The sequence below is a fragment of the Rousettus aegyptiacus genome, unplaced genomic scaffold, assembly GCF_014176215.1.
Source record: "Rousettus aegyptiacus isolate mRouAeg1 unplaced genomic scaffold, mRouAeg1.p scaffold_m13_p_2, whole genome shotgun sequence".
Taxonomy (NCBI): Eukaryota; Metazoa; Chordata; class Mammalia; order Chiroptera; family Pteropodidae; genus Rousettus; species Rousettus aegyptiacus.
The window spans coordinates 81,370,958-81,443,046 of NW_023416295.1; the positions used below are offsets into that span (position 1 = coordinate 81,370,958).

The window sequence follows — 72,089 nt, forward strand, 5'->3', positions numbered from 1 at the left end:
TCTTTAAAGCAATTCCATTGGTAGGTATCATTATCCTGAATTTACAGGTGAGTCAACAAAGGCTCAGGTAAAAGGACAGGCAAGGAAGAGGGAAAAAAAGCAGGTGGGACACTTGAAAACTTTCTACCTCCTAAAGTCAAAAGAGCTTTTAAATTGCATTTGAAAGACGGGAAAACCTTTTGAATTCGGATTCAATAAACCCAGAATTAGTAACATGGAGACATCGAATCATAGACCTTTACAGCTAAAAAAGACCTGAGCATAAAATTAGGCAAATCTTATGTAGAGCAAAAGTTTTATTTAATTGTATAATGCCATGATTTATAGGCCAATCACAACTTGCCATTTAAAAATATCTTAGTGGAGAAATGAGATGTAGATGAGATTTTTCTTATTCAGAGAGGTCTCGGGATGAGGCACACACATATTAGAATAAAAAAGCACATTCACAAAGTGTGATTAAAGTCTTCCCTCCTTCCCTCTTTTTTTTCTTTCTTTCTTTTAATCACATGCCACTGCTACATTCCATCGTCTTGGACAAGTGAGACTAGATTATATTTTAAATCTTTTGTTTTCTGGTCATCGTAAGATCTACAATGCTTCTGGCTCCCTAGGCCATTCAAAAGGAATAACTTCGGATAGAAAAGATGACATTATTGGTGAAATTGAAGGCTCACCTGAATTTACTTTAACAGGGGCTCCCAACTCCCCAGGGGGAAATGTCTGCAAAGATATCACTGGGAGCTCAGAGGAAAATATTATGTTCTAACCTTTTAAAAATTAATCCAACTATTAACAGGGATCCCAACTGTATTTCATTCAAGCCATAATCTGAAAGGTACGCTGATTAAACCAAGACAAATGTAGTGTCATAAGCAAATGTCATGCCATAGATTTACCTACCAACAAGACATTGGCATGGTTCAGGTCAGAGGTTAATTAAAGACATCGAAAGGTCATTCTGTGATTAGCTGAAAGCAGAGTTTTAATAGGGCATCAGTCCGACCCACACTGACAGAAGATTTATGCCAGCTGCGATGACACCGCCACGAATCCTGCTGATAACAAGAGCCTCAATATTGGACTGAACAGAATGATGAATGGAGCACACATCTCCTCACACTTCTCATTACAAGCTCTTTCACTCCTGGTGGCACTTAGCAGCATTTATTTACTGGGGTTTGAAGGTGTGGGACAGCAGAACAGTATATCTAATACTTTTAAATGTAGACTTGTGATATAAAAATGAAACAAGAGATAAGATTAGGTCTTTGAATAATTGCACAGCTTTTCTTCCAAGATTATATTCACTAGTACTAACATTATTTTTCCCTCTAATGTTCCTCTAGTGTGTGAGTAGTTCAACAAAATTAATTGTCTGAGGCAGAAGGTCAGAGGAAAAAAATTACTGATAAGCATTAAACATGCTATAAAATAGCACCTCACCACATTTTGCCTTCCATAGCCCTCAGTGTGTGAACAAAAGATAATATAAAGAAAAGGATATATACACATTTCCCCCTATGCCATATTTAGGGTTGCTTAAGTACTGTTCTTATGTGGATTTGATTAGGTAAAGGAACTAGAAAGCAAGCCAAATACATGAAATATAAATAAAAATCAAACAAACAACTTATAATATTGCTCAGCTGACAGCAAAATGTAAAGGAAACTAAAGCCCTGATGAATAATGTTTACTTTTCCACAAAACTCCTTTTAAACATGTTATAGATTTATCAAAACTACTAGAGTGTAAATTCTATGAATAAGTTCTATCATCTCTCAACCAGTAGACACCATGAAAATTATACCTACAAAAAATTGTTATATTATAAAAAGGCTACTTTAAATAGATTCAAACATATCTGCTGCTGTGATTTTACAATAGAAAAATCAGACTCTTTCTGCTTGGGCCACCAACCAGGGCCAGGCCAGGGGAAGATCACATCACATCTAACCCCCAGTTAGCCCTCACATTTATTCAGAAACAAAGACAAGTCAACTTGAATGGAAGTGGCGGAGTTGGAGACCTGCTGTGGGAGAGCTCTGAGAATATTTACTTTCTTTTTTTCAGACACTTGTATTTGCGGGTAGAGAACAAATTGTAGGTGATTTACATAAACTAATAATTCAGCCCAGCACATGCAACCACATGGAGCCATGAGAAGTTCAGACATGTGTGTGTCAATGATGCACACAACATAAGGAACCACGTCTTGGTACTGAGCAAACTAAATAAGCATTTTGAGTGGCCGATTTAACCCCATCTGGGTGTATAAAAGATGCTAATAAGAGCATTTCTTTGTTGGCTTTTGAAAGGAGTCTTCTTTCATCACTTTTAGCTTACGATTTTTATTTGCCCTCACAAATGTTAGCCAGTGAAGTCTTCCGAAACAGATTATATGAATGGCTGTGCAAAGAGCTTCGTCTCCTCCAGTCTGCTATGTCAGAGGCTCATTCACATAGACTCCATCAGAATTAAAACAGGCCACTGCAGAGCAGTCCTGTCTGGGACCATAGGTCTCAGCCAGGCTACTTATTCCACCAATCGGCCGTAAGGAAGATCAGCGTAATGGCCATCAGAGAATGCATTGATTGATTTTTGTCAGTCCACATTCTGTTTGCTAGTATTTACAGAGCCCTTCAGAGGGTGTGTGTGTGTGTGTGTGTGTTTTGTAACTGTTTTGGGGTAGTTGGAATCAATATATGGTAGATGAGGAAACTTTCTGTAATTTGTATATGGAAAGGATAATATTTTCCAAGCAACCTGAAAGAAATACATGGCTGTTCCTTTGAGGTTTATTTTACTTTCAGAAAAATTCAAAGCTAACCAATTTAAACAGCTCATACCCACTTCCTATGGCAAACCACTAGACTGAAATGATATAAAAATAACATCATTTACTTTCTCCTTTTTGGTACAAGAAACATTTTATAAATAATTTGGGGGAATTGGCTCTTCTAAAAAAAATTGATAAAAAAAATCAATGATTAGCTAATGTTTGTTGATGACCTGTACTGACATAGGTTTTACAAAGGGTTCAAAAAAGTACAAATCATAGACCTTGCCCTCAGTCAGTGGTTTTAAAACTCATTGAGAAGGCACGAAACATCCAAATGTGAGTCACAACACGAAGTAAGGCTGCATATGATAAATACGAAAGAAATGGTATAGACCGAGTCTGGCAAATTTTTATGTAAAGGACAGTAGTAATTATATTAGGTTTGCATGTTATATGGTCACTGGCTCAACTATTCAATTTTGCCCTTATAGAGAAAAAGCAGCTATAGACAATACATAAATGAATGAGTTTGACGTTGTTCCAATAAAATTATACTTACAAAAATAGATGGCAGGCTGGATTTGGATGGAAGACCATATTTTTCTGACATCTGGTGTAGACACGAAATAGTGTGAGTGTACAGAGAAATAAAGGAGTGCTACAGTGGGTAGAAAGGGAAGGCATGCAGTAGCAGGAAAAGACTATGTAGTAATGAGGTAGGTGGAGAGCTGATATTGTTGGTGGGAACACAGTGTAAACAAAAGCTGTGTATAATATGAAGGCTCTGTGTGGGGGTAGGTGGGTGGGAGTAAAAATAGAAAAACAGGGCTTCTTCATGAAAGCACCCCAAGAGAGAAGGGAATTCTTCTTCTGATAAGCAACTTCTGAGAGATTAAATGCACATATTAGGTCTTGAAATGCATATTCCTAAAACCATGGTGGCCAGTTTAGGTCCTTTTGCCCTTCCATCAGGCTATTTCTCTGACCTATCTCTTTCTGCAGGACTGGCATGTCAGCTCACAGGAAGAATCTTTGTGAATGTTCCTTTGTGATGTTTCCCTTATGTTGTCAAGAGCCACACACCAATCCAAATGACCAAGGTAGTTCTGAATGTCTGTGCCTCTGATGGCAATAGTTCCTAGTTTAAACTAAACCCTAAGTCAAAAGGGTGGTATATCTTAAAGTGTAGTAATTAGAACACGAGTCTGGCCAGATAATGCCAGAAAAAGAGAGTTCTGTGGTGTAAACTATGCTTCCTCTTAGAGATTGACCAGGTACATTGGACAATTAAAGGACATGAGAAGACCTGTTGCAAAGAAATTTGTTTAACTTATGTAACCACAAATTTCTCAAACATTTAACCACAGAACTTTTGTTTCCATGGAGCATCTATGGACATTTCATAGAACCCATTTTGGAAAACAACAATTAAGGGAAACAGGTACGGAAATAAATTTTTCTAACAGTTACTACTTGTGGCTTCAAGTTAATATAAAAAACAAGAGGAAGGGGTGATAAGAGACAGAAATTTTAAAATTCAAATGACTTTCAAGGGATATAAGTATAGGGTGAAATCCCAGACTCTTATTTACTGTAACTATTTAAGGCCCGCCCGTTCCAACCTACCCACAATGTTCCAATTGCAGGTGAACAGGAGTACTAAAAATGCTGATGGATAGCGACAAATGGGGAGCAAGATATTTAAACTTTCTTCTTTTTCCTTGTTGTTGTTGATGGTAAACTTCTGGCTTTGTTCCCTTCTTCCATGTCCTTCTGGAGCCTTTGTTTAACTGAAAGCATGAAAATGATTGTCATTCAGAGCTATTCTTGGCAGGCAGAACTGAGCTTAGAGGAAAAACAAACAAATGATTAGCAAATACGTAAACATCCCCATCCAGGCCTAACTCTCCTCCTCTGTAGAGCAGAGGAAGAGCTGTGCAGAGGAGCGAAGCAACCAAGAATTCCATTGCAGTATCTGGAGAATTCACTGGGACATTCTGAGAAATTTTCTACAAACAAGTCACACTTTACAATCTAATTAGACATCATTTTATGTCAAAGAGGCTCTAGTTAGCATTCATAGCATTTTCTGTTTTTTCTTCTATTGCTTCCGGGGCATCCTAATTTTTATGTAGTTTTGCCAGTTCATTCACTTCATAACTATTTATTAAGGTCTACTCTTTAATGAGTATTAGCAAACCAATGAAGAATAAGACATAATCCCTGCCTTTGAGAGGCTGACAGTCAAGATGGGAAGAGAGACATAGAAGCTAATAAATAAAGTCGAATGTTACAGACGTTATGCTAAATATCTGCATAGGGATAGAGGAATCCAAGGGAAGCAGTTGTTAGTTCTACTTGAAAAATCCAGGAGAAGTTTCATGCAGGGGATGGCCTTAGAACCAAATCTTGAAAAATGAGTGAGTGGGTGTGTACCATACAGGTATTCACATCCTCCAGAAATACTTCACTGGTTAGTTCCATGTTCATTTGATGATCAACAAATCCTTGAGCCCATCACATCCCTATGGACACTTGTATTTGAGAATATTGTATCATCAGGGATCTTCGAGGTGCAGTGTGTGAACCCAGGTTGGGCGATGTTCAAGATGATCCACTAGAGTATGGGAAAAAATGCCAGAACTTTAAAAATTTGATCTCATTTAAAAAAATTTTCTGTTTTTGAGTTTTATAATATACATATGAATATAATTGTACATATTTATAATTTATAAATAAATATAATATGTTGGGGTACATGGTACAAACTTTTTACTTTTTACAAGATCAACAAGCTTTTGTAGACTGCCTGTATTCATTATTCATATATGAAGTAACTGCGAATATCAAAGGATGGTCTTATTTATTCAATAAACTATTCTTCTTTATTTTCTTAGACATTAATTTTTTAGTAATAACACACTATTTTATGCCTCTACTTTATTCCAGGTTCTGTACTAGACACTTTGCATAAAGAAACTCAGTTAATTGTTATCATAATCCTAATGAGATTGAGGTAACTATCCCAGTATGTAATTGAAAAACTAAGGGGCATAGAAATTTAGTAATTTTTCCCACATTAAAAGGTGAAATCAGATGTAGTTGGACTTAAATGTCAATGTGTTGAACAATTAATCATTGTCTTTTCAAAATCAATGAAAATAAATTACTAATGAGCTTTCTTTGTTTTCTTAAAGATGTTAGAAATTAAGTGTTCATAGGCTTTGGCACTATAATTTTTTTCTATGAAAATATGTATGCCTGTGAACAAAAGTGAATTCTGATGCTTGTTAGATTTATTCCTAAGCCTTTTATAATTGCATTGATTTTTGAAAATGTATCTATCTCTTCTTTGATCTAGAATTATTCACCTCTGACAACTTATAGATAGAAAACATTTACTTAGTACTTATTATATGTCAGACGCTGCAAAAAAAAAAAAATGTTTCCACATAATAAAAAGTCTCTTGTTAAGTTGCTGTTCAGGGTAATAGATAGTAAGTGATGGAGCCAGGCAGTCTGACTTTGGCTTTGGAACCCATGCTGTTAACAATTAAGCTATATTCCTTCTCCATAAAAGGGCATAAAGTCGCCTGGACAAAAATGTTCATTGTAGTAGTGTCTGCAATAGTGAAAAACTGGAAATAACCTAAACGTCCATTAACAATGTCCATCATTGTATTACCTTCCCTATGGTACAACCACATGGAGTGGAATACAGTAAATGCTATGCAACCAATAAAAATGTCAATTGTATTGGTTTCCTTAGGCTGCTGTAATAAATAATCACACATTTTGTGGCTTATATCAATAGGGTTTATTCTCTCACTGTTCTGTAGGCTGGAGGTCCAAAATTGAGAAGCAGGGCCAAACTATCCCTTAAGGCTTTAGGGGGGAATCCTTCTTGCATTCTCTAGCTTCTAGTATCTCCAGGCATTCCTTGGCTTATGGCAGCATCACTTCAATCTCTGACTCATCTTTACATTGCTCTGTTTGTCTCTCTCTCTCTGTCCAAATCTTCCTCTCCTTTCTGTTATAGGACCACCAGTCATTGGATTTATGGCCCACCCTAAGTCCAGTATGATTTCATCTCTAGACCTTTGAATTTCAAAGATGCTATTTCCCAATCTGGTCACAGTCTCAGGTTCTGAGTGGACATGAATTTTGGAGGGACATAACTCAACTCACTATTCTAACTTAAATCTATATTTACTGAGATCCAAAATGAGATATTATTAAGTAAAAAAATTTATTAAAAAGCGTTATACCTAGTATGATTTCATTTTTTAAAAAGCATATGTTAACTTATGTGTATACTTGCATAGTAAAGTGTTTAAAAGAATATACATCAAAATGTTAATATTGATTTTTTTCTGTGTAATAGGATTATAGGTGATTTTTGCTTTTCTCTTTATTGTTTTCTATACAGTCTGAACTTTTTGCTGTGAAGAAAAAGTCAGAAAAATAATTTAAATAATTTTTTTCTTTTTTTTTAAAAAACAAATCTATATTAGACTCAAAATTTCCCAACACTTCAATGACAAAATATGAAACCCTTAGACCTTTGATGCTTACAGAAAATCACTTGGGGAAAATTGTTAGAAAGAATTTTGCTTTTTGTTTGCACAGAAAAACAGTTTACCAGCTCTTTCTATGTTCCTAACCTCAAGTCCTTTGTCACTGTCCCTCCCCCACCCTCACCCCATTAACTACAAAAAGCCTCTAAACCCAATTTTTTACCTCTTGGTTGTGGTCATACATTTTTTTCATCCATACAATCTTCAGATATCCGGCAAAAGGTTTTAAAACTATTTTAAAGTGTGAATCAATATCTCTTTAATTTTCCCATGTGCAAAACTTCATCTCCTCACCAATATTGTGACTCAAAAAAAAGACTGTGTCACTGTTTCTTGTCTTTTTATATTGTGGTACCATATCTTGCAATGGTAATAAAACATGTGGTTATCTAAGGGACTAATTTCTCTCTATAAAGATACCTTTTTAAAATAAATGTTTACTTCTCATAATTGCCTAATATTTTATGAAACGTTAAAAGGCTTTTCCATATATATATATATATATATATATAAATTTTTTTTTTTTTTTTGCTATTTTTCTTGACGTACTACTAGTTGTTGCTACATTACCATTAGCTACTTGGATGGGATGACTTCTCTACTTGCTATCTCTGCAGTCAGAGTTCCAATCCCTTGGTATGTTCACACTATTTTTGTCATCACCTTTGCAATTTAGTTACATGTTTTACAACATGAAAAATACATTGGGAGGCTCTTAACATTGAGAATAATGTTGATAATATTAGCAGATCCATGTAGTCAAATTTCCTATGAGCTCCCTACAAGACTGAGAACTCTCTGTGGGCATGAACTAGATTTTCTTCCTTCTTGTACACTCCTGCCTGGTACCCTCTCTGGCCCATAGCACTTACTAAATGAGCTGGCTTATATGGCTTCCAAGACTCTATACCTCTCTTCATCCTCATTAGGCTGAAGCTCAGAATATTATTTTTCCATCAGGGATGAGGAGTTACAGTGCTTGCAGAGCTTAAGGAGAAAAGGGGCTGGCAGATTTTTCTTACCCTGTGTCTAAGTATGCAAATTGGTCCTGGGATACATGGCATACAAGTGTCTTGGCCATTAGCTCTGGGCACACTTGCTTTTAGACTATGATTTAGGGATGCAAGAATATAAGCAATGTGAGAAAGAGTTTCTTCGGTAATTATGAAAAGGATTAAAGATCAAGGCAATATTTCCAGCTCCCTACCTATCCCACCCCAGTCATCAGCCAGCCAAAGCATGTAGAACAACCTCTCTGCCTCCATTCTATGCCCCCCCTCCCCCACCATGCACATTTTCTAGATAAGCTCTATGTGTGGCTCCTGGGACCAGCAAACCCACAACACACACTCCCAGACAATGCCCATGAACCTCAGCCTACTCTGGCAGCAGTGCTGTGATTGACTATATTTATATATTATTTGGTGAGTGTGTGGTTAGAGGGAGGGTTGGGGACAGCCAGGGCCAAATGGACTCAGCATGTCTGAAAAATGGGCACAAACATTAGATCCCATTTTTTCCCTATAGAGACTGTGAGGCGCCCAGAGAATCTTTGGTTTACACAATGAGGCAGCTGTGGCCTCAGTGCAAGGGGTAATTCCTTCAGCAGAGGTAAAAAGGCAGAATCATTAAGTGTCAAAGAAATGTTCTTTGCCCTCCCTGTCCACATGAAATATTGAGAGTGTCAAAGCCAGTTGAATGTTCATTTTGTGGATACTGGATGAGTAAACTTGGTACTGTTTCAGCAACTATCCCTCGGAGAAACGTTGGTTAAAAAGGAGCACAGGTCATTGTATGGCTTCATCTAGAAGAGTCTTCAGGATAATATCAGGAGCAGAATACACCTTCCTGCTAGAATCAAAAAGAAAAGAAAGCAGCTGGGTCAACTGGGATGCTGAAGAACTGAACAAAATTCTGCATAATTATTGGAGCAGGAAAGAAATGCCTGTGTTGTTTGCATCATTTCTTGCTTCAAAAGAAAAGAAGTTAAAACATGTAAAATTTCTGTTTCAAGACTCTCAGTTGATACTGATAGATTTTCATTAAAAGAAAAAAGATGTTTTCCAAAATTTAAAATAAAATCTTACTGTAAAAATAGCAAAATTGTAAGAAGAGGAGAAAAGTAGCCTCAGATTTGTGAGAAATATCAATCTTCGAAGTCCATTATCCAAAGACCTTGTACATCAATACTTGATTTGAATTATGGAGCTGGGCTGTACCTTCATTTACATGTTATTTCCCCAAGTAGCCAGATAATATCAATATCTTGCATTTATATGACAATCATCTTCCCAGATGGCTTTATTAAATTGTATGTTTTATGAGACCCACTTTCTAAAATGTGGTCATCTCTGAATGAGAATGATGCTCCTGGGTAACTCCGGGCAAGGGAAAAACTGTGTTTTGCATTTATACTTTCTATCAGCGATCATAAAAATCTTCAGTTAGCAAGCAATTTCTGAGCATCTGCGTGGGCAGAACCTGAGATGAAGCTCTATATGGTAACATACGGAAGATTAAAAGGTGTGGTCCCAACCCTTCAATACCTCAGTCTCTATTTAGAAATTTTTTTTTGTTTGTTTTACGAATGTGAAAAGTTGTGGCCAGAGAAGTTTAGAGAATTGGTGAGTCATATGGGATATTTGTTCTAGAAATGGGAGTCCTCGTTTCCAGATTTAGATACGAGTGGTTTTGGTAATTATATCTAAACATGTTGAAAATATTTCAAAGATGTATCGAGGTGGAAATGTTACGATTTTGGTTTTAGATGAAGAAAAGACCAGTCCCCCAAAAAAGAAAATAAAGAAGCGTCCCTTATGCTGTCATATAGATTTATTTATATAATTAAATATCTAGGACTGTGGTAATTGCAGTGAAGAGACCAAAGAAAAGCAGAGTTCCAACTCAGAAGAGCTTGGCTGACTTTGCAAATAAACTACTACCTATATGTGATGATTTCAAGAAAACAGGAGATATAGAGATATAAGACTATTATATTTAAAATAACTACAAGATCATACATTATGGTAGAAATCCCAACTCTAATATTAATTAATCTGCTTGGGATTTGGGAGGAGCCACTTCACTTACCTGAGTCTTAGGTATCCCATTTGTTAAACAAGGGGTTGGACTAGATAGTCTCTAAGACAATTTTCTATTATGAAGAATTCTGTTATTGTATTTAAATGAAAATATGGGACCATTTTGAACAAGAAGTCGGGAAATGATTGTCCTGATCTTACTTAACTTGGTAAAGAGGAGGGAAAATACTGAAATCGAAGGTAACCCTGTTTTAATGTACTACTAGAGTATCTCAACACATCAGTTTACTGATCCAAATATATTGGATTCTATACTGTCGACCTTAAAAGAATTCAGCTAACTTCAGATGCATTTTGAATAATGGATGATTCATCTCTGTTCTAGATTCTCTCTCTCTATTTTTTCCCCTAAGCTGGGATGTTCTTCAGAGATGTCTAACTTGTGGCCCTCTCAGCTGGTAATAAAACTTGAAATTTTTTTTAGTTTCAGATGAAACCATTACCTATAAAACATTGTAAATTTCCAAAAAAAAAAAAAATTTTTTTTTCCCATAAAATGAAAGTGCTGGATTATATATTAAGATTATAAATGCTATAAGAATTCAGAGGGCAGAAAGATCATAATGGTCATAGGTAATCAGGAAAACTTCAAAGTAGAAATGGGGCTTAAAGTTTGACCTTGAGGAAATTTCAGATTGGAATCGTTAGAGAAAGAGGCTTTCTAGTTCTAAGGGTAGCTTACAAAGAGTAGGACTTCCCAAATGCAGGTCTAAGGACCATTCTGATCAAGGATGGACTGTTCACTGATCCATGATGACTGAAAAAAGTGCAGAGAAATATAGTATGTCTGAAAACTAAATGTAGTTTTTCAGACAGTATCCTTCCTTCGTTTTGGTTTTAAAATATCCTTTTATAAAATGACCGTGGTCATGGATAGTAGATGTTTTTATTTTGTGAAGTAGTGGTGTCAAATTTGGCTTCCATATGATGGTTTTTCTCTTTCTCTTCGGAATTTTACTGGCCTATGAAATTCAAAGATCCAGGTACCATCACTTAGGTGATTATTCCTGATATTTGGTCTTTACTGCAGCCCTCACCCATGTAGGCCAAGAGGTCGAGTACAGCTTTCTAGTAAGGAAAAGGACCACTGCATTTTAGAATTCTATTTCTCATGATACTATCATGGCAATAAATGCTGATAGGCCTTAGCAGTAATGCTGATAGAGTTAAGTTTAATATGCTGGACCTAGGACATGTCCCAGGTCTTTCAACGATAATAGCATCCTAGAAAACACCATCTGCTTTGCAGACTTTTACTTTATTTTATAGCTAGCTACATGCCACATTGGCAGCAGAAAAGCTGCCAACCTGTTTACCGAAGTCCCTGCTTTGTATTGATTGAATAAAGGAACTCTTTCACAATCTTTCATCATTCTGTTGGTGTAGAATGACTAGATTGCTGGCTTTTTACTTTAGTACAGGTATGCTGAGTTCCTTTCTCAGAAGCCAATCTTGGGTATTTAAAGTGCTACTTAACTCCTTGTACACAGGGTGGGTCCACACCTTTAAATCACCATGCAAACACTTATTTCTCTCTGGAGGAAACAAGTGTGGGAACAAATGTTTTATTAGTACAAAACTGTATGGCTTTATATTTCCAAAGTCTCCCCTCTCACATCTCCTGGCCCCTTACAAAGGAGTATAAGGAAATTTTAACAGCGATACCAAGACTGGTGCTGTGGAAAAAGATAATGAGCTTTCTATATTTTAATAGGCAAATTTTATACATGCTTTTTTATTGGCACACTATGATCTTTGAGCTGATAAAAGTATTTTGAAAAAATATTTTAGAAACACAAACTCTGATTTTATCTTTTGCAATTCAAAGATGAAGGAACCTAAGGCCCAGATTAGGTAGTGACTAGCTCAAGGTCACCCAGCTACTTAAGCTGAAATGCAAGGACTTGAAGTTGATCTAGTGTTCTCTCTCCTTTCTCCCTCCAATACCCCATTGGAACTGAAATCATTGCAATAGCCACTGCCAAGTACTTAACAATGGATATTTGATGGTGGTCCTTTAAGTCTGTACCAGGGTGGTTTTCAGTTTTTCCCTTCATCAGCACAGGAAGGCAAGGACATTGCATTGACTCTAATATTTCATGCTTAGCTCTGGATTCCCTTGGTTTTATATTTCTGACTCTTCCCTCAGTTTCTTGTAGGGCTTTATGATTTAATTTAATTTCAGCTTATGGCTGGCTTTGGTACCCAGAAGAGTGGTAATTTGTCCTTTAAATTATTCACCCAGGGGAGTCAGTGTTCTTAGAAAGTGAGGGGGGAGAACCTATAAGCTCTGTTCCCTCAGAGGGATACATGACACACACTGATACCTCACTCACTTGTTCTCTCTCTACAATACCTTATCTCCTGTGTTCAGCCCTGCTTCCTATAATACCTTGTATTTCTGTGACGCTTTTTCACATTAACAAATAAAGCAATTTACAGAGTATTTACATACTGACTAGTGACTAATTATACACCTGCAAGCACTGTGATCATTCCGGACAAGCAGCATTCCTCTACATTAGGTTCTCTGTAGGAAGGTGTCTTAGAGTTATTTGCAGAGAGAAATTTTGGGCAAGTTTTGACTCTGACGTCCAAATGTTCAACATAGAGGCTGTCAGTATAATCTAGGATGCATTCCTGGACTTTGCAGTTCAGGGCTAGAAGGATTACAAAAGTAAAGAAAAACATGGGTGATCATGACCATGGCAGATCTTATTTAAAATGCTGACAAAACCAGGCAAAAACATATGCAATAACTCACTAAGAACACATGATGTTAGTATAGACAGACTGGTGATGTTTTATGCAGAATTAGAGTACAGAATGGAGATTGTTGCAGTTTTCAGTTAAAAGGTTAAGAGATGAATAATATTAAGAGTTACTATTTAATGAGTGCTTACTACATGTTAAATTCTTCATGTGTTCTTTCATTTAATCTCACTGTCATTTAATCCCACTGTCATCCCCATTTATCACATAAAATTTGTTAAGTTTTACAGGTGCAAAATGATGTTCTCCAGATTACACAGAGCGCTGGTAGGGGAGAATGGGAATTAAAACCCAGGTCTGCCTGACTCTTAACCATGTCATTATACCTTCTCCATGCTAATAAAGAGATGACAAGTATTAACAATAAGTGAATATTTAGAGTGTATATGTGTATATGTTAAAGTGGCTTATGCAGACAGCAGAAAGTAATTGGTAGCATTCTTTTGATAGAGAAGCTAAGAAAAGGGATTAAATATTTTCATTTTAATTTTTGGGAATACAGTGGGGTAGAAGCAATGAAAGAACTCTTAATAAACTGATACGGATTCAGGAGGTTCTCTCTGATGAATGCAAAGAGAAAACAGACAATCATGTTCAAAGATAAAACAGCAATATAAACCTATACAAATGTTAGATGCTAATGTCCAGAATGAAGGGAGGTATACGAAAAGTGCTAAGTCATCAAAAAGGACTTGTACACTTACATGGAGAAGAAAGAACAAGGAACAAATGCCTTTGCTGCTTTGTGCCTGGGCTCTCTTCACTGAACTCCACCAACCAGGTGGTGTTTAAATAACTTGGATGCAAATTTTCTGACACTGTCTCATTAGAGGTATAGTCAATGCCTCCTCTCCTTGAATTTGGGCTGACCTTAGTGATCAGTTGACCAACAGAGTATAGTAGAAGTGATGCTGTGTGACTTAAAGGTGATGCAGCAGCCCCTGGTTGGATGCACAGCAATGGGTAACTGAAACACCTAGTGAGAATGTCAGGCCCAAGAGTATCACCCAAAGGAAAGAACCCGTTTGCCGAGGTGAGACATTTACCATTGGGCAACCAAAGTAGTACAGCTAATGCTTAGGAGCAAAGAGAAAAGTCAAAGTATGAAAAGTATCAGGTCTCAGAAGGGAAGCAGAAATGAAAGATAAAAATAAGTCATAGTGTCAGACTAAAACAGATCAGACTATGGAGTGCAAGCATTCAGGACTGAGGTTATGAACAACACAAACGTTAAGTGGTTTGGGACTGATGTGGCAAGTCATGCAAGGCACATTTTAACAGGTCATGCAGAAATGTGTCTTAAGTTTAAGGAGCCTGATACAATGTTAACAGAGAAGAGGAGGAAAGTAGAACCACTTAACTGCCTTAATTCCTATGTTGTTTTCCCGCTGAAAGATTGTGAAAGGGAAGGCAGCACTAACACTAGTATTTAAAAATAGGGTAGGTAGGGAACCTGTAAGAAAGTACTGGTTGTTCAAAATGCACATAAGTCTCATGACCTAGATGAGGTACATTTCTTGAGCACTGAAAGAATTTTAAGGTAAAATAAAGGAACTCTTGTCAATAATTTTTGAGGAACCTTAAGAATTAGGGAAGACTGCAATGAACAAATGTCTTATTCTTAAAACAAAGGTAAATTCTGTAAACTCTAGGAGATGGTCTTACTATCTGGGAAATCTTCTAAAACAAATCACTAAAGATATGATTTGCAAGCCCCCACCATAAAAGTCAGCATAAGTCAGCAAAGATGAGATGGTTAGCTTGAGTTCCTATATGAATGTATCAATCTCTGATCACATTACTCTGAATATGAGGTGTTATATATTAAGCAAAGAGTTGTTTCTGATGAATGGATTTATGCTAACCATAAGGCAGGGCTGTCTCTAGAGCCCACCACAGCCCTCTGTGCTTGGCACTGTACTACCCAAAATGTTAATTAAGGACTTGGAAGAGGATTTTGATGGCCCACTGTTGCTCATCATTATGTTGAATGGTAGAATTTTTGTCAAAAAGACCTTAATAGGTAGTAACTAAGGACCTAGTTTAAGAAGAAATTCAACAGGAAAACCATAAACACTTTTGTTTAGGCATCCACCCCTCACCCTCAATGAAAAACATGGAAAAATCCAAACACCCCAAATTCTACCCATAACTACAAAAGAACAGGACAGAGAAAATGTGGTTTGTGCAAATGGAAAGGATTTAAGTGTTGTTTAAATTTAACGACTCAATACAACTTAATAGTGGGATATAGCTGCCAAAAACGCTACTGTGATGGCACGTTGTGTTAAAGAAGCATCCAGAACAAGGGACGTGATGATACAGCTCTGATGTTTGCTCTGGAAGTGACCCTACGGAGGGGATATTGACAGACTAAAGTATGTCCAGAAGAAAACAACAATTATGGTAAGGGGATGGAGAACCTGTCATATAGAAAATGACTAAAGAAACTGGGTATATTTAGCCAGCACAAGAATCTTGCGGTGAGTGTGGAGTAGGAGGAGGATTGAAGAACTGAAAGGTGGTCACATGGAATGCAGTCAAAGGGTGGGTCCCAGAAAGAAGTTGAGTACAGTTGAACACTATAAAAACTATTCTCATAACTGGAGCTGTGCAAAGATGAAAGTAGTTACTCCAAGAGATGAAGCATTCCCAATTCTGGATGCATTAAACAAAAATGGGAAGGTCATTTGTCAAGAAGAACATCAATATGATTAATAATACCCACAAAACACTGACCTTTTATGACTGTATTGGATGTATTCCTTACAAGAGGAAGTACTTTATGATGAGGAAATGGAGGATCACAGAAGTCAAGTAACTTGCCCAAGAATCCCCAGCTAGTTAACAGAAAGCAAAGCCTGGAACCCAGATCTGTCTCAATCCAAACAGCACACATGCTTTTCCACTACCCCAGGCTTCCTAAAATAAAACTCAGCTATAGAAAAGGATACTGTATCAATCTTTAAAATAACAGCCTACTGGAGCTAAAGCATCTAATAAACCTTTAGAGAATATTAAGCATCACCAGGACTCTCCAGGCTATCACTGAGCCACACATGTTATTTCTCAGTGTGGAATGTCTTTTACGGTTCTATCATACTTCAGTACTAAAATTAATTGTAGAAATCTACAATCTGTTTCTGGAGAGTCTAAGTTCTTTTAATTTTCTCTAATTAGTATTAGAACATTAATTCCTAGCCTTTAAAAAAAAAGCAATGCTTCTCAAGTTCCAAAGAAATTAAATTTGAAATCATTTCAAATAATTTCTGTATTTCTATGAAAAATACTTTTGTCAGTTTCTGTTCTGGCCAGAAGGAATTTAAATTTAAGCCCTAGAGTTTCTACAAGTGCATTTTATGTCAATTACATCACCTAGCCTTATATATTTCTCCTGGGAAGTTTTTAACTATTTGATTATCTATATCCTCTGTTAAACAAAATCCTCTGCTTTGTGAATATGTATGTGTGTGTGTATATGTGTGTGTGTGTGTGTATACACACACATCTATGTATATATGAGTGTGTGTATATGTATGTATACATATATAGCTGGCAAATCAGATAAAATTAAATCAGAATGAGTATAACAGAGCTGAAGCAACAGTGTGGTGAATTAGCAAGAGAAATCTCTTAGACAACACCTTGTTTTTTGATCTCAAATTGTGTGGGCCTTTGTAATAATAGCTAGTGTTGCCTCTTTATTGCCTGACAGATAGTTTATAGTCTATAATCTTTCCAGTTGTCTTCTCACCCCAATGTTTTATACCTCAGTGACTTTGTCTTAGAGTTGTTCTGCATTTGCCTGCTCATCCATGGTAACCTCGTTTGGGCTTTGTTTAGTTTATTTGTTACCTAACGACACACACCAAGCCTTACAGGGACCATTGACTTTATACACATTCAACTTATTGACTTTAGTCATCACTGCTTCTTAATAGACCCCAAAAGCACCCTAAAAGGGTTACACCAAGGCCACCACTAAAAGGTGAATACCCTTCTCATGGAGGTTCTAACCTGTCCTGTTCCCCATCCAGCCCCCTCTTTGGCCACTTTTTTTTTTCTTCTGTAACTAGCGTAGATCTTACTAATAACCACAGATTGAAGCAATGCAAACATGAGAATTCAAGTTAGTTTGCCTGCTTGTGACTAGATTGATTTATGAGTACCTCTGTGATTCCCCTTTCTCTCATTTTTTTGTTTGAATGTGGTATAGAGTTTGTCACCCCTTAAAAAAATAACATCGGCTCATTAATTGCAGAAAACACTTAATGAATTTATATCTATGAAGATAAGAATCCCTATTATGAAATCACCCTACATTTGAAATAGTGGGTAACCTCAGTGGAGAGAGTTACAAAATGATAAATAACTTATACTGAATATTTTTGGCATATTATTAAGGAAATGTATAAGAGCTTTATTTACAAATACACCAAGAATTATCCATTATCATCTCAGAGTCTATTAAATGAATACAGTAGGAAAAAAATCTTTTACAGGTACTAAAAGATTTAAGACATGGTCCGTATATCTATTTTCTTAAAAACAGCACTGGATTAGGAATCAAAAGATCTGATTTCTATTTTGAAATAGCAACTGCTAGTAAACCTTGGGCAAATCTTTACTGTGAGCCTCTCCTGTTTACCTCACAGCACTGGCAAAGGCTATAAGAAGATTCTGCACTTGGGTAAATAGAAAACCTCTCCTGGTAGAGCCTGCTTCATTCCTCTGGCTAGCTGCTTCATGTACTTCCAGCCCAGCAATCAGGTGTGTGTCCACTAAGAGTCTGCTGATTGTTATATGTCCTTATAATTACATAATGTAATACAAAATTTATAAATTGATGAAAAGAAAATATAAAAAGAGTTTTATTTTTATGTAAAATAAGTTAAAAGCTATGGAAACTTGGTTGAGGTGAATGTTACTAAAGAAACTTGCAGATATATTAGATGTGAGCTAGACATTTGTACAAGACTGGACAAAACATTTAGAAGGGTTCATTTCACAGACATTTTGGATTCTATCAGTCTAAGACCAGTTTTAAAAAAAATTAAAGACATGACATTTTTGTATTTACTGAAGTGGGGTGAATTTGGAATGCAAATTTGCCTGAGGGCCAGCTGTGGCTACATTCCCACAGGTACTTAGTCGTGTTTTTATTTTCCTCTGCTCTGCTCTTTTCCCCTGTGGGTAGAGTGGTATTACTTCGTATCACCCTTATGCCAATGCTGCTGTTACTTGGGGTTCCACCTTTAAAAGCCAAGGCCTCACACTCCTAAGTTTAGCAGGCCCCAATATTTTACATGTGTCTTCCTGTCTGAAAAGTCTGTCAAAATAGAATTTCAATATTTTCCAATCAGCAAAAAATTTCAGGGCAAGAGTGGGCTCTTTGCTCTGCTTCCTTCTCTAGAATCCTACTTTTCTTTAGATTTTGGCCTGGTTATCCCTCTTTACTTTTTCAGCTCTTTGGTGATATTTAAAATACATTCTAACAAATACTTCTGTTTTCAGTAGCAGGGGTTTTTCTTTTTTTATATAAGCTGCCCATATTACATGCTATAGACTTTCTATAGGCCACCTACTCATAATCCTTGCTGGAAAACCAAATCAGTTTTTGAAACTGAAACATCCCTCTGGAAGAGGTTGGTACCGGGTCTGGAAGCTTAGAATGCTATAACTCGAACTTTTTCTAAAGTAAAACTAAAACCACTAGACTCCTTCGTATTATATAATTCTGTCCCCAGTATGGTAAAAGACCTTATAAATTTTAGGTAGACAAATTGCTGTAGGTAATAATTTCATTTCACCACTATTTCTTGATTTTTTCTTTACTTTGTCAGTATTTTGAGAAAGCTAAATTTATATAAATCATCTAATACAGTATTTCTCAGTAAAATTTCCTGTGATAGAAAAGTCCACGTGGGTCTATTGCATGCTTGATATATGGCCAGTGTGACTGAGGAACTGCATTTTTAATTTATTTTGTTTTAATTAATTTAAATAACTGTACATGGCTAATACACACAGTACAGATTCTAAAACAAATTTCTTTATGATACTTCAGGATAAATATTGGTTATATAAGAAGGCCTCATAAAAATACTTTTTGTGACTATAGTAGAATTCAAAATACTAGAGACAATCCTACTTATTTGGTTTTTGTTTTTGTTGCGGAGTTTTAAAAAAATACGTTAGTTTCAATGTGGGGATACATATAGTAAGAGACATAAAAAGTTAAGGAATTTTGCCCTGTTGGGATTATAGGATGGATCATTTATTAATTCATTCATCCCTTAACAGCTATCACCTGAACATCTAGCACATCCAGGCACTTGGCTCTGGGCCTCAGGAAGAAAGCAAAACAAGGTTCCCGATCTTATAAAGCTTGCAATATAGTTGTGGAAACACATAGTAAACAATTACATTAGTATATAATTTAAAAATGATACAGTGTACAAAGATGATGAACATGTGCATACTTTTTTTTTTTCCTGGATGTTTTTAATTTGGTAAGGTGTTTAAGTCCTAGGTTCTTAGAAGCTTACTAAAGGCTTTGTCATCCACCTTTGGGAAATAATGTTAGTCTAACAATATTTCACTTCAACAAAGCAAATAAACATTTGTAGGTGTTTATATTAGCTAAGTAGAGTTTTTTGTTTGCTTGTTTTCTAGTTTACCTTTTGGCCCATTAAGTTGGAAGACCAAACAACATGTAAGGTTCATGGAAAAAAACCTTTCTCTGAAGTCATAGATTTATCATATCATCGATATTTTTGTTTATGAAAAGGACCTTAGAAATAATCTAGACCAATCCCTCATTTTACAAATTAGAAAAGCCTAAAAAATGAATTTACTGGACATGATTCTGTACTTATTGTCATAGCACCAGGTTTCAAGAATCTCATGAGTGGTCTATTGACCATATTACACCAACTTCAAAGTAACCCCAAATTGTTTTGATTTCTCCAAGTTCTTAGTCAATTTATATTCTGGTATTTTGAGATTTTAATACTGCCATAACATAAATTTAGTACAAATTTATGAGCTTGACATTCAGATCTTATATGCCTCACTATACATCTTTCTATTCTCCAGGGTCTACATACAATGATTCATGTTTTTCCAACTCCGAGCTCCCACCAGAATTCACAGCTTCATCACATTGATTACTTAGCCCCAATGCCTACTGAAAGACTACATCTTCCATGAAAATTGTCTTCAAACCTAATCAGAAGACAATGGCTCTTCGTATTTCTAAGGATTTTGCATTCTGTCTTGTACGGTGGCAGGAATGACTGCATTGGATATAAGAACCTTAGGAACTGGTGCCACATGATTGCTCATTTAGGTCTTGTCCCTCCTTGCAAGTCAACAAATATTTAAAGTAAAATAAATGCCTCTCTGGTGAGAATTTTCCTGAAGGCAATTTCTAAGTGTTTGAAAAAGCTAGGTTAGGGAAGAGGACTCATATTGCTTTACAGAGAGCCTTTATATTAGGAAGTTATAAAGTAGTTGTGTCTTTTTTGGAGGATTCCACCCTCCCTCCCCCACTCTCCTTTTTAAAAAATCCTCATCTATTCAGTATAATCGACCCAGTTTTTTTTTTTTTTTTTTTTTACTGTAGAGAAATTTAAGAGCTATAGGAAACATTAGAGAAAACAACGAAGGTCATATGAATACTTGCCAAGATGCACTTGGTTGCAGTTTAATTTCCTCTTCAACTTTCATAATAAATGTACCGATAAGGTCAGAAATATAAAAATCCACCTTATTGTTTACTAGTACAAAATAAAAACAGGCTTTTCACCAACTGACACTCCTTTGCAAAACTCATAAGCAATTACTCTTGGCCCAAATTTCACCTAAAACTTTCATGTAAAACTTTCCCCAATATCACTGTAATCTGACCACATCCATATTATAATACTAATTTTGACAAATAAGAGGTTATTAAGTTTCTGTATTTTCTCTACTTTGCTGTAAACCTCTAAAGCTCTTCCTACGAAAACCGTGTTACCTGGTCGGACTTGAACGGTTACCAATGAAAACCGCATAAAGTGCTGCGGAATGGAGATGAGAGAGATATCAAGTGTGCTCTTCTCCCCAAAGAAGTCATGACTTGGTAGGGAAGGAAAAAGGGTCAAGAGTAAAAGCCCGGTAAAAGCACAAAGATGTAGAATCAGTATCCTTAGCGAGAGAACACGGCAGCCTGCGCTCCAGAGCCCTCAGTTCGGCTAGGAAGAGAGGGACAAGATGTGGGCCGCGCCTCCCAGAGTGTGCGTGTGTTAATATGCGATTCTCTCACACCGCCCACAGGCTCTGGACACTCATCACATCCCAGCCTGGTCAGCAAACAACAGCTGATGCGGAATCCTCCACTACCCAGACTGTCCACGCCTATATCCAGCCGCTAATTTCACGCAGACCGGAAGCTCCTTTTCCCCGGCTGGCAGGCCTACCAACTAGCGCCGATAGGAACCGGAAGCTCCACTGCCCCGATCGTCGGAGCGCGTCTGCGTGGGTCGCACAGGCGCAGTGGAGCTCGGACGGAGTTGTGGGAGGGGAAAAGGAAGAGGCGGAGGGGCGGGGCCGGTCCCAGAAGATGGCGGAGGCGGGGGTGAGTTGGGGTACTCCGGCGAAGCGCCAGTGACTTGGTGCTGAGGGAAACGGCCTGAGGAAGGGGGTGGCCGTTAGGAAGAAGAACTGCTGGTGTTTTTGCTGCCTAGGAACCCTGCTGGGAAGTGTGAGGAGATAGGACCATAGATGGGGCCTGAAGGGCGAGCGGCTTCTCTTACCTGGAGTAGGGTCGGCGAGGTCCGGAAGGAGACAGCAGGGTCGGGGAGAGGTCGTAGGAGAGGTCGAGGCTCATCGGACAGTGAAATGGTGTCTGAGGGGAAAGAAAGCTGGAGGACGGCGGGAAGGGTGACCCTGGAGACCTGATGGGGATGGAGGTCGGCGAGCTGTCAAGCATAGAACTGTCAGAATTTGAGAGGCTTGTAGCCTGGGAAACTCTGATTTGGGAGGGGGATGGATCTAAAAAAAAGTAGATATTGCAGTAAGTTTAGAATCCACCAAAAATATGTTTGGATTGGAATTGGAAACCTTTGGAGTAGGTGGGTGGTATGCCAAAAACAACTATTGTTAAAACCTAGAAGTGGTTGATGAGTTCCGGGGATTTTAGAGTGAGTCATTGGAGATTAGTAATCTGGAAAAGAAAAGCAATGTGGATGATGGGGGACGGGGGAAGGGTACTAAAAGAAGTGATAACGATCCATGCCCAGTTAGTGTTGGAAAAAAGTTACTGTAGTGTGATGTTAAATAGTCTAGGAAAATATACTATGGAGAGCTTACTGTTTTGTAGGATTGATGAAGAAATGCTTTAAGAAGGAATGGATAGACTTGACAGCTGGGTCACTGAAACTGGCCCTGATCAGTATTGCATTGGAGCTGAAGATTGCAGGGGAAGACAGGCTCCAGTCCTGGGTGCAGAAAGAATAAAGGCAGCCAAGCAGTGGCTAGATTGTGTTTTCCAACTTTTGGATTTGACCTTGATAGCACATGACTTTGGGAAAATGAATGAAGGGGATGCTGCTATTAATAGGGGTCCCACAGAAAAAGAAAATCAGCCATGATTCTTTCTATTTTCTCCATTCTTTCTGTGGACATTATGTTGAGTAGTGTGTTTAGTTAGAGTTCTCTGTACACATCTGATATAAAGTGACCAAGCTGTGAATTCTGTACATTTGGGAAAGAGTTTGATTCTTTTTAAACTGACATCTGTTGCTTTTATATATGGTGGGCTGAAAAGGAAAAGATAAAATGCAATTCAGTAATTTAAAAAGTTTGTTTTCATTGTTATCACAAAATTATTCCCAAAGGATGGAGCAACCTTTTTAGGGACTGAGATTTGATATTTAAAAGTGAATGCTGCTTGCTAACTGGTTTCTGTGTTTGGATTTTAACGTCCAGGGGAAAGATGAGTTTCAGTGTCTTCAAGGCAAACATGCTTTTCTCCCTGTGAGTCACATGTGTATGCTTATATTTAAGGAGAGTTCAACTTTTTCATTGGGTTAAGTATGTGTTTCCTAATTTAATGCTTATTCTATTTTAAGAATGCCATTCCGATTAAGAGAGCATGGTGAAAAAGATGTGAGGTACTAATTTAATTTTATTATTTAGTATACTATGTGACCTAAGCACCTGGAGAGACAGGGTAATCTGAGGGAGGAGACATACTTTTTTGACTACTAGTGATTGGAAGATGAGTGATCTTGTTTAGTTTTAGGTGTTGCAATTTTAAAAATACAACTGGTTCTTAAGATACTACGGATTTTGTCTGTGTTATTTGTTTTCAATTGCCTGTTGCCTAAAATTGTCTTAGTGGAAAATATCAACTTCAGTTTTCATTCACAGAGTCTAGAATTACTTCTAACCCTCTTTTAGTCATCTAAAAGTAATCATATTAATTCATTAACAGGTAATCATATTCATATATCTGGACTAATGTTTTTTCCAGTTTTGATGATTTGTTTTTTTATCCAAACTATTTGAACTGTTTTTCTTTTGGTTCAGTAATGTATTTTATAGAAATTAAGGGTCAGGGCTCAAGGTAGAATGTTTCATGTCCTGTGGAAGCTTTTTTTTTGTCAGCTGTTGAGGAAAAAATAGCATTATTTTGGTATTAAGAGTAGTTTATTGATATGGCTTTAAAAACTGCTTCTTATGTGGTCTTTAAATTGTTTTGGTATGGTGTTTGTAGATGGAGACAATATAGTCAAATAAATAATAGTCTGGACCTGGAGTCAGAGTACTTGTGCTAGTCCTGGTGCTACCTCCTAACGGTTTTATGATCTCAAAAATTACTTAACCTATTTTATTTTGTAAAATGGGGATTAAAAATACCTGCCTACTTAACAACATTATTGTTGAGGGTCTGTTAAGATATTGCCCTCTAAAGGGTATCTTTATTCTAGAGACTTCTCTGATCAGCAAATTATTTCTCGAATAATCTAAATTTTTCAAATGTAGATTATTTTTTAATTTTGGAAAATTGAATTTATCGTTATGTAAGAGTAATATTTAAAGGTAGAGGTACAGTTGTTTTAAGAAAATAATATCAATACATAATCAGAAACCCAAACTTTAAAACAAATTAGGGCATACTTACCCCAGGAGCTTTCACTTTAAAATAACCCACACCCCTAGTGTGGGTTATATTATAATATAACCCCTAGTGGGTTATATTATAAACAACATGCTTTTTTTAAGACCTTAGTTGTTCCATGGTAGGAAGTGAATGGTCTTCTGGAATCTCTTATCCCTTTCAGGAGTCTGGCCATGTCCAGAAGTTCATTTTACATGTTTGTGGTAGCGAGATCCAATAGAACAGGGTTGATCTTGTCACCCCACTTGACCACTTTGGGCCTCATTTGCTTTGTCAGTAAAATGAGAGAATTGTTAGATCCCCAGATTCTTTTGGATCATGGATATTTTGAATAGTTTATATAAATTGTGGAACTCTCTTTCCAGAAAAATGCACATATGCACAACTTTTTTGTTCTTGTTTTGCATCAGGCTCCCATACCCTTTGGAATAGATGATCTCCCAGGACTCTTTCATTTCTTAAATTTTAGGATATTGTAATTCTAAAATATTCTAACTTTTGTTTTTGTCTACAGTAATTATATACTATTATCTTATGTAGTTACAAAATTAGATTTTTGGACTTTTAAAAATATTAGCTTAAAAACTCATTTAAATAAACATCAAACAATGTTATTTTTTTTTTTAAAGAAAACTTTTGGGGTAAAGTAGGAAACTATAAACAAGCACTACCAAGAAAATTTGAATAAACAGCTGTGGTAGAAAACATAAATAAACAGTGTAGAGTGTCTCTAGCAGACTTGAAAAAGAACGAGGAAAGAGTCTCTAGCAATCGGTGGCTCTCAGTGAAGGGTATTGCCTCTCTGGGGGTATTTGGAAATATGTAGGGACATATTTAACTATTTCAGATTGAGGAGGGGGCATGGACTGGCATTTATTTAAGGGGCAGGAGCCAGGGATGCTAAATCTTTTGCAATGGTTAGGTCAGTTCTATGCAACAAAGAATTGTCCTGCCCAAAATGCCAGTGCCCTTTGATAAACACTGGGGTGAGTGAGTGTGAGATGGGGCCTACTACAACTGAAAACACTTTTAAAACCAAAGTTATTTTGTTCTTTTAAAAGCATTGTAATAAAATATCCTTTGCCATTAATTCTCTTTTGGAAAAAAAAAATCACAAATGATTTACTAGTGCACTTTGGTTTCTTAAAAATGTATATAGTTGACCTTTGAATAACATAGGTTTGAACTGCTTGGTTCCACTTATATGTGTATTTTTTTTTTTTTCAATAAATACAGTTGGCCCTCAGTATTGTGGGTTTCACATCCACGGATTCAACCAACTTTGAGTTGAAAACAGTATCTTCAGTCCATGGTTGGGAATCCACAGATAGGGAGGGGGTGACTATATGCATTGTTGTATGTCATTTTATATAAGGGATTTGAGGATCTGCATTTTTTGGTATCTGTGGGTGTGGGGAATGCTGGAACTAATCCCTTGCAGATACAAAGGCCAACTTTAGTTAAGTTTTGGCGCATCAGAAGTTATGCACAGATTATTTGACTGCACACGCATTGGCACCTCTAATCCCTGCATTGCTCAAGGGTCAACTTCATGCTACTCTTTGTCTTCTAGTATCTTTTAACAGCAGAAGTGGGGGTTTGCTATGTCCAATGGAAGTTTGGGAAGTGAAGAGTCGACTGTTGATCTAATGCAGTCCATAAGTTGGCCATGTGATTTTTTTCCCTTCGAAACACCTTTTATTCCTTGATCTAGTATGTTTAAAGAAAATTTCAAGTAGTTTGTATATTTATTCTCATGGTTTTTGTACTATTATACAGTGGCCTACTTACATTGGCATTAGTACCTTGAGAATATATTATAGATGAGATTTTTTTCTAATGTCTACTCATCTTTTCAGTAATCAGAACCTTTTCTATAGACCCATGTGCCAAAAGAGGTCTTAGGAATTGGGCTGTACTGGGACTCAGGTTTAGAGGGAGGAGAATCAGTCATATGTAAGTTAAAATTCAGGTTCTAATAGTACATTTCATGTGACCATAAGCAAGTTGCTAAGTCTTTTTGACTTAATATCTTCATTTATAAAATGAGGATGATCATACCTACCTTTAGGATTATTTTGAAGATTAGAGTTACTATATGTCTGGCATGGAATAGGCCCTCTTCCATATGTGGATGCTATATCAATTGTCATGATCATGATGATGAAGAAAGCTGTAGGTACTGAACACCTCACTAAGTGACCAGAACACATGACATGCTGGATACCACAAAATGGAATAGTATGCAAGACCAGGTCAGGAGGAGATGTTTTCTGGACATTTTCAGTTGGTATTTAGAGTCTGTTTTCCAATGAATCAGCTGTAGTACTATTTTCTCTAGTCTCCTAAGCTGTAGAGCTTAATTATGCTGTAGACTAAGTAGGCTGAGGAGAACTAGCTTGAGGACAGAATTCTTCCCCTTGAGTGTTGGTTACAGAGCTTTAAGTGGGACACAGCTATGGGCCTGGAGAGAGCAGGTCAGATCTGGTTTCTGAGCTTGGTGTATGTGTAGGTGAGTGGGTGATGGCCTGCTTTTGGTAAGACACTTTTGTGTAGAAATTCAAATATATAAGCATTAAACATTAAAACACATCATTTTGTTCTCCTCTGGAGGTTGTCCTCATGAGCAAGTCACATTTTATTGTGAACAATTCAACATTGTCAGTCAGAATGTGTTAATTTTCTGTAAAATATAAATTTATTTATTTTCCGTAAAGTGTAAAGATTTAGATAGAAGCAGACTTTGGGAGTGTCTCAGATAACCTGCTCTGCTTTTCTCTGAGGTGGAACAAAACATTCTTAGTATTATTCTAACCTTTAAGTCTCTTACTTATTTTGCCCTAGTAAATGTAAGTGTAGCACTTTATTTGTTATTATGCATATAAAATGTTTTATCATGCATATAAAATGTTTTTTAAACCTCTTCTTATTTAGTAAATACTAATTTAAATAAATATATAAGCTTGTCATTTTATTATTTGTCCTTTTAAAATAATTAGTATTGAAATCAGGAATATTATATAATCATTGACCCACATTGATTTCTTTTTTCTTATCTCTTGCAGGATTTCTGGTAGGTCTTATTTTAGGACAAGATGCTGAACTATTGAAACACCAGTCTGCTTTCATTCATAGACAGTTGGCTTTTCAGCTGGGAAGCCTTTTTTTTTTTTTTTTCTTTTATTGCTGGCCTACTGAACTTATGAAACCATGGCAGAAGGAGAGACAGAGTCACCTGGGCCCAAAAAGCGTGGCCCCTATATCTCATCTGTGACTAGCCGGAGTGTGAATTTGATGATTCGAGGAATAGTACTATTTTTTATTGGAGTATTTCTTGCATTAGTGTTAAATTTACTTCAGGTTCAGAGAAATGTGACTCTCTTTCCACCTGATGTGATTGCAAGCATCTTTTCTTCAGCATGGTGGGTACCGCCGTGCTGTGGCACAGCTTCAGGTATGTGTGGGTTGTTTCTGTAATGCTTAGAGTGAAAATAGGGTAAATGAGTATGTTGTCTGAACAATACTTTTTTTAAAAAATAAGCTTTATGGAGGTATAATTTAAATACAACAAACTTACCTGTTTTAAATGAACAATTTGTTGAGTTTAGACAAATGCATCCAGTCATGTACCCACACTACGATTCAGCTATAGAACATTCCCATCACCCACAGATTCTCTTGTGCTCTCCTGCAGTCCACTCTCCACACCCCCAGCCTCAGGCTTCCACTGATCTTTCTATCATTAGTTTATTTTGTCTAGAATGTAATATAAATAGAATCATAGAGTGTGTACTCTTTTGTGTCTGATTTCTGTCTGACCTATGTCCTTTAAAAATATGTACCTGATTCCCTTAGGGATTCAGCTTTTAACTTCTTAATTTGGTCCTTAAGCCCATTTTGTATAAGTCTTATATTTTTAGTTATTTTGATCACCACTGTTTGGTTTTAAGGGTTTGATATGTGTGTTATGGTCTTCTTTTTGAAGTAGATAAAAACTTGAAAGTTGGAACAGTTTTATTTAAGTTTAAAGCCTCACGTTGTTATGTTTTAGATTTTTATATATGCTGCTTTCCTTGGCATCTTGTTTTCAGATGTACTTCAAGAATAATAAATACTTAAAGAGATCAATAAGGTATATTCCCTTTGCTTAAAATCATTATCCTATTAGATACTTTAGATCTTTTTTTGGTAGACACTGTGTAGTGGGTAAAGAGGAGCATTTCAGAATGTCTTATTGATGCTAACCTTTCAAAAATGGATAGCTCTTTAGCTTTTCTTTTCTTTTCTTTTCTTTTTTTTTTTTTTTTTAGGCAAGGCAACCCTTGGTTGACCTCACAGATTGCAAGGACTTTGTCAGTTTACAATACCTTATTATTTATTTATTTATTTTTTATGCCTATAGCACCTGGTCTTCCTAAGTGGTCTCCCATCCAAGTACTAACACTCACATCCAAGTACTAACATCCAAGCCCAACACTTAGCTTAGCTTCTGAGATCAGACGGAATCAGGTTTTTAGCTTTTTTCTAATAACCAAAACCAATAGATTAATAATAGTTTATATAATAAAGTAATAGAAAGAAGCCATAATTATGTAGTAGAACAGAATTCCGATTAAGGGAGAATATTGCTTTTTTGGAATGTCCGGTGTCTCATACTTAATATACATGAATACGTTGCAACATATTGTAGTTCCATCTTGATTTTCATTCTAGAGCTTGGAGGTGCAAGGGTAAGGAGGTAGGTGTGAGATGTTTTAGAATGACCTTGTGAAACCTACTAGGCCAATTATAGAATCCCACTGCATTGTTGAGAGGACATTGTCATGGTAAGATTTCAGTATGGTTTATATATTATGTCTCACAGTTACAATATTCACATCAAAAGAGTAGTTATAAAGGTGATAATTCTTAGTTTACACAGGGTTATTATTATTCTCTAAGAGGCAAAACAGATAGAAGATACCATAAATTATGTTTCATCATTCTCAGTTGTATCTACTGGTCTTCATGTATTTTCCTTTCTTTTGTTTAAACTCATAAAAGAGAAATAAAGTTTTCCTAACTACTTTTTTAGTTCTTTGTTTATTTTCTACTATGGTATAGCTGTTGCTTGTCTATCAATGGAAGCTTTTATAGACTTAGAAGAACATGTCTTAAGAATAGATAAAAGGAAGGTCAGAGGAGGGAAACTATTACTTACTAAGTGTCGACTAATGTGCTAAGGTGCATCCTTTAATCCCAAGAATCTGTACAGCAACTTTGAAAGTGAGATATTTGACATTGCGCTTATTTTGGGGGATTGAGGAAGCTGAGATGATGAGAGGATATCAGTGAACCCAGGGTTCTAGAGCCAGTGCATGGTTTGGCTAAGTCAGATGTCACATGCTGGGGAAAGGGAAGGTGGGAACTACTCACACTTCCTCCACTCAGTGCCTGTTTCGAAGCCTTCAGACTAAGTGGGAGGCTTGGACGGAATGCAGTGGTGTGTGTGGCACATTCTGGGCTGGGGCAGGAGAGCTTGGCTGAGGTTTTGTTGTATCTCCATTATGGAGAGAAATGGGCTGTGTCTGTCTCTGTGATGTGGGCACTTTTCCCACACTCACACTAGGGAAGGAAAATTCCAAATGTTAATACTATGGTCAGTCACTTTGATCTTACTTTCCTTCCTTTTTCTAGCTACTGGATTTCTCACACTTACAAACTTAACCTCACACCTTTTTATTGGGCGTTTGCATTTACATTTCTTGCTTAACTGTTTCTTCTGAAAGCAGTTCATTCTGTGAGGCATCTGGGCAAAAGAAAATAGAAAAGCATTGGGAAATCTAGAGTCCAGTTATTTCTCCCTCTGATTTTGTCGAGTAAGTCATGGCGTTTAGTAGATGAGAATGAAGATAATCAGATTTGTGGAAGGTACCAAAGAAGAAAATGGATTATTACGTAATTGCTCCCTCTACTCACCTCCCCTGCTTTCCCCCCGCCCCCTAGTTTTAGGGAATATATCAAGAAAAAAAATGTAAATGATGTCAGAAAGTGTGTATGAGTTTGTATGTTTATGTAGCATGCATATATTTTTGACTATATTGTGTTGGTATGCATTTTCAAAGCTCTCTAGTTTCTCATATATTAAAGTCAGAAGATTTGGTAACTGTCCTTTGATTTTCCTTTTCAGCTAATATGTATAGACTGAGCAGCTTCCTTCTGGAGGGTCTTTACAATCACCACTTTCTGCATGTAAACAGAAGGGCCCTGATTATTTGCTACTTTTCTCTGTAACACGTAGTACTGGGAAATGGGCTATTGGTGCCTCTGGAGGGACAGCTAGTAGAGAACTCTGGTACATTGCTTTGGATCTCATTTTCCTTTTCTTAGTTCTCTATTTTTAGTTTAATAAAGATTGGTATTTCAAGTTAACTTATATGCAGTGCATTAATTGGAGTTAGAAACTTCCTGAACATTATTGAGGGCCACAAAGAAATCTTAAGAATAAACAGGAGGAAAAAAAAATAACAACTGTCATTGTGTGGGTAAAATAATTGGAGAAGTTAAAAAATCACAAGTTACCAGATTGTATTCATATCCATAAAACTAATGTCTAATTTTAAAGGGAAAAAAAAATCTTTTTAGCCATGCAGTCATTTACCCAATTTCTGGAGAGCCCTGCAAGACTCCAGCCTCTCTTTCTCACCTCTCTCACCTCCCATGTCCAGTTTCCAAGTTTTACATCTTTCCTCTGTCTCTTTCTTGGTCCAGGCCCTCAACCACTCTGCTTGGAATTTTTAGTCTTCTCTTTTTCTGCCTGTAATTTTGTACCACCCTCCAGCCTCCCCCTCCGCCACCCCCCTTCCCCATCAGATATTCCATACTCACTGCTGTAAGAGCGATCGCCTCTCTATCTGGTGGTACAGGTGTGTTTTCATTATGTTCCTGGTTACCCAGTGTCTGCAGGGTAAAGTCTCTATCATGTGACCTTGCCTATTTTTATCTTCCTCAGAGTCTTTCTGGACCCTGAGCTCCCTTTCTACCTAATGCTTACAATTTCTGGGTAGTACCAGGTGTTTTCTGTTCCTCATGCTTTTTCTCAAATGCTTTGCTTTGATTAGAAAACCCTTTCCACATCACTCACTTCCTGAATGTTCCTGCCTTAAGGATCACCTTTTCTGTGAGCCTTTCCTGACATCCTAGTGCCCTGTCTTTCCTCAGTACATGCCAGGAGCAGACTGGCCCCCTCTGGGCCCCGTCAGTACTACCCCTAATACCATAACACAACTTGGATGTTTTTACAAACTTTTCTGTTTTTAGTCTTGATAGGCTGTAACTAGTCACTGGGAAATAACTTAAATATACAGGCATACCTTGGAGATATTGCAGGTTTGATTCCAGACCACCACAATAAAACAAATATTGCAATAAAGTGAGTCACATGAATTTTTTGGTTTTGTAGTTCATATAAGAATTATGTTTACACTATACTGTAATCTATTAAGTGTGCAATAGCATTATGTCTAAAAAAGCAATGTACATACTTTAATTAAAAAATATTGCTAAAAAATGTTAATCATCATCAGAGCCTTCAGTGAGTCGTAATCTTTTTGCTGGTAGAGGGTCTTACCTTTAACTTGTAAAACAAACAAACAAACAAACAAACAAACAATATCTGCAAAGTGCAATAAAGCAAAGTGCAATAAATTGAGATATGCCTTATCCAAATATATGTGATTTTGAGAACCATCTATTAACCAGGACTGTGTTTGCATATAATTTTACACAGACATGATTTTAACAGAAAGAATAAAAGAAGCCCAGACATACCTCTGCTGAGCTCTTAAACAGCGGAGCCTCACTGTGCTATAGATATTGCTATCAGACTCTGCCATGCCTTCATGTAAAGGGAAGAAAGAAGACATTTAATGGGAAGTGACAAGCTTCCTCGAATTCTCTCTCTCAGTGAGCAGCCGAGAACCATGCATACTCAATGGATTTGATTTTTATTGGCAAATCCCAAGGTTGGCAGCATGGCAGTTTAAATTCCTTTTGTGTTTTTGCTTTCTCTCCTCAGGTGTCTCTCACTTGCGAGTCTGACATCACATGCATAAAAATATAGTCAATTTTACTTATTTATATCTTTGCACACACGTTGGTACTCTGTGATAATTCTTTACCTATGGCATCAGCCGCTGAGGAAAATTGACTTGGAATGCCTGATCTTAGTTGATTTTACTCAGCAACAGGCAAAGGGAAGAGAGAGCAAGAGCGAGTGAAGAATGACATATGAGCTGTTAGTTTCATGACCCCTTAAGGAAAAAGAAGGCAGTAATATTCTTTTGGATATATTTCATCTCTTAGACATGCTGGTTGCCACTTTAATTTTGTAGAAATTTGGAAATGCTGTCAGTTAATCTCAAGATTTTAGAGCATAGCCTTTTAAATAGGAATATACAATAAGTCCTCTTTTAAACTCCTAGGTAGGTTCTGCAACATTAAGCAAAACCATATATAACAGAACCAATTTTACCATGGACTAACTGATCTAAACAAGAGTTAAGGTCCCACAACATAATGAAATGATGGTGAATGAAGCAGTGATGGTGAATGAAATGATGTTATTCGAGAATCTGCTGTAATATGAAAGTTAAATTTACTAGTAGTTTTTGGAGCTTTGTATTACTGAAGTTTGTTAATCTCTTGATGGTCTGTGAACTATTTTCAGCAAAAGCCTAACTCAAAGGAGCCCTTGCAGTTGTTTTGTGGATTAGAGAATGCCACATCATTGTAACATCTCACCTCCCTATGGAAGGACAGTCATTCAGCCTCTTTTCCATGCTGCTCTATTGGTCTGTTAGCCTGTGATTTTTTTTTCATATTAATTGATTTCTGTTTTCCCTCAGAGATTTAACACATCGTTTGTGAGGTATATATAGCCATCATGAGGCCAAGCAGTGGCTTCTGAGGCACTTAGATTTTGGTACAATAGTTTCATCAGACATCATAGGTAGTAGTATTGGACCTTTTAAACGTACTTTTCAACGATGTGACATCATGTCTTTATTACCAATGGCAGCATAACAGTCTGTTTTTAGGAAGATTAGTAAATCAGAGCTTCCTAGCTATTTCCTGTTAATCTGTGGAAATATATTTTCCTTATAACTTATTACAGAAAGTTTGAGTTCATTGGGCTTTTTTTAAATGACTAATTTAACATTTAAAATCCTTTTCAACTAAATGAATAAAAAGTTGAGGTTTGACAAGTATCTAAGTTAAAAATTGGGTGAAAATATTTTGAGTCTCAACCATGGACATTTTGCGTACAGTTATTCATAATTAATTATACAGTTAGCAGTCAAAATGTTCTTTCTAAAAGTAAGAAATATACTAAAATTATCCTTTAACAGTGAATTTAAATTTTTACCAAAAATATATAATTCTTATAGACCATGTTTGCTCCATTTTTTCTATGTACAGGATGAGTCTTACATACAGATTTCTGTTGTAAATTTCCCTGCTTTGACAATATGACCCAGAGTCTCATTAGAGGGCCAGGGTGGAAGGGAGTGTCAGATCAAGGTGCTACATCCAGGAGAGGAAGAGCTTCTTTAAATAATCTTTCAAATGCTTATGGTGATTCTAGTGACTCTTAGCTTAAGTTTAGCCAGTATAGCATTGGAGATGACTTAATTTTTCTCTCTCTCTTTTTTTTTTTTTTACAGCTGTGATTGGGTTGTTATACCCCTGCATTGACAGGCATCTAGGAGAACCACATAAATTCAAAAGAGAATGGTCCAGTGTAATGCGGTGCGTAGCCGTCTTTGTTGGTATAAATCATGCCAGCGCTGTATCCTTTTTGCCATAATGAAATGCATATTAACAGAGCAGCTTCCCACAAACCAAAAGTTAACCAGCGCCTTGCAACTTCACTGTTGTCAAATTGTGATATGCCCACTTAGTCATAAACAGAATGAGTGTCCTATTGTTGAAACATCATAATAGCAGCTATGTGATGCTACTTCAGTGTGGGAGTTTGCCTTTCATTTAAATCTCTGTTTTTCAACATAGCTTAGAAACTTTGCACGTTTAAAAAATTTGCATGTATTAAATTAGGTTACTAAATTGCTTACATATAATTTTGGTAATCTAACATTGAAACAGGTAAATTTTCAAAGGATTTCTTTCCTCTATTTCTTCATTTAAGGTTCATCAGTAAGGACATGTGGTGGTTTCAGGGGCTGGTTGTTTTTTTGCTTTTAATATAAAGAACCTATAATTTTTTTTTTTTAAAAGGCCGACTTTTTATTTTTTTTAATCAACACCAGCAAGCCACATAAATGTTCTTAAAGGTGGCATAAATAGAAATATCCAATTTACAAAAGGTTTTGCCCTCATAAGGCTTTCATCCTATCATTCTCCCTACTTTTTTCTCTCCACCCCCAGCTTTCCTTGGGAGAAGAAGATCTGGGCAACACTGGCTCACTCTTCCCTTTTCTAGAATTGATGTGGGTGGATGTCTTTGTTACAGGGAAGAGCAGGAGGTGTGGCTCAGACTATCCAGGGTTTCCCCTTGTAATTCTGCGCTGAGTTCAGGGCTCGCAGTTAGCTTGAGAGAGAGTGGGTCATGTGGCAAGTAGATTCCCATGCCTTTTACAGAGGTGTTTTGGAGAAGCGTGGGGAGAGGAACCAAGGCAAGAGGCAGAGTCCTAGATGCTGAAAACACATCTGCCTTTCTGTTCCTGGTTGTGCTGGCCCTTGGATATCTGTGGATTTGTACATCCCTTAATAGCTGTTATTATTTTTGCTTTTCTATTTCTTGTTGTATTAAAGAATTTCCCAACATGTTTAATTTAGTGAAATTTTTGATATTTAGGATTTTATAACTAACAAAAAGATAGACTCGTAGGATATTATATCTAGAAGAAAACTTAGAAATCACCTAGTTCCACATTTTCTTTATTAAGATAATAAGACAAATGAAAGCTAGAGAGGTTAGGTACTTTGCTAAGTCATTCACAGTGTGAGGCTGTGCCAGAACTGTCACCAGACCCCAGAGATCCTGACTCCAAGTATCCTATCCAGAAGCCCTCCCAAGTATTTAAATTCTTTCTGGTGGGTTAGGCCTTTCCATCTCAGACATTTCAGCGATTTTTAAATTGAGAAATTTTCAGGAATTTAAAAACCTTTATGTATCTAATTTACATTTTATGCTTTGGTCACTCTTTTCTTTCTCTCTGAATGAAATACTTAAATATAGCAATCTTAGCTGTCTGGTCATCCAAAATGTTTACAAATTTATAACATAGGCTTAATATTAGATTACTTAGACTTCATAAAATCATATGGGACCATTTTTAAGATTGATATTTTTTTTACCTGTTAACCCTAGAAGCCTCCTTTTTTGCTTTGACTCTTAATGAAGTTAATTTAGTTAGCAAAGATAGAACCCAGTTAATGTCAAAGTCTACTCTTTGCAAGAATGTTTATTGTGTAGAGAAACCAGAGCTCACAAGTTTTCCTTTGTGGTGTTTTAGGTATAATGACTGTTAAAGAATAAGAAAAGCTTGTTCAGAAATCATACCCATGAACTATAGGTTTCTTGATAAGTCACGCTTCATCAGGGAATGACCTTGAGGGAGTGGCTCATAACAGCTGAGAAACAAGCACAGTGGATATTCAGAATACCAGCTGGTAGGGTAAGGGAAGGGGAAAGGTGGTAAACAACAGGGTGTTAAAGGAAGTAGGAAATGGTTTTATAGGTATTTTTGAACTTGTACTCTTTTCTCTGTAGTTGTAGCATGGCCAGTTAGTTTGGCAAGATACATAGTCTTCCTTGGGGAGCTGGATAGAGAGCCAAGATGTGGCCTTTGGGACATAGATAATGCCCTTTTAATGATACTTGAAATTAATTCCTTTACTGTAATCCTCTAGCAAAGAAATGAGAAAATTGAATTTGTAAAGCTTCATTTTGTCCAGAGATTTTGGAGTAAAAAAAGGCTGTACGTTTGTGAATAAATGTTTAAGTAGGTGATAGAAATAAAATATCATTCGAGCAAACTGTCTTATACCAGAATGTCTCAAACACCAAAATAGCTTGGCAGGTTGCAAGATAATGTTCACTTCAAGGCTTTATCCTCAACAAATTAAAACTAGAACAGTTGACATAATAGAAAGGGATACTGTGTCCTTGGTACTCTTGTTTCTGAACTGCATTATTATAAAATGTGTCTGTCAGTAAATCATGTAGCGAATGTGGTACCCTGTTAAATAGCTGTCAACTCTTCTATTTTCAAGTTCCTGTGTGATTCTCAAGTAATTCTCAATCCTTTTGAGAAATAATGGTTTTCTTTTTGCAAAAGTGTGTTCTTTTAGCAAAACTTGTGTTCTGAGGCTTCCAGTTACATTGTTTGTAAAGAAAACATTTCTCAAAAAAATAGGTCTGATCTTATAATTGGGAATGCATATAGAGTGTTTTTTTTTTATATTTGAGGAATTACAGGTTAGTAGGCTTTATTGAAGAAATATTATGCCATCTGTGTATCTTTAATAAATACCAGAGACAGTTTTAATCCCACCTAATTTTATACATTGTATTAAAAGACTGAGTGCATTCTAGGATAAAGCAATTAATTCCCTTCTTAACAGTAATGTCTCTTATTTTAGAAAAATGAACAGGTGATATGATTTGGTTACAAGTTTTAAGATGACTCTTTAACACTGATTTCAGAAAGTGGATTTTGATAACAACATACAGTTGTCTCTCACACTGGCTGCACTATCCATTGGATTGTGGTGGACTTTTGATAGATCTAGAACTGGTTTTGGCCTTGGAGTAGGAATTGCTTTCTTGGCAACCTTGGTCACTCAGCTACTAGTCTATAATGGTGTTTATCAGTAAGTATTCTTTTTGGTGCATGTTTGCTAAAATAAATGATAACTGAATTTAGAATTGAGGTTTTAAAATTGGGTTAGCCACTTTAATCTGAAGAGTAACTGATTTCTGTTGTAATTGTCTTAATAAGTTTCATTGTTCTTCTGAGTTGTTAAAAACATTTCTATTATTCTAGATATACATCTCCAGATTTTCTCTATGTCCGTTCCTGGTTACCATGTATATTTTTTGCTGGAGGCATAACAATGGGAAACATTGGTCGACAACTGGCAGTGGTAAGCTGATGTTTATTTAATCACTTTTCTGATTGAGATGTAAGATAAGTTTTCTCCAAATGGCAGTCTTTCTTGAAAGGAAAGCAATTTTCGAAGATAGCATTCTTTGATTTCTGCCTGCAATTCCGTGGAAATAATTCACATGGAAGAATTTAATCACAAATGTATTTAAAGTTGAAGGAAACACTGGATGGAAAAGCTAAAATATGTTATGATACAATGATATGATTTATCCTCTCTTTTTAAATAAAACTAATTTGTAGATTTCTACTCCATTAAAAGGGAACAATTTTAAAAGTGGAAAGAGGCTCTATGAATAGTGATGTCACTACAATATATATAGATTAGTACTGTCTCCAGCAAATCAAGATGTTTGATCATTTTAGTTAAGAAAAGACATTGTTGATAATCCCAGTCATACACAGCAAGGGTCAGGGAGTAACATATAGAGGCAGTTTCATGAATAAGTATTGTCATTTTAACCATTTTAACCAGCAGGAGAATTGAGTGGTTTATGTTGCTGTCTTTTTGATAATCTAGACATCCAGTTATTCTAAGTGCATTGGTTTCCTTTATTTTAAATTGTGGGTGTATATTTTTATAGCTGTATTTCTAAAATGTTGTTTTGACTGGAAGCTTTTTCTAATAGATTTTTTCCTTTAAATTGTAAAGTGACTTGAAGAAATATCTGAATTCATTCTCTCAGTCTTATCCTTAAGTTCATGACCTTTCTTTTGCTGATTTACCTTATTGAGCACTCAAAAGAAACCTACTTTGCTTCTTTCATATTCTAGAACTGATCTGAATCATACACTGTTATCATTTGTTTGTAATACATAACCCTGTCTTTCTCCTGCTTTTGACTCAGCCTCTTGTAGAATGTGAATTTTCTTTTTTCCAATCACATTTGTCATTTAATACTAATAGCTGGGTAACTCTCAAATGTTTTGAGGAATAAAGTGGGTGTAGATTAATGAAATCTTAATTTTTAGAAATTTTTAGTTTATAGAGAATTTACTATTTAGAATAAACCTTAATTTGTTAACCTTTTAACCTTTTAAATTTTTCAGTATGAATGTAAAGTTATCGCAGAAAAATCTCATCAGGAATGAAGAAGGCAAAAATACTTTTTTTGTACAGAAAACAAGATGAAAAGGGCATGTAAATGGTAGCTACGCCAATGAAACTATGGGCTGTGAAATTGCCGGATGCAGTTTTCTCCTTGATTGGTATATATAGATATATATATATACACATATACACATACATATATTACTGCAATCTGTGATTGCTTCACCTGTAAATCGGTTCCAAATCTTTATGTATTTGACTTAAATAACTGTAAAATATATATGCACTACATTAAAAATGTTGATTAATAGATGAAATTAAAAATTTTTTTAAACATACCATATATTGTATCACAATGTTCATGTGCCAAAATATTCTGTTACTGTCATGAAGAGTATAAGAATGCTTTGAACAATTTACAAGCTCAGTAAAATAAAATAAGAGGAAAGCCAAAAAAAAAAAAAAAAAAAAAAAGCAAATGGAAAGCTGGTATATTCTTTTTCGCTTACTATTGTGCCTTTATTTTTCTAATCACAACAGTATGACTTATGGGTGTCCTAATGTGTAGTTAGTTTCTATTTTAATGTTGTTCTAGAGAACTTTGGATATTTTAATATATGGTAAAAATGAACTTTTATAAAATGTTTTTCAAACCTACATTATTGGAGAGAGAGGAGTAATTTTCTGTTTTGACTTTATTTGAGGTGAATGGAATGAGCAGGAGAGGTTATCAGCATTAAATTGTTTTAAGTCTAAACCTGGAAGAGTATATATAATTAAAAGTAAGGACCATTGGGGAATTTAACTAGAATAAATATGTTTTAGATATACAAAATGACCTGCAGTGCCACAAAGTGTTAAGTGATATTAACTGTCATTTGTAATATAGAATCCTGCAGCTTTCGCACATGGAACATGTGAAAAACCCCAAACAGATCAAAATTAAGTTTCTAATTTTATTAGGTTCTGTTCTTGGGCTCTATATTACAAACCATTTTAGCTGGGCTTGGTTGTATGACTGACTGTCAGTGGAATGCCATCTGTGGAATGGATGGGCACATAATTTCTTATGTGTTTGTATACCCATTAGTGAATAGTTCAAGCCTGTTTAGGAATATAGTGAGATGGCATATTGTGCATGTTGTAGATCCTGTTAACAATTTTGTGCATATCCATCCAACAACCAGAACCATTTAAATGTGGCTCGAACATATTTTTAGTTAACTTTTCCCCCCAATTTTTATTTTTGAAATTGATGGTAATTGTCCAATACAAAAGGGTGAAATCTTCTGCTTACTCTGAATGTGTGTTTATGTGTGTACATGTGTGCTGAATTGAGTGAGAAAGAATGTATTTGCATATACAGATGTGCATGTGTGCCCATGTGTAATATGTCAACTAGATATTTTTAAAATTTTTGATTTTAAAACCATTGCTGTCAGACTGAGATCTTGTGTGCCAAACTTTAATGTGCTTTTATATTTTAAGACTGAAAGTGTTAAAATCCTAAGAGGATTTCACGTTGGATATATGTACACAATCTTAACTACAGTTGTGGAAAACATACTACTATAATTTATTACTCTGTCTTCCAGATAATGTATTCATTTAGAACAAATAAGGTATATTTTTAGAATCAACTTTGTAAGCACTATAAATCTTTAATAAGTTATAAGGTATATGATGTGTTTACTTTGCATTGCTGTTAAAAGCAAGATGAATTAAATATATAATTATCATCTTGTTTAAGAGTCTTTTTTCTTGTGTTAATAAGAATATAGTACTGAAGATTAATAAAATTAACATGGTTGAATTTACTAAGAAATCATGAAAAGAAATTAAGTTTGGTATTATAAAAATTGAGTGATGTTATTTTGGGATTCTTAAATTGCTTTCAGATCATCTAGTAAACAAGGAAAGATATTTATGGCAAAATAATTTTTTTTGATATTTTGCTAGTATATGAATAAATTACATCTTTTTCTTTTTTTTTTTTAATGAAAGAAAGTAGTAAACATCTTTTAATTTTCCTGTATTGGCAGTGCTTTATTATTTAAAGTTATAAAATGAAGAGTTGAAAACTGAGTCTATACTCTAGAAAAGCACAAAAAACAATTATGGTTAGCTTAGCCACAACCCTGCTAATACTTTTGTTATAAAATTTATTTGTTTGCACTGAACTATGTCCCCATCTTTAAGATCAGTGAAACCTCTGAGTGGTGCATATATTTCACACATCTTATATTTTCTGGTAAAATTCAGACTTGGTCATCATTATTAAATGCCTCTCTAATTTCCTTGACTCACTTACCTGTGTGATGAAGTATGTTTTTTGTGAGGTAATTCTTTCAGTGATGGTCTTTGAACAGTAGAGTCTTAGCTTTGTGTGTCTGAAAAAGTCTGTTTTATTCCTGAATAACAATTTAGGCCTCAGAATTCTAGGTTCACAGTTTCCCCGCTATCACTTTGAAGATTTGTAACTCATTGTGTTCTGCCATCTAATATTGTAAAAAAGAAGTCTGCTATTACTGTAATTTTTTTTTCCTTTGTAAATAATCTGTCTTTTCTTTCCACAAACTTTTACATGATTTTCTTTTTGTACTCAAGGCTATTCAGTTTCTTTTCGAGTTGTTTAGTTGTAGATTTGTTCTTATTTTTATTGCTTGATGTTTGGTATGTACTTTCAATCTTTGGGCTCATGTCTTCAATTCTAGAAGATTCTTAAATCTGGCTGCATATCAGAATCATATGGGACCTATAAAAATATGTCGATGCTTGGTTGCCACCCCCAGAAGCTCTAATATAGTTGGTGTGGGGTGTACCCTAAGCATTAAGATTTTCAAAAGTTTCTATGGTGAGTCTAATGTTTAGCCCAGGTTACCAATCACTGGTATAGATACATGTAAGATAGGGTGAAGGGTGAGAGAGATGAGATGCATAGTGACTTTGGAAATGAAGAGTGAGGGACACAGAGTTGAATTTCAGATTAAGTCACCTGAACTTGGTGACTTGAGTGTAAAGCCTAAGGAAGAAGAAGTATCAAGGGTGACTTAATTTTTCTTTCTTGGGAAAGTAGGTAGATGGTATCTATATAAGCTATAAGAAATATGCAGAAAAGTAGATGAATGGATAAAGTTAATGAGTTTGGTTTAATATGTTGGGGTTGAGATATGTAGGGCACATCTAGTAAAGATGAGTCATAAGGAGTTGGGTATTCGTCAGGGTTATCAGATATGAATGAAGGAGTTAACAGCATATGCCAGTAATAAATGAAGCTGTGGGAGTCGATGAGATTACCTAGAGAGCATGTTATGGCACAAAGAAGAGATCTGAGGTAGACTCGCACACTGGTAGAGAGTGGTGAAGGAGATAAAGGTCAAAAACAGAAGAGTGATGTGGGCGAAGCCAGGGCAGGAGAGAATTGCAGGCAGAGGCTAACTGGTATGAAGTGCAATTGGAAAGAGTAATTAAACTTAGAGATAAAGGAGATGATAGCTGATGTTTTATGTTTAAAAATGTTTTTATACCCTATTTTATCTTAAGATATAACATTTCATTGTATACTAATAGCTTAAAAAATATATTTAAGAAAAGCCTAATTATATACTAAGTCATTTATTGTGAGTGAGGGAAGCTGGGGTAGCTAGAGAACTTTGAAAGAATGGTGGCTATTTGAACATCTATGAAAAATAGACAGAGGAAGTGACTAGAGTTGAAGAAAGAATTGCCAGACAGTTTTGAGGCCATCAAGGACCCAGGTGAAGTGAGAAATCAACTATTCGCAGTAGAGCTAATGGACATGATTATTCCACATCTAAGTGGGCTCAGTAGCCCAAGAGTTTTGGTCAGTTGTGATGGAGATTGATTCTCATTGGGGATTTCTTGGTAGATATGGCACAAGGTTATATGAAAAATGAATGGAGGATCCTAACAGAAGATCAAGAGATTTATCACGAGATCCTAACAAATTGAAGGAGGAAGTAGAATCAGCAGTGCTGACCTAGTAGCATGAAAGAATAAGGTGAGATGAAAGGACTGCAAGTCTTAAGGAGGCTAAAACCCTATTTAATGGGGAAGATGATAGGTTTGGAGTTTGTAGTCAGAGGGGAATTCAGTGGAACATTTCCAGATCTTGAGGTTCAGGTTGTGGTCTAAACAACTGTGTTTACAGATTTCTCTGAAGTGGGTGGAGATAAATAGCAGTGGAGTAGAGATCCAAGGCATGGGTGACTAGCTGTTAATGTCAGTATCAGTATTTCCTGGAATTATTCAGAGGTCAGGTGGAAATAAAGGGTCTGCATCTGTAGTCTCATGACCATTTAAGTGAAATATGTATCCAGATGCCTTGATTTATATAGACATACCTTGGAAATCATTGCAATAAAGTGAGTATCACAACAAAATGAATCATACAAATATTTTGGTTTCCCAGTGCAAATAAAAGTTATGTTACACTATAGACTACACTATATTGTAGTCTATTAAGTGTGCAATTGCATTAACTAAAAGTACATGCCTTAATTACAAAATACTTTATTGCTAAAAAATGCTAACCAGCCTTCAGCAAGTCATAATCTTTTTGTCGGTAAAGGTTTTACCTCAGTCTTGATGAAAATGCAATAACTGAAAAGTATAATAAAGCAGAGCACACACAAAAAAGGTCTGCCTATACTGAGATTTTAATTAGAGTCCCTTTTCAACTGCTTATATTTATTTATTTTTAGTTGTTTTTCATGTCCATTGGCGTTCTGAAATTTCACTACAGGGTGTTTAGGACTGGGTATTTTTCTATTTATCCTGTTCAGTCATATATTCTTTTTAATTCTGGGCTTTTTTCTTTTTTCTTTTTCTGTCTTTGGTCTTATTATTTCTTTGTTCACTGTCTCTATTATTTCCTTCTAGAATTTCTTTGTTTAGGAGATCTTTGACCTTGTGTTTCTGTTTTCTTTATATCCCTTAGCTTTTCACTGCTGCACGCTGCATTCTGGAAGAATTACGTAAGTGGATCTTCTGGCTCAATGAGTTGCTCTTCAACTGTATCCATTCAGCATTCTGCTCAGTTGAATTTTTAATTTCAGTGATCACAATTTACATTTCCAAGATCTCTCTCTCTCTCTTTTGGTTTAGAAGTACGCTGTCATTTTTGTATTTTCTGAAGATATTAATTCTTCTTCTAAAGTTCTAAACTCTTTTAAAGAGCTGTTGTAGGGAAGGGCAGGATGAACCTGACCAGCTTGTCTCTGGTTTGCCTTGGGCACACTGCCATGCCTCTCTTAGCTTAGTGCTCATACCACTTGTATCTGGAGGCAGATACTGTGTTGCCTGGTCTGAGGTGGGCGAGTAGAAGCTTGTGGAGGGTTAGCTAGATGGCTGCTTCCACAGGAGCCTACTCTAACCCATCAGATTATTTCCCCTTGGCAATTCCTACTCCGGCCATCAGCCATCTCTGAGCTTTGAATATCTCTAATTTCATTTTTAGCAAACATTCTCCTTGAGTGTTTTGGGCTGTGGTTTCTGCCCACCTATCTGTTTTCAACGTTTTCTTGCTTTCAGGGTTTTCTTCTAGTGTCTTGACCATGGAGGATATTTCTCCTTATTTAGCAGAATAAGTATGAATGCTTTTTCTTTTTAAAAATCTTTTTTTTGTTGTTGTTGTTGTTATATTTATGGATTCGGGATAGGAGGGAGAAACTACAGCTTGACTACTCTGCCATCCTGATTCAGCCTTTCCCACCACTTTTTTATACCACAAAATTATGCCATCTGCCTGGTCATTTGTCTTCACATTTCAAAAACTCAATTTAGTTGGGAGCTGAGAAAAATAGTTTGTCAGTGGTTTCTTACTTGGTCTCAACAAAAATTGGGATATGGAGACTTTTTCTTCTCTCAAAATACATTTAGTTCATTGAGTTCATTGTGTCAGGAAGTATAAGTATGCTAGTTCCTTTATGCCTCCCTTCTTTTTATCACTGATGAAATTGGTGAAACCTATCATCTTTCTTTGTGATTTACAAGACAGACTTTTCAGGGTATGCCAACTGTTCTGAAGACAATGTTGTTAAGTATCAGATTTGGCAGATCAGATAGATAATGATGTGCCTGGAAAGACTAGGCTATTGATGAGCCCCATGTCAAAAACTGATTGCCATACATGGGCAATTTTTCCCTTTCACCATTTCTCTCATTGCGGTCTCAGGATTTTCATTAACAACGGTTAATTTTGATACCAAATTGAAATTGTGTGCTAGTACAACTGTGTCCTCTTCTATTCGTAATGGCATTTGTAACTGCTAATTAATTGTTCTATGGCTTTCTCAAATTTGGGCTTTAAAAGTAATGAGCACTTAGGAGAAAGTATTACCTTTTAAAAATAATCTTTTTTTTCCTGTTTTGAAAACAATAAATTTGCCCAGTGATACTCTGTTTCCATGAGATTGTTCCGTTTGCAAGATTTGTCACTCTTCTAGAAACACTTTTTGAAGAAACTTGTACAGAATGTGATTGTGGACTGATTCATTTTGATGGGCAATTGAGTAGACGAAAGAAAGAACTCAAGGACTGAATCTGTTAGTTTTAGAAGAAAAGTTTCTAAAATCCATTCCCTGGGAATTTCTGCTATTGAATGAAACTCATTTCTATTCCCTTTATAGTCATCACATGTCACTCCTAGATCTTCTGGGAATGTCTGCTCAACCAAAGTATGACAGTGGCAGTTCTGTTTTGAAACAATTCTTTCTGCTTTTACAAAAGCTTGAGATTTTCCAGCAGGACATTTAGTGAAAGACAAATGCTCCCTCATCATCTTAGGATCAGCTGGATGCAGCTGCTGTGCAGTTCTACACAGGCTTGAGAAGCCTGCAGACTGACAAATGGAAGTTGAAGTTTAAAGATGTGTGTAAAGACAAATCTTTGTGGAATGTACTCTGCCTGAGACCTAGTGTGTGTCAATATGCTTGTTGAAGAGAAAGCAGGTCAGTATATGCTGAAGCAACTCTTTCCAAAATATAGATAAAATTGATTAAAAAAAAAAGTTGGGTTCAGCTCCCCTCTCCCTCTGCCCCCCATAAAAAATAAACTAGTAATCCTTAAATGGTCGTTAGGATTAGTTCTGGTCGTATGGCCAGAATTAACTGCAAAGGGGCTGGGATATGTAATCCCTCCCCTGAGAGACAGGAGAACCAAGTATGGGTGATCAATGGTAATGTCCAGCCCAGTTGGTGTAAAATGTTTTGTAGTACTCTTTTCCCACTAGGATATTTTTCTTCCCAGGTGATTTGTAGAGAACACAATTGTAAGAATATATATATATATATATATATATAGATATATATATATATGTAGTAAAATTAAAATTAGTCTTTAAAATACATAAACTATAAACTTGATATTCAAGTCCTGGAGTAGTAGGAAAGAAGGAAGGGGTTTACTTGTCTTTTTCTATCATCTGGAAGGACAAGTGAGAGGATGGGAATGACCCAAGCATTTTCTTTGTGCCTCCTACAAGCATCCTCACCACACCCTGCAGATATTGACCAGTTTATAGTCGCCAGTGCCCACATTTTTCTGCAAATGCCTGCAAGCGGTTTTGCATGTGTGTTTCCAACAGATTTGTAAGGCCATCACTTAGAGCAAGTGACTTGGCACTCACTGTAGGCATTGCTGACCCGAATGCAGCCTTGACTTCATAGATATGTTTAATGTGTTACTTCACTTTAGAATCTGGGTCCTTTAGAAGGTTAATATAACCATTCTTAGCCTAATGCCTTTGGCCCTCAGTGAGTGCCTAGATGTGGACCTCAAGCCTCTTGATAACAGATGTGCTGCCGCAGCCTCCACAGGCACAGGCACAGGCGTGTATGGAAATCTGACAGAATAGAAATGAGGTAAATTTTTTTAAAGAGGGTTTGACTTATGACCTTTTAAAAAGTTCAGTCTGAGAAAAGTCTGTGTGAATTATTGTGGTGGGTGGTGTAGTTTTTGATGTCCCCGTAATACATACGTACTGGCCTTGTGGGATCCTTGCAAGTGGGTTGTATAGATGGTACATTCTGTAAGAGTAAGAACAGGGTGTTAACTCTATGGTCAGACTCAGCTTGATGAGGTGAGAGTATTTCTCTTTGGTGTGGGATGGATAGGGAAACCACAGGGGCAGACAGGTGAATATACTCTGAAGAATCCAATGTCTGGTGTTAAAAGTAGTGAAGATTGCAGGGGAGAAGGAGGTGGGGAGTAGGACTCAGAACAAGGATTTTCTTCTCTTTGGGGATTTTAATGGTGCCTATCAAGCCTAGAAGCAGGTAGGCGTACTTCTGCTCAGGCAAGGTGCACAGCTGCCCGTGGGGGTTACTTTTAGGATGCCTGCAAGCTGAGACTGCCCCACTTACTGCAGCTCATAGCATTGCCATTATTAGCATTTTCAGACTTCATTGAAAAAGAATGTTCCGTGACTGATGAAGGTGTGATCCTGAGGTGTAGCAAAAAGGAAAGAGTCAGCCTTGGAATCAGACAACTCCAGGCTTGAACATCGGATGAGTTACTTACAGCCCGGTACCCTGAGCAAATCACCCAGAGCTTTCTAAACTTCAATTTTTCATCTATAAAGAAGGAGATACCACCTTCCTTTGAGGGCTGTTAAAATTAAATGCAACTATATGTAAAGGGCATCAATTACATAGTTCCTTTTCCCTCTGTTTATTCATTTCAAAGTATGGGTACTGAGCTAGTACATTAGCATTTCCTTTGCATTAGAATACTTCACTATTGCTTCTGTCAAAATGAAGGGAAGCCTAATGTTCTGTGCCCTCTGACCGCCTTTAACCACTTATCTAACTCATCAGGTTAGTTAACAGGGAGCAGGTTCCTAAGGAACTAGGGTAGAAAACTGGCTAGTTGTTATTATCCTGAGTAATTAATCGTTGGGCTGGAGGTTTGGCTAGGTGAGGCTGGGAATGTTTTCCAGGAAGGGTAAGGTGAGGTGCCACAGGATGGCATGAGGACACCAGAGGGAAGGAAGGAGGTGGGAAATAGGGGATAGGTTTTGTCAGCATCTTATTGCCTACGGATGATGGCTCTGTCCTTGTACTTTACAGTGTCACTACTATGAGAGTGCAGTTTCCCGAAAAAGAGTTACATTTTAATTAGCCATGAGGTACCTGATTTCTAATGTATCAGTTCTTTTCTTCGGTCCTCATCGTTTCGGATTCTTTTTGCCTGTGTCCGCCACTTGCCTGCTTCTTTCATGTATATCAGAAGGAAACCACCAAGCAGCCTGGAAATCCTATTACCAGACCTCAGGATATTAATTGTCGAGTTCTCCCCCACGGTTACACAAGTGCTGAAAAAGTGGTTCTCTTTCAATAGTGTCCTGTCAAAATGCCAGGCACAGTTTGTTTTTGACATTCGCTGCTACTGTTAAATAATAGTCTTGCTTCTGTCATAGCTAATGTTGACTTGAAGGCATTTGGAGGGCATTTCTCAACTCCAGCCTTAACAGTGAGACCTGGGTCTTGACAGATATTTTTCTAGCTTGCCCAAGGCAACTGAATGTAAAGGTTGCAACCTTTGCTTTTCTGAGCTCAACAAAACTTCAAATGGGCACACATCACTTAAAACTTTAGATTTAATTGCACGCATGTGTGTGCACTCACAGACAAACACAGACACACGCGCATACAAGTTGTAGCTCTTTAAGTTTTGCCATTCTAGGAATGAGATTTGTATCAATTAAATAGTATCCCATTTTAAGACCCCTTAAATCCTGGCTGTTCTGGCTTGGTAAACCTTTATCTGTGGATATCATACTTAATTACAGATCTCTTAAAAACCAATAAACAGTTTTATTGTTTCTGTATTTGCAAAGGAACAAGCCCCTGAGCACTGCCCCACCAGCAGTGTGCACTCTGTGCCATCTGTCAGAGAGAATCTGGGCTCTTCGCACACAGCACTTTCTTCTGTTGCTATGTCCATTAGAAATTTAATTTATTAGCTTTTTTCCTACTTTGGTGTGCTGGTGTCTTTTGAATTTTTCCTCCAGTGCGTGACAGACAAACATGTAGACACCTCTTTGTAATGGGTTCGTAATCTTGAAATGTTTATCATCTATGAGTGAGAACTGTACAAGAATTCTGTGGAATTGCGTATGAGTCGGCATCATTTGTATGTGAAGAGGCCAAGAAATGTGGGGTTGGTTTCAAAATAAATACCAAAGGAATGGTTAATTAGACAAGTCTGTTTTGCAGTTTCAGAAAAATAGACATACATCAGTGTTGTAATTTCCAGTAACTGAGGCACCTTGGATTTGGAGTTTTGTATGTGGAGCAGTAGATCGTAAACCGAATGGATAAGTGGTTGTCATGCCCTGCAGGACACTTTTTTTTGACTAAGCCTGTGTCACAAAATTCATCTTTAAATTTTTAAATATTTCCAAAATTACAAAATCTGAGTATATGAATTACTGTTGTACTGTCATACCTCTCCTTCCTTTTATCCCGAGGCTGTTTGTTTCAAAGATTAGTTTTAAATTGCAGCAGTTTTTCTTCTGAGAAGAATATGGATTCATTTAGAATCAAGATGTAATTATCCTGTGACGATTCATATATCACACGCCACTTAACTGAATTATAAGAGTCACAGGGAAGAATGGTAGAGCTGGAAGGGACCCTAAAATTCATCTAGGACAGTTCAGTCTTGTCATTTTACAAATGCAGAAGCAAAATTCACATTGGTTAAGTGCTTGTTGCTGGTTACATAGCCAATTAATGGCAGAAAGAGACATTTCAGTGGCTTTAATATGGCATTAGCATTTTAATTCATGAAAAAAATCCAGATTTAATTTATGGCAATGTTGACAACTGGTAGGCAGTGAACATTCATGAATTATGAATGTTTCTATTATAAAGGGCAATTTGTTACCTTTACAGCTGGTAAATAACATTGAGTATCTATTTATTATATGCCTTATTACATACCACCTCATTTAATTACCCCATTCAAGCTATGAGGTAAATATGATTATCTATAAAGGTGTAAGGTCAGTCCTTTATATGTGAAGAAACAGAGGCTTACAGAGATCTTACGTAACTTGCTAGCACCATGCAAGCTGACTCTATAGCTGGGCATGGAGTCCTAAGCTCTTTCTCTCTAGGCTGCATCTACGGGAATATGTTGGTGCAGCCAACATATTCCTATGAAATGTTGAATGTAGAACTGAAATATGTGAAAATCATGCCCTTGCCCTTCCTTAACAATTTTAAATTTCAGTTGCAGCAATGAACTTCACTGGTACGATTCTTTGTTAACGAATGGGTTCTGAGCCTGAGACTTATTCTTCTAAGTTGGATGTCTTAAAAGAAGAGGTATGGGGAAAGATTATTGCATCATGTCATTAAAGGAGAGACTTTTTAAATCAAAGAATTGGGTTAAGTATTCTCATAACAAAGAAATAGGATGTAAAGCACTTCTTACCAGATACATTTTTATTTATGACTTAAATTTGAACCTCTAAGCCACTCTATTGTCTTCAATTTTAAAATTAAAGTTGGGATACTGAAAAAAACTTAAATTTTTTTGTTATGTCTACAAAATAATAATGAAATGTACTCATCATTTTCTAAACTTCCATTAGATTTGCATGGATACAATGAAATATTACTAAGCCATAAAAAAATAAAATTTTATCATTTCAATGACATAGCTAGATCTAGAGGGTATTATGCAAGGTGAAAAAAGTCAGCCAGAGAAAGATAAATACCACATTATTTCATTTGTATATGGAATCTAAAGAACAAAATAAAACTAACAAACTTATAATTAGAACATTTCAATGGTTGCCAGAGGGGAGGAGGTTTGGAGGTGGGTGGGTAAAAAAAGTGAAGGGATTAAGAGGTACAAATTGGTAGTTACAAAATAGTCGGGGATGTGAAGTACAGCATAGGGAATATAGTCAATAATATTGAATTATATGTATAATACCAGGCGAATATTGGACTAATTGGAGGGATCTCTTTGTAAATTATATAAATGTCTAACTACCACTATGCTGTACACCTGGAACTAGTATAAAATAATATTGAATGCCAACTCTAATTGAGAAATAAAATTAAAAGAAAAACATTATAAGCATTATTTATGAAGTTGGAAGTGATTGCTGCATATTATCCCTTATATTTTGAAGTTCATGACCTTAACGATGACAGGACAGAAAAAATACAGTTAGGGTAATTATCGAATTGGGGAATGGAATGAATATAAAGGCAATAGGTTATTTCTTCTCTCTCTTCCCACCTTTAGATCTACATACAAAAGGATTGTCCTACATACTACATTAAACTTCACTCCTCCCAGAGCATGCTCTTCTGAACTAGGCCAGTCTGGAGACTAGAGGCACAAGGTCATGCCGAGGGCTGAGAATGGCTCTGGGGGAATCCAGGGATGATGACTCTATAGTTGAGATCCTTAGAGTTATGCATGACAGAATACCTGATTCAAAAATGACTTAAGCAAGAAAGGAATTTATTGACTCATGAAACTCATGAAGAACAGGATGGGCTTTACGTATAGCTGGGATTTAGAAACTGCTATAGGATTCAGCTTATTTCTATCTAATTGCTCTATCTGCTGTATTGGCATTTGTCTGGCCTTGTAGAGGCATGACGGCGTTGGCAGCTCCAACCTCATATCCTCTCCCATTCACGTCCCATCTCTCAGAAGCCTCTGCAAATTTCACCATATCTTATTGGCTCTGGTCACATCAGGTCCATTGCTAAATCAATCCCCATGACTGGTTCTCCATGGAGAAGATAAGATATGATGACAAAAATAAGGGTAAATGTAAAAAAATAGATTTCCTGTATCAGAGCCATAAGGTCATAATGTAGTGGAAGTTGCAAAAGCACAAAGATGTTGCTAATTGTATAGAGAGGAACAGAGGCAGTAGATGGTGAGAAAAGGGAAGAGAGAGGAAACCATCTGAAGTCTTTCAACCTCTCATGAAACCTACACTTACCTTACAATAAACCCTTTGAAAAAAAGATTTAAGCTGAGTGGTTTTCTCTTCTTTATAACTAAACAACTACGACTAAGATAGTGTGCTAGTATTCCCTTTACTGATTAAGGCTGGATTCCGGGTAATAGGTAAGCTACAGGTGCCCTACAGATAACCTATGTCCGTCAATGGAAAGAGAAGCCTGCTCACCAAACAGATCATCCAAAGATCATTTGGAGCAGTTATGCATATGGTTTAAACTAAATGATCTAGGAGGCCCCCATGAAACTTGAGGTTTTGAGGGTCTTTGGTTCTCAGAAAAGACCTACACTCCATTTTATGCAAAACTTGCCTTTTTTCAACCTTTTTATCACTTTTACCATATACATTGTAATTTATGACTGAATTTGAACTAAATAAAATCCCCTGGCTCAACTTCCTCACTTGGTATAACAGAGGAGGCTCCTGAAAACCTATATGGTAAACCCCGACTTGCTCACACTCCCTTTTAAATAGGCTCTTCTGCAAATAAAAACATTGACGTCAATGGAACTGAAAACACCATCGAAGCAATTCGCTTGAATCCAAGCTAGGCCACAACTAAATCATTTTAGTTTCTTGTTTGAAATGAAAACTAGGAAAACAGGAGAAAGAGAATCTAGAACCTCACCAAGAAATCCGTCCCAATTTTTCAGCTGCAGTTTTCTTCTGGCATTTACCAATAGCTGGGTTAGAAGGCTTAGGAGATCAGTTTACACTTCAAGATGATAGGAATGTGTTTTATTCAGTTTCTGCTGCCGGTCCCAAAATAGGCAGGTTGTGAGATACATCTTTTCATGACATCCTGATTAGAGAGGAAGACCTTCATTTCCGTTCTCATACTTCACAGAGATTTTGTGTAACAAGGGGATGGATTTCAAGGGATGCTTGCCGATCCTGTTATGCTGGCTCATCGTGAACAAATCCAAGTGGAACACCACCAGCTGGGGATCAGAATCGTATGTGTTTTGAAAACCTCTGTGTGTGGAGTCGTAAAGGAATACCACCTCTAGTCATTTGGCTTAGATTCCTGGCCTAGCGAATTAAACAACTTTGATTTTTGGCAAGCCAAATAATTCCACTGGGATAGGATGTCTTTACAATTTCAGAATGAAATTCTCTTATCTTGCCAAAACTATTATGTCCTTTCTTAGTAAAGTTGATACACTGGGTCGGTCTTCCCCCAAATGTCATAAACTCCTTTCTCTTTTCGTAATTGCTGGAATAAATACGGAATGAAGAAAAAACAAATCTTGCCATCTGAAGCCAAGCTATGTAGGGAGATGTTAGATCACTTTTGGCAATAAAGAAAGGCTGGGATACAAGATTTTGGACTTGGATACAAGAAATACTTGAAACTCACCCCTTTATGCGCTGGCTTTTAATGATTATCTTCTCCCCCGAGGATTGATTAGTATTCTTTTCCATTGACTATCTTTAGTTTCTACTTGTCCTGGGAAAGTGCCTGTTTCCACGACTGACACCCACAATACATAAAGAATGAAGGTCATGTGCATGGGAATTAGAGATGCCTATTAAAGATATACCCACTTAGAAGGATTTATCCCTTGTAGAATTTTAGTTTTTTTTTGTTATTTTTTATATGGTAATGCCATTAAAGTAAACAGATTCTGTAGCTGAATGATTTGTTCAGGAATCAAAAAAGTATACATTATTTAGGTAGCATTAGATAAAATATCTTTGCATCGCCTGTAGTTTTAGCCTTCCAACCAACCCCCTGAGGTGAGGCAGGAAGGGTTTGCTGGTCAATGATTAGCCCACATCATCCAGCAAGTTACAAAACCTCTTTGTATTACAAAATACTAATGCTATGCATACTGAGGGGCATCACTGTGTGGCAGGAAGGCTCTGTCTGGGTGAAGGTCCAAATATCAGGGATATAGTTTCAGCTAGTGAGCTGACTCAGCAAATTTGAGTCTCTTCCCTCACCTATAAAATGAAGCCACAGAATGAGCTGGTCTCTAAAAGAGGCAACATAGCATAGTGACCAATGTTGGGATTCCATCTCTGCCACAAAATAGCAGTGTGAACTCAGGTTTGTTATTTTACCCCCCACTTGCCTTGTTGTTGTCATCTATAAAATGGAGATACTATGAGTTGATATGAAGATTAAATCTCAGACATACAAAGTGCCTAGAAGGGAACTTGGCTCACAGAAAGTACTCAAGTTATTATTAACAACATCACCACCCAATACCCCTCCAAGCCATGAAAGGAACTTGTCCTACCCACCATGGAAATATAAAAAGGAGGACTGGATTTTCGAACATAGTTTGAGAAATAAAATCTATGTATGAAAAATTAGAAAACAATACCAAATGACCTGGTTAAATAAAAGGTTAATTCTTCTTCCTTTCAAGTAACACCAATAAAAATTAGAAAATACAGACCTTGGCCAAATTTAGGGAGTACTTTTCTTTATGGCAAGACCTTATGATTTCTCCGCACCCTACTTCCCTCTTCTCTCCCCAGAATTGGCTCCTCCTTAGCCTTTCCACATCTCAGGAAATAGTAACATATCCCCTCAGATAAATGGACCAAAAATAAATAGGGGCACAAAAGACTTCTCCAACATAAACATGAAGGTAGATAATGATGAATATAAATCAAATGCTGTACCCTGAAGGTGGGGAATATATTTTTACTTCAAATGCCAATGGAACAGCCGCAGTAATTGACCTGACCATTGACCACCACAAAAGAAACCACGATAAATTTCAAAAGTAAAGATAATATAGGTATCATTTTCTGTTTAGTGCAGTAAAATTAAAAATTAAAAAATCGATGATAATGAAAATATTACATATTAGGTTCTGAATCTAGAGGATAGAATAAAAACCATATGTAGAGGAAATGTCATAGCCTAAAATATAAAAGGAATAGTTATATAAAGTATAAAAGGAAAGAAATTGAAAGAATTAAGAATCAATTTAAAAAGTTAGAAAAAATAAGAACAAAGTAAACCCAAGGAAAGCATAAGGAATAAATAAAAATAAATTAATGGATTAGATAATGGGAGTGGGGGTGACAAAGTAAATAAGTGAATATCTGCATCATTAGGACAAACTTAGTAAAATATATAAGCCTTCTCAGAAACCAAAGAAGAAACAAATTCAAAAAATAGCAAATGATAGAAGAAAATAATACAGGAAGCCAAGAAATTTTAAAAACAATTTTGTACAACTTTATCTAAATTAGCAGATCCGAAAGAAACAGACACTTTTCGAGGATAATATTATTTACTGAAACCAACTACAGAATATGTAAATAGGCTAATTTTCATAGATAAAGTTAGATAAAATTGTAAGGCAGTTAACTTTTAAGAAGCACCAGGGCTAGAAGTTAGCTGGTCAAATTCAACCAAACCCTGAAAGAATTCATGAGCCTAACATTAAACTTCCAGAACATAGACAAAGAACAAGTCAAAATTTTTTTTATCCAGTAAGGATGACATCAATAACCGAGACTGTACTAATAAACAATAAGTGCATCTCACACAGAAATATTGATATATAAATCCTAAATATAATATTAATAATCAGAATTCAGCAGCACACTTATCAAAATGATACTTCATGACCAAGTGCAATTTGATCTATATCCTAAGAATGAAACTTGGTCTATATTCTAAGAATGCAAAGTGCAAAGACACAGTTCATCAAAATAGATGTAAGGAGAAAAATCATATGATCATTTATATAGACACTGAAGATACATTTGACAAAATCCCACACATGCTTGTATTTACATAAAGAAACACTGGAAAGACAGGTAAGAAACTAATGAATCTGGTGATTATGGGGGCAGAGAGCAGGGGTATGGAATGGAACAGACACAAGCATGAGTGGGGCAAAGTTCTCAGTGTACGTTTTCTTATATTGTTTTCCTTTTTGAGCTATGTGATCATTTTACCTGCTCAAAAATTAAAGTTTTTCATAACTATCAAATTTATTATTTTAGCTACTATTGTATTCTTTTCTAGGCACTTTTAACTGTATTTTTGTTGAAAAGCTTCAAGGGAATCACTTGTAGTTCAGAGTTAATGAAAATAAAGACCAAATGTGCGGGTTACCTCCCTTTTAGACCATCTCTCTTTGTGCCATCTTGACCACAGGATGTAGGCTGTGCCCCTTCTTCACTCTATTTCCCACGCATAACTCCTCCTCTCCCCAAATCACAGCAAGGATATCAAGGAGGTCAGTTGGTTAGATGCAAACACATTTCAAAGGGCTGCCTGAAGGCTCTACCCTTGGCCCATAGTACACATACTTCCCATTGCCGTTTGCTATTTACTGTGTGGTCTTCAGCTGCTGCTCACTTAACTTCTCAAGCCTTAGTTTTTTCCCTCTGTAAAAGAGAAATGTTTCTACTCTGTATATTGGCTATGTTTGTAAAACTCATAACAAAACACCTGGTACATAATAGCTGCTCAATAAACAAGAGATGAGACTCTTGTTTAATAATAGGGGTTGCTATTATTATTGGTGATGATGACGGTGTGTTTATCGGTCCATTCATCAGTCTTAGCACATTACAAATACCAATCAGCAGAACCTCTTTCTTCATCTTATTATGTCTATGTGTGCAGGGAACAGTAACGAGTAGAGAAAGATATTGAGAAATTAATTGAACGTACTAAATGAGGGGGGCAGTGAAATGTGAAATCTTAGAAAATGAAGACTAGGAAAAAATAAGACTGAAAATAAGGACATTTTGAATCACAAGGGAAAGCACCATTTTTTCGATATCTAAGCCTGAGTTTAAGGTACTCGGAACTCTGTTGGAAGGAAGTTTTTGGTGGCTGACTTAAATCCTCAACCTTCAACTTCCCTTGGATTCTTGGGCAGACGCTTGCTTGTCTTCCTCCTTCCTCTCTGCTCACTCTTCGTTAGTTTTCTCCAGGCTCTGCTTCTTATGCCCTTTCTTGAGTGTGTTTCCCAGGTCTTCCTCCATAAGACCTGGTGCTTGCCACACTGACCCATCCATCATCCAGGCCAGGACCCAGTAGTTACTCTTGATTTCTCTTCTACTTTCTCTTTCATCAGTCTTTATCTTAATAGTTCTCAAACTCTCCATCCCCACTGGCACAGCCTACTTTCAGACACCAGTAATAGTTAGCAGGTACTAGACTTCTACGGTAGCCCCCAAACTGTTTCTCTGCTTTTACCTCACTCATTCCCCTCTCCTAATATGTCCTTCACAATGCAGTTAGAATGAGTCTTCCAACGCAATCTCTGCTGCCCTCAGAAGACAGTTGGGACTCCTTAGCATGGCACCCAAGGCCCTCCAGGACCTGTCTCCTGCCTATCTCTCCAATCATGTCCTACTCCTTCCCATTTTTCTTTCCTTCTCCCTTTCACACTGCAGGACAGAAGCTCTGCTCTCATCCCTCAGCATCTTTGTTGACATGCTTCTCTTGCTGGGCACATCTTTCCCCACCTCCTAGCCAGAACTCAGCTCAGGAACCATCTCATCTAAGAAGGCTTTGCTGACAATGCCCCCACCTCTTTATTGTTTCAGGACATCAAGTGCACTTACTGTGTCATAACACATTCACAGCACTAATGACATTATGTTATGGGAGGTTCTTCTGTCTATCTCCCTGATTGAGGCAGTGCTGAAAAGTGGGTACTCTGAAACCACCTCGCATTTGAATGTTACCACCCACCAACTGGGATTTAGTACAAGTTTCTTAATCTCTCTTTACCTCAGTTTCCCCAAGCAGTCATCTGCTTCTCAGGTTGTTGTGTAGATGGAATAAACTAATAACATGGGAATGGAAAGTGGCACACAATCACCACTGTGTTTCTATGAATTATTATTATTGTTGTTGTTGTTATTGTTGTTGTTATTATTATTATTATTAGACTGTGATCATGTTGAGGGCAGGGCTCTGTTTTATTTATCCCAGAATCCTCCATTTGAAGCCAAGTCCCTGGTGCTGAATTAATGACTAATAATAGCACTGAATTAATGTCTAATAATAGCACTAACAATGATGATAAAAGCAATGAGTGTTTGTATAGATAACACTTTATATAGTCTATAAAGAGTTTTCACATACTGTGTCTCACTTACTCCTCAATATACTGCTATCATATGTACTAATTATCCCCATTTCACAGATGAGGATACTGGTGTTAAGTCTAAGAGTTCTGAATTAATCCAATATGTTAGAGGAGTAAACACTAGAGATAATATTCAAACCATTTGTTCTGGTTTCAATAGTCATGCTTTTGGAATTTGGAGAATTTAGTAGCCAAGATTTGGTCAGCATCTTCTCTTTTTTTAAAAGTCTCTTTTTCAGATTTTGTCTGGCAAACTTGTGCTCATACTTCAACTTCCAGCTTGAGTCTCTGCTCCTGGGGTTCCTCGCCGACCCTTACATGCGTCCCGACTGCGTGATCTCTACCACCCAATGACATTTTTTCTCTGTGTTTCTCTCTTTTTCTGGTGTATCTGGGACTCTGTGAGCTCATTAAAGGCAAGGACCATTTATGATTCATTTCAACATCTCCCACGCCTATCATGGTGCTGGCAGGTGAAGGTGATAGAACTAAGACGAACTAAAATGTGGCTCCTTTAGCATGTGATATGCTTCCAGGGTGGCATATGATGTGGATCATAGGCAAAGGTGCACCATATATGTGGGGGAAGAGGGTTTGGCTCTCTCCCATTTGATCCCATCACTGAAGTTCCTGGGCATTGTCCTAAACTCTTCCCATAGCTTTTCAACTCTTCCACAGGGAGGCCACAGTAGCACCTATACTGGAGAACTAGTCACAGCCCCTTCCTCCCACCTATGACTGCTGCCTCTATAGGAAGATCCGTGAGTCTAAGGTAGTTTTGCTGTAGGTAACCAAGAGTGGCTTTCAGTGCAACTCCTCCACCCTCATCTTTCCAAAAGAAAAAAAAATAAAATGAAAATTTGCTTTGTCTTTTCTAAAGGCTGCCAACCCCTTTTAGAGTCTTCACAGTAAGTGTATATCCTTAAATTCTATGATGTCTATTGACATAAAGCAAAGACAATGCCTTGTATTCACAAGATTGTTTCCTAAACCAGGAGCTTCTTCCTCAGTACAATCATGAGAATAAGATGTGGTGAGGATTTGGACTAATGAGGCATTGGCCCTTTTCTGAAATGGTTAGAGCATTTTGGTAATTGATACTAGTGTTAAGAATTCAGTTTTCTAGGTTTGTACAATGTGAAAGGACAGATAATTTCAAGCAGTTTTGGAAATTTTATTAAGTAACTTTTGGGGGCCGTGATATTCTCACCTATAAAATGAAGATCCTATTAATATTCTGCAGAGTAATTGTAAAGATAAAATGATGATAAATGATTATGGTTATTGTCCTCAAGGAACCTCTTTCCCGCCAAACTGGATAGCTAAGTCTTCAGCAGATTAGTGTGATTAGGTCCTGTGGTGGACTGCATTAATGGTCCCCATTCTTCCCTTTACACTATCCACGAACATTTATCATGCCTCTCTGCAGTGCTTTTCTGCTTTGATTCTGGACTCATCTTTGACTCCTTTTGGCCAATAGAATAAGGCAGAAGAGATAGTATGCTAATTTGGACACTAGACCTCAAGAGCCTTTGCTTGTTTCACTTTTCCTTTGTACTGCTTCCATCATGATGAGGGTATGCCTGAGCTAACCCCACTGATTCCAGAGGAGGATGAGAGACACATGAAGCAAAGCTAAGTCACTTCGGCAAAAGCCAGCTTTGATCTGCCACCCTCTAGCCAAGCTGAGATCATCAAAGCTGTCCAGTCAAGCCCAGTTTGGATCATTGCTGGGTCCCATAGACATGCGAGAAATAAATGTTTGCTGTTTTAGCTTCTGAGGTTGTTGTTGTTATTGTTGTTGTTACCTGACAATAGCTACATGATATCATGTGTCACTTTGAAGAATAATGGGAGTGGGAACCCAGAGGCTGGTTGGGGATGAGTTGTTCAAAAGATCCACAGGGCATATGAGCAGTTCACCATAAGTGTGACTATAGGATGGGTCCTTTTGTTATGAGCTCTTGCCTGTTTATAGTCAGATTTTCAAATAAGATTTGTGGTTATAGAGGTTTTCTTAGGTGATACTGGTAGAAAGGAAGTGCATGCAAAAGAGTCCCTCTTTTATACCAACAAATTATCTCTTGTCTCTGTATAACTAATCAGGACTTTTCTTGTGTGTGTCTTCTCCCTCATCCCTCCCTTGCTGTATGTATTTGGAGGATTATCACATAATCAGTATTAAAGATCGCTGTTAACTAAAAAGATAGTGGATCAAATACTTATCTATCATGCATACATCATGTATCTCACTTTTCATTCAGGAGAAATTATTGTAAATTCTTTACCTGTGAGTTTCTAGCAAATGAAACTTCAGATTCAATTCATTACTGTCTTTCTTTGAAGTTCTGTGAAAATATTGTTGTGAGTGAAATTGCACTGTACTAGTCTTTACATAATTCTTCCTTTGTTCATACATACCTCTAGAATGCTCTTCATAGCACCTAAAAATTTATAAACAATATTCACATTGATGTTATCATCCTATTTCACCACTAATCTCAATTCTAGCTGCCTAACAACACAAATTTGGCCATTAATAAGCCTGCGTATTAACCTGCCCTGGCTGGCTGCTGAGTGACCTTAATCAAGTTAAACTCTCTGAATCTCTGTAGCCTAATTTTTAATGAGAGTAAAACGTACTTAACCCATAAGATTGTTGTGAGTCTCAACTATGATAATGGATGTAAAGCACCCAGCAAGATGACTGGCTCATAGTCACACTAAAGAAATATTAGTTTCCCAGTGGAAATTATTGACTCTGATGAGCAGAAATAAAAAAACACTAAAGTAAAGTGAACAGAACCAAAGGGACATACGGGATACCATAAAGCAGACCAACACGTGTGTTGTGGAAGTCCCAGAAGAAGAGAAAGAGAAAGAGGCAAAGAGAATATTCGAAGAAATAATGGCTAAAAACTTCTTGAATTTGATGTAAGAAATGAATATAAATATCCAAGAAGCCCAATAAAGTCCAAGATAAACTCAAAGAGATCTACACTGAAACACATTATAATCAAACTTTTTAAAGACAAAGACAAAGAGAGAATCTTGAAAGAAGCAAGAGAGAAGTGACTGATCATATACAAAGGATCCTTATAAGATTATCAGCAGATTTTTTTTTTATCAGAAATGTTGGAGACCAGAAGGCAGTAGGCCGATATATTCAAAGAGCTAAAAGGAAAAACCAGCAACCAAGGATCACACATGGCAAAATTGTCCTTTAAAAGTGAGAAATTAAGACATTCCCAGGTAAGCAGAAGCCGAGGGAGTTCATCACTAGCCATGCCCTGCAAGAAATGCTCAAGAGAGTCCTGCAGGGTAAAATAAAATGACATTAGACAGTAACTGGAAGTCATATATATAAATAAAGATCTTAATAAAGGCAAATACATAGACAATTGTAAAAGCTTGTATTATTGTAACAATGATTTGTAACTTCACTTTTTGTTTTTTTACATTATTTAAGAGACTAACATTTTTAAAAATTATCAATCCAAAAACTAGTATTATTGTAACTTTGGTTTGTAACTTCTCATTTTGTTTTCTATGTAGTTTAAGAGACTCATACATTTAAAAGAGTTATTAGTTTATGTTTTTATGTTTATTTATACATACACAATGTATAAAGATTCGATTTTGTGACATTAACAACTGCAAAGAGTAGAGAGAGAGCCATAAAAGATCAGAGTTCCTATCAGTTGAAGTTAAACTGGTAAAATTTAAATAAAAATGTTATAACTTTAATATATTAAATTATATTCTATTGGTAAAAAACAAACAAAAGGAAATGAAAAAGTAATTTAAACATTTCACTAAAAATATCAATGAAACACAAAAGAAGACAGTAATGCAGGAAATGAGGGACAAAAAGCACTAAGACATATAGAAAACAAATAACAAAATGGCAGAAATAAGTCCTTCCTTATTAGTAATTACCTTAAATGCATATGGATTTAATTCTTGAATCACAAGACAAAAATTAGCAAAATGGATAAAAGTACATGATCCAACTATATGCTGTCCACAAGAAACTTTTTTAGATTTAAGAACAGGAAAAGGCTGAACGTGAAAAATGGAAAATGATATTTCATGCAAGTAGTATCCAAAAGAGAAGGGTAACTAAATTAACATCAGAAAAAATAGATTTTAAATCAAAAGTTTACAAGAGATAAACGACATTATATATTAATAGACATTTCAACAGAGCAAGAGGATATAATAGAAATTAGGAAACTAATAACAGACTATCAAAATATATGAAGCAAAACTGACAGAGAGTTGAAGAGAGAAATAGACAGTTCCATAATAATAGTTGGAGACTTAAGACTTCTTTCTCAATAATAAATAGAACAACAAAATGGAAGATAAGTAAGGAAATGGAAGACCTAAATAACACAATTTACCAATTAAATCTAAAAGATGTATACAGGATATTCTACTCAATAAAAACAGCATACACATTCTTCTCAAGTGCACATGGGACGTTTTCCATGGTAGAAAATATTTTAGGCCACAAATTAAGTCTTAATAGATTTTAAAAGATAGATACAAAATACCTTCTTTGGTTACAATGGGATGAGCTTAGAATTTAATAACAAAATTGGAAAATTTACAAAATTGTGGAAACTAAACCATACACTCTTTAAGAACCAATAGACCAAAAAGAAATCACAAGGAAAATTAGAAAATACTTAGAGATAAATGAAAATGAAAATAAAACATACCAAAGCTTATGGAACACAGGAAAAATGTTGCTAAGGAGGAACTTTATAGCTATAAACACTTACATTAAAAAATATGAACGATTTCAAGTCAATGACTTAACTTAATAATTTAAAATATTAGAAAAAAGAAACTAAACTCAAAATCAGTAGAAAGAAGGAAATAATATAAATTCTAGCCAAGATAAATAAAATAAAGAATCAAAATATAACAGAAAAAATCTACAAAACCAAAAAATTGGTTCTTTGAAAACATCAACAAAATTGACATTTAACTAGACGAATTAAGAAAAAAAAAAAAGACTCAAACTACTAAAATCAGATATGAAAGTGGAGACATTACTATTAACTCTACATAAACAAAAAAGATTAAAATACAGTGCTGTGAATAATTGTACTCCAGCAAACTTGATAACCTGAATGAAATGGATAAATTCCTAGAAACACAAAACTTACCAAGACTCAATTATGAAGAAATAGAAATCTGTATAGACCTATAGACCTATAACCATTGAGGAGATTAAATCAGTGATCAAAAATTTCCCAACAAAGTTCTAGACCTGATGGTTTTACTGATGAACTCTACCAAACATTTAAAGAAAAGCTAATACCAATTCTTCCTGAACTTTTCCAGAAATCAAAAGAAAACTATATTTCCTAACTCAGCTGACTTTTATATCAGTTGTCTTGAAAGTAACAAACTTATTCTGAGGATGCTCACTGATGAACATATTTGGAGCTTCTATTTTGAACTTCCTTTTGGACCCTATGCACTTTTAAAAAAAAAATTCCTTGGTGGGGCAAATCTTTAGTCTTTGAAGGCATGCTCCATTTTTAAAAATAGCCAAATATTAATCTTAATTCAGTCTTTAGATTTAAAATGAATGAAACATTATTTTTGTGGTTAAGACCACATAATAAGGAAGATCTCAAATGGGGTAGTAAATTGATTATGAATAAAACTGCAAAAGAGGAAGTCCTTTTAGTTTGTTTTTTTTGTGAGCAATAGTAGCAGCATTTGAAGAAGTGTATACTTTGCCAAGGTGCCACTGTCAAGGACATAATACTCATGCTGACATAGAAAATGAGCCTTGCCCTTTATGACCACTCGCCGTGCATTGTCTTTGCTGTTTACGATAATGATTACTGTGAGGTGAATAATATAGTGGTAGCTGTCATTAGTAAGTGCCTACTGTGTAAAGCCAGACACTTTGTATGTATGATTCATTGTGTTTGGTTAACACCCCTATTTAGATAGATAAGGGGACTACAACTCAGAAATTACATTAAATGTCCAAGGTATCATGCTAGGAAATGGCAGAGCTGAAGTGCAATATCAGGTCTGAGTGCTGAGGTCTTCTACCTCATAATCCTACCTGGATAAGTATTACTTCTCTTTTATATATGAGGAAATTAAGACATGTGACCAGGATAATGGACTAGATGATTCAGTTCCTGGATTCCAGCCCCACAGACTGTCATAGCTCTCTCCTCTTCTCCCTTGTTTGACAAAATTTTTCTAGGCCACACGTGGTCTCCCCAGCCAGTGTCTGCCAGGGCTCTCAGCTCTCATGCATACTCTTGGATGAGGACACAGAGTGTGTCTTCTGCATGCCTATGCTCTGCTGACATGCCAGCCTCTTACAGGAAGGTAAGAGGGAGGGAGCACCCAAATTGTGTTTGTTCAGGAGTCACCTGTCTAGTGTCTTGGTTTCTCCCACGTGGTTATGTTCCTTGGTCTTTTTCTAACTAGAGCTATCTGTTATACCTCTAACTCTAGCTTTCATCTCTTCGGCTGCTGAATTAGACCTTCTCTCTTTCTACCAAGACTCATCTGGAACAAATTCTCTTGGCCTTTTCTTTTTCCTGGAGGTTGTCAAACCTCAGGCAACTGGAATGTTGGGGTAGAATCTTCTCTAACCAGCTATAAATTGATGATCGAAGACTGTGGCTAAACCAGTCTAATTCCTGAAAGGTGGAGCATAGGATGGTACTCAAGGGCATATCCGATCAGGGAGGAAAACAAAGAGCCAGCAAATAATCCCAGGCATTTCTGAATATAATGTGTGTGTGTGTGTGTGTGTGTGTGTGTGTGTGTGTTGGAGTAGGGAAGTGGGGGAGTGTGTGTGCTCATGTAATTGTGTAATAATTAAGAATCTGAGGCCTGAGACTGGCAAATACATGCAAACCAAAGGACCTTGTTGTGTAAAAGTTGTTACTATATTCAGCATACCCAGTGTCCTGAATAACAAGTCAGTGAGACCCAAGAAATTGGAACCTGGAGTCATAGGACAACCAAAATGTATTTTAAAGCCCCGCTGGATTGTGCACTCAAGGGCCTTCATAGACTGACTCATTTGTTTCCCATTGGTTCCTGAAGAGAGTCAAGGCAATCTTCAGATGGCTAGATGCCTATTCTAAACATGGAATAGAGCTGGCTCAGAAACAGTTTGAAGCCAATTAGCACTGTCAAACATACGAGAAAGTCCAAACAACCCTATTCAATGCCCAGCTAAGTGTTCAGTAAAAGTTGTGTTTTTTTTTTTTTTTTTTTTTTTTTTTTTTTTTTACAGATAACTCATTTAAGGTGGAAGAATGTAAATCTATATAAATTTTGGAGTATATTTATTTTCTGTACAGTCAGTCATGCATAAAGAAACCACGGATTAGGTGTGGATTTATAGATTTCCGTAATGGACTATAGATTCATTTTTCTGATCAGGGAATCACATTCCTGCTTCCTAACTCAGCAAAGGTCTCATTGAAGCTGCATCCTTCTGTGAAAGTTCTGCTTGCCTGAGGTATGTGTCTTGGCTCTTGGCTGCAGTTATCATCCAGACTATGGGCCAGATATTTTCTTTTCAGTATGTTTAAAAAGCTTCTTTTCTGAAGGCTTCAAAAAGTTAAGAGAAATACTGAGTTGACATGAATCGAACCCAATGTGGGGAACTCTGGCTAGTTTACTAACAATAACTTAAACAAGTATGCATATACAGTAACTGGATGCAAAAGTAACTACAGCAGGGCCCTGGGTTTAATTACCATCGTACCTCACTAGATCCTGTGTAACTCTTACTGTGCCTCGAATGAATTTTCTTTTACATCCCACATGGATCCAGATCAGTTCACAATGGACTGATCACATCCTTCTGTAAAAGTTGATATGCTGACCACACAGGCTTCTCACCTGACTGCAATTGCTTGAGATGAATATTGAGAAAGCCTTACAGCCAGCCACGTTCTGGAACTCTAGCTGTGATTGCTTCAAGTAGGCATGTGCGGAGATGAGCAAATTCTGTAACTGCAGTTGCCTGCTGCAACTAAGAGTGGTCTTCTTGTGCATGAGCCTGCCGCAATAAGATTTTGTAGATTTCCCTGACTTTTGGCAGGAACAACTCCTATATTGAGTACCACCTTAAAAATCTCCCACCATTACTCAAAGAAAAAAAAGGAGTTTTTTTTTTTTTTCTGGTGATTTCCTATATTTTATTCTAAATGTTACCTGTGCCATAGCCAGTCTGTGATGTTAGATTATTTTGTGACATGGACTATTTGTCCACACTGTGCCCAATTATGAATGAACTCCTTGGAGGAAATTACTCCGGCATTATTGTTTAAATGTTGGCATTATTGCATTGTGTAACATTCTTTGCTTATTCATAGCTTCTGGTGGTTGCTGGAAATTCTTGGTATTACTTGACTTGTAGCTGAATCACTCTAATTTCTGCCTCTGTCTTCACATGTCTGTCTTCATTCTTACAAGGGAACTAGTCATTGGATGTGATAGAGCCCACTTTAATACAGTCTGACCTCATCTGAACTAATTACGTCTGCAAAGATTTTATTTCCAAATGAGGTCACATGTTGGGGTTCTGGGTGGACATAAATTTTGGGGGGAAACTAGTCAATCTAGCACACGTATAGTTTGCTGGATTATGGATTGATTTTCTTTTCCAGACACTCCTATTTCTGTCCCCTAACTGGGGCTTTTGCAAGAATAAAATGCTACAAAGGTACCTGCAATTCTCTCAGTTGGAAATTTGGAAGAGCTCAGAATTTGAGTATAATAACTGAGTTCTGTTCCTGGCACTGCAATAATTAGGTTACCTTTATTTCTCTATGAATCATTAACTTTAAAAACTGCTGGTTCAATCTGTGACAACCAGTGATACATCATCTTTAACCAGTGTGCACCACCCTAAAAAAATCTTGCTCAAGTACTAATTTATTGCTCCATGACACAAATGGTGCATCTCAAACAAACTCGGGCAATTTTAAGGATGATTTCTGGGCTGTTAAAAAAGGCTTCTTCTGCCAGCTTTTGGAAAATGTTGCTTTAGAGATTATTATTTTCTGTTTCAGGACAAATCCATGAATTTGGCCTATTCACATTAGCTATAGTGAGACGATGCATCTCTTGTCCATAAAACTTGAATACTTGGGTGTCAGAAGTGATTTTTCTGAAGTTAACTTTTCCCATACTTTGAGTTATCAGTTTCTGTTGCGCTGGTGTGCATTTCAGTTGAGGTTTTATTACATTGTGTTGGCAGCACATTATGTTTTTTACACATGGATTTGATTGAGAAATGAAACTGGAATAAGAATGAGGTAGCAGCAGCATCTGCTGCAAGACTCAACTATTGCTGTTGTCAATCAGCCTGATTGATTAAATATGGTGGTACACATTCTTATTAAAATGAAATACTTCTCTTGAAAAAGGTGTATTATGCCGATAGATTATATGATTCTCCTTAAGACCGTGCCTGAGGAAGAGGCCATTTAGAGGAGTACAGTAACTGTAGATAGCTGGAACAAACAGAAGAGTTCAGATGAGATCTGGCTGAGTTTGCAAATTTAAATTGTGGGGGTATATGGAAGAAGTGAACCAGCATTTTGGGGGACTAAGTAAGCCTTGTGAAAATGTTTGAGTTTGACTGGGTCCCCAAATACTGTTCATTTGTTAGCTGATGTCCTACAGTCCATTTGGTTTTAAAACAAACTTATGACCCAGATCTTCTTTGTAATAAGAGCAAATATCCTGGTTGACTAAAGTTTTATTTCTCTCATTTTCCATTTAAACCCATTTTAGCTTGTTGCCATTTTATAAAGCTGGAAAATGGATATCCAAATGGCGATGAAAATACAGATTCTTGAGAATGAAAGTGGATGGATTATTCTATTGACTTCAGTCAGGACCCAGGAAACATCATTCCTGTGTACAAACCCCTGACTTTTGAAGGAACTTCAAAGAGGATGTGGTGAGGGGTTGGGTGTTAGACCATCATAAACCCAAAGAGGTGAAATAGGAAATCAGAACTGCTTTCTAGAGGACAAAGCAATGATTGAATTGGTCCTGTTCCATTTTAATATGGGTGATTTTTTTGTTCTGTTGTGGTCACTCAGGTCTCCTAGGCTAGTGCTGGGTCTTCTTGGAGTGTTGACGCTTCATGCAGTCTCAGGTCACCTTAAATTCCAGGGAGCCTGTTTAATCATGGCCCCCAGCAAAATGTCTCCTGTTGGAATCCATTTAGTAAGATAACCCAGAAGCCTTTGCTTTAGTATAAAACATAACATTTCAGAAAAGGGCCTTTCAGAAAAATAAGTGGGCAATAAGAAAGGAAAAATCTTTGGAGTAATTCCTTGAATGTACAGAATGCTTCTGCTGCAGGGCTTGTGTCAAGACTAATCTTGCAGGATTGAGATATTTTCAGCTGTATCCAATTTAGGTTTCGGCTTTCCTTACAGAGGGATTGCTCCTGAAACAATCTTTCTCACTATTCTCTGCCCCGCCCCCACCCCCGCTTACTGTCTTTTAAAGCCTGTTTGTATATTTGGGGATTGCTAACGGATTTTAAGAAGAACAAGAAATCTCTGAAATACCATGCAGCTAAAAGCCAAAAAACAGAAACCACTTGAGAACTTGCTTTAAAAAAAATTGTCAAGGGGTGGTCTCCCATTCTCAGTCAACTTTATTCTCTGGACTCAGCCATGAAGGATGAAAACCCCACAGAGATTTGCAGATTTAAACTTGGAGCTTCCTGTAGGATTTATAGACTTTCTTTTAGGGTATGACCTTCTCTTCTCATCTGGTTTGTTTCTTGGCATTTAGGAACTTGTCAATGCCAGATCCACAAACAAAGGACACCAGAAGAATGTCAGGATCAGAATATGCAATAAATTGTCTGTAAACACACAGACATCCCGGTTGTCCAGCCAAAAGTCTGGAGTGTTACCACTGCCAGAGGTCAGGAACAGGTAGGCTATCACTAACTAGATAGGCAGTACACGTATCGAGAGTTGGGCAGATATGTAGTCATACAGCAAACCAAAGTTCAGAAGTCCTGGACTTATAAGGTTTATTTAACACCAACTCAAACACTGTGTTGTGACCTGTTTCGGAGACAAACATTCTAGTGATTAAAATTGTGGTATCAGTTCTACCTCTAAACCAGATATTAATTTAATGTTTATTTGGGAAAATGGCTTAATCTTTCTCATTTTCCTCATCTGTAAAGTAGAGATTAAGCATCTTTCTTACAGAGTTATTGGGTAGCTACAATAAAATAATGTTAACTAAATATCTTGTATGATGCACAGTACTGTGCTTAATATGTTGTAGTGATTATGCTTTGCAATTTCTAATGTATTCCCTTCAAAGACAGAACAGATATGAATTTGAGAAAGATAAAGTCCACAGAACAGGTGCATAAGTGACCAGCCTGGTCATGGAACATGCTAAGAAAGAGATGATTCATTTGGACCTAGCTGTGTGTGCCATCATTCTTACAGCAAAAAATTTCATGGACTCGCACTGGCTGTTTTGAAGAAGTTCTAGCAACCATTGTTTCGTTGCTATTGTTGTTGTTATGGTGTATTTTATGTAACTTTTTGTTAAAGTATAACATACTTATAGAAAAGTGTATAATCATAAGCAGAAAACTCAAGAAATTTTCACAACTTGTGCACACTCATATAACCAGTAGCCAAATCAATATCAGAGCAATTATACTACCCCAAAGCCCAACTTTTTTCTCTTCTAGTCACTAGTCATTCCTATCCAAGAGGGAGTCACTTTACTGACTTCTAACGCTAGAAATTAGTTTTACCTACTTTTGTATCTGACTTCTTTTGCTCAGCATTTGTTTGTGAGATCCATCCATACTGTGGCTTATATTTCATGTTCACTCATTCTAATTACATGTCTGTAGTGTTCCATAGTGTGACTACATCACTATGTTTGTTCTATTGTTGGCAGGTATGTGGGATTATGAATAGTGTTGCTCTGAGCATTCTTAGACATGTCTTTTGGTGGGCCTGTACACTCCCTTCTCTTGAGTATCTCTCAAAGAATGGACATACTGAGTCAGCTGTAGTAGGTACTGTCAAATAGTTCTCCAAGGTGATTGTGCCAATTTACTCTCCCCTGCAATATATGCAAATTCTTATTGTTCCATGTCTTCCTCAATACTTGATAGTAGTCTTTTTGTCATTTTAACCTTTCTGGTGGGTTCAGTGTGCTACAGTGTGGCTTTAAATTTTCATTTCCCTGGTGACAAATGAAGTTAGGCACTTTTTTTAAAAACTGGAAATCTGTAGCCTTGAGAAGCCAGAAGTTCTCTTCAAAGGCATACAATTAAGAGGTAATTATAAATGACAAGTCTCATGACACTCTATGTCAACACTGCTGCTCCAAACTGAGGCTATCATGATTAGAAAAGGAGAGGCAATGGTTCCTCACACTGTGTGTCACCTCTTTGCATCTTGAGTGGAAAATCCTATTCCGTGGGTGTTTTAAGAACAAGGAATGAATAAGGGTATATTTAGAGGGGAGTGACTGGGTAAGCAGTCATACCAGTAAGGGAACTTAAAGAAGTTCCCTTTGCTCAACCACCAGGGAGAAGACAAAGAGAGGAACAGAAATCACTAACCAGATAGGCAGCACACATATCGAGGGTTGGGCAGATATATGGTCATAGAGCAAACCAAAATTCAGAAGTCCTGGAAGGCATATAAATGAGGTTTACATAATATCAACCCAAATACTGCATTGTGACCTGATTCAGAGACAAACATTCTAGTGATTCAAACTGTGATGTCAATTCTACCTCTAAACCAGATATGTTTAACCTCTGTCGAACTGCCAGTGAGAAGAGAAAGGGAGGAACAGAAAAATTACCATTTAACTTATGAGGGACTGTCTTCTGAAAGAGAGTCGCTTATTCTGTGGGACCCATGAAGCAAAATAAAAACTAAAGAAATGAAGATTATAGGATGGCAAAATTCAACCTTTTGTTATCTTACTCTTCTGGCTTGGCCCGGTGTTGGCCTCTACAATAAGGCCAGGGCAGTCTCACTCGTGGGACATACAATGTCGCAGGACATTCATCTAATTTGCAAAGATCAGTTAGATTCTGTAAATAGAGGACACCTGAGAATATAAATGGCACTGACTTTATAATATCATCCTTTCAACAAAGATTTGTGAACTCCTTAAACTGCAGGGCCCAGATATTCATTTTTTTGCAAAGAATGTACATGGTTACAACTAGAGGTCTCACATATTACTGATGAATACTCAAAAAATTGGTATTTACAGAGCAAAGACAACTGGAGACAGAGCAGGCAAACAACGAAACAAGGAAGATAGTGGAAGAACACCTGTTATTATACTCAGTTCACTTAAGGTGAGGGTAAAATGCTGATGGTCAGGAGCAGGGCCAACTTTGCACAAAGCCAGCAAAGTTTGCGAAGTCTCCACAAGGATACAGGAAACAATTTGATTTCAAGGGAAGAGATGGTTAGGCAAGGGCTATAGAAAAAAGAGCAGGCAAGGCAGACCAGACAAAGGAGGGAGACAGAAACAAGTGTGAAAGCAAGGGAGATGAGATCCTTGAGGAAGAGTGTTATAGGATAAAGGAAGAGTGAGCAGGGAGTGGGAGTGGGGAGATAGGAGAAAGAAAATATAGAGAACAAACAGCGAGAGTTATTTCAAATATATTGCAGACGCATATACATATCAAACATTGTCTGTACGCTTAACATATATCGTACACAAAAAAATTTATTTTTAATTTTAAATATGTATAAATGTTATACTGATTTAAATATTTTTCGAAAATGATATTGAATACATAGTTGATTTTGTGATGTATTTTCTCAACCAATGAATTCTAAAAGTACAACTTTTTAACATGTATAAGGAAGGGGAATGTTTTTGTCATTTAAAAGGTGACTTGTACTTATAATAGTTGGTAAACATTAATTTGGAATATGGTTGTTGGTGTCAATCTACAAAAACCTGGAAATACAGAGATTAAGAGGGGAAAAGACAGGTGAAGTCTGAAAGGAAATTTAGGTTACTCACTATCACTCTCAGGGCTGAGAGAAATCCAGGACCTCATAATATCAATTCTCCTACTTCTGTCCAGAGTCACATCTCGTTCACCTTAGACAGATGACAATCTATCTTGATCTCTATCATTATTTGAATTTGTTTCTCATTTTTTTTTTTTTTTTGAGTAGAAATTACTGCAGTGAACACCATGGGAAATACAAAGGTAAATAAAATGTGTTTCCTGCTTTCTGGAAAGAGAGATACTCTCCTTGCTTGGATCCTTTTGTTTTGTTTTGTTTTG

General features: G+C 36.6%; 1 protein-coding gene across 3 annotated transcripts; it reads left to right on the forward strand.

The window, feature by feature from the left end:
• Positions 1–21,786: 21,786 nt before the first annotated feature.
• Positions 21,787–40,364, forward strand: INSIG2 (insulin induced gene 2). Of its 3 annotated transcripts, none has more exons than XM_016151387.2 (6): positions 21,787–21,853; positions 27,466–27,854; positions 34,105–34,229; positions 37,110–37,276; positions 37,450–37,549; positions 38,620–40,364. In XM_016151387.2, the coding sequence occupies exons 2-6, from the start codon at positions 27,611–27,613 to the stop codon at positions 38,659–38,661; spliced, it is 678 nt and encodes a 225-aa protein (XP_016006873.1). In that variant the 5' UTR covers positions 21,787–21,853; positions 27,466–27,610; the 3' UTR covers positions 38,662–40,364. The 3 variants fall into 3 exon arrangements, with proteins under 3 accessions (XP_016006873.1, XP_036092825.1, XP_036092826.1); XM_036236933.1 differs by having other exon boundaries at positions 21,837–21,853; positions 27,466–27,473; XM_036236932.1 differs by lacking the exon at positions 37,110–37,276 and having other exon boundaries at positions 21,820–21,853; positions 34,105–34,189.
• Positions 40,365–72,089: the final 31,725 nt, after the last annotated feature.

Bases quoted from the DNA above. Each gene is read 5' to 3' on its own strand.
- INSIG2 (XM_016151387.2), top strand. From the start codon at position 27,611: ATGGCAGAAGGAGAGACAGAGTCACCTGGGCCCAAAAAGCGTGGCCCC. The intron at 34,230-37,109 runs GTATCCTTTTTG...CACTGATTTCAG, and splicing joins GTATAAATCATGCCAGCGCT to AAAGTGGATTTTGATAACAA. The intron at 37,277-37,449 runs GTAAGTATTCTT...CTATTATTCTAG, and splicing joins GTCTATAATGGTGTTTATCA to ATATACATCTCCAGATTTTC.